The sequence below is a fragment of the Pongo abelii genome, chromosome 15 (assembly GCF_028885655.2).
Source record: "Pongo abelii isolate AG06213 chromosome 15, NHGRI_mPonAbe1-v2.0_pri, whole genome shotgun sequence".
Taxonomy (NCBI): Eukaryota; Metazoa; Chordata; class Mammalia; order Primates; family Hominidae; genus Pongo; species Pongo abelii.
In genome coordinates this window covers 103726111-103797567 of record NC_072000.2, presented here as the reverse complement: position 1 = coordinate 103797567, position 71457 = coordinate 103726111, and the positions used below count along the sequence as shown (strand labels likewise).

The following is a 71457-nucleotide window of genomic DNA, read 5'->3' as shown; positions in this document are numbered from 1 at the left end:
GGTGCAGCCTCTAGGTGGGCCCCCACACTGGGTTGGTTCTGTATCCTGCGTGCACGCAGCAGCACTGGAAGGGGTCAAGGCTGGGTCTGGTCTGTCCCTCTAGCCAAGCCCATGACCCACATGTGTCAGGACCACAGCAGTGCACAGAGGCGCAGAAGGTATGTTTGGGATGCCCCTGGTGCAGGGGTGAATGGAGAAGAGGGTTCAGGATTCTGGGGTCTGACACTTAGTGCCAATCATGAGGGAGGCATCTGGCAGACAGGTGGGAGGAACCAGGAGCGTGGGGCCCGGGGGCGAGAGGAGAGAGGTCGTCTAGAAGAGCAGGCAGCTGCAGGGGACACTGATGGCTGTTCCCCTGCAGAAGTGACCACCAAGCTGGCCTGCTGCAGTTGCCTGGGAGGGCGGGGTGTGGGCACAGCTGGGGGGGACGAGGGGATAATTGAGAGGTGAGGAATGGTGGCTCTGCTGGGGAGACAGCCAGCATTCCGGGGAGGGGCTCTGGGTGTGCAAGGGTGGCCTCAAAGTTAAAGGGAAATCCCTTCGTGCAAGGGCAGCTTGTCTGGGCTGCTGTCTGCGGCTCAGGTGCCGGCGTGGAGAGTGCAGTTCAGCTCGCTTGACCAAACCCCAGCTCCTGGTTGGTGATTGAAGAAAAAGGGGGAAGGGGCATGGGGAATCTGAGGGCTCCTGGCTGGACGAGTGGCAGGTGAGGACCCCAGAGGTGTGATGAGAACTGACCCAGAAACAGGGTCTCTGTCTGGGGGAGTGGTCAGGGAGGGGCAGGCTGGAGTTGCTGTTTGGTGGGGTGGTGACAAGATCAGGGTGTAGCCATGCCCAGGGGACCAGAGCACAGGAAGTGAGGGGGTGGTGTTGCCATTGCCGAGAAGCTGTTGTGCTGGGTGGACTTACCCAGAGGTGGCTGCAGGGAGCTGCTGAGTAGCAGGAGTGCTGCGATCCAAGCAAAGTATTCTTTCAAACGGGGCCTTAGAGCTCAGATTTACCAAGGACATCACTGTTGGCCTGGCCTGGTGAAACCAGTGGGGAGCAGTCCCTGGTGAGGGGTCCCCGTGGAATGAAGCCCCTCCTCTTACTGGGAGGCCGAAAGCTGCAAACAGAGCTGGTGATCGCAGCTCCATTGAACATACTCAGTAATTTCTGGTAATGACCAAGAAGAATTGAAGAACAAGCTCTCCTGAAAGGTCATTTATCTGAGAGAAGAAAATTACTTCTTTTTCTGGGGGCTGTCATCTTTTGCTTTAATTAATATCAAATGTGTGCACTCTTGGCGGTGGCTTCAGTGTTCAAGTGGACTTCCCGTGACATTTTTAATAAAAAAAAGTAAATCCTTCTGGGCTGACGTGAGGCCCTGGGTGATCGTCAGAGCCTTCCCTGTTGCAGGGGAGCCTTGGTGGCCGACTGATGCTGGCCCTCACTGTGGCCGAGGAGGACGGGGTCTGGGACACACTGCAGCAAGGGCCCCCTGGCTTATGTGGTCGTTCATTCATTCATTCATTCATTCATTTGCAACATGAAGAACAGGATTGCCTGCGTTCAAATCCCAGTTGCCTGGGCAAGGGAGCTTAACCTTCCTGTGCCTCAACTTTGTCATCTATAAAATGGGACAGCAGGCCAGGCTCAGTATCCTTGTTTGTAGAAAAGGCAGAGGAGGCCGGGCGCAGTGGCTTATGCCTGTAATCCCAGCACTTTGGGAGGCTGAGGCGGGCAGATCACCTGAGGTCAGGAGTTTGAGACCAGCCTGGCCAACATGGTGAAACCTGTCTCTACTAAAAATACAAAAATTAGCCCGGCATGGTGGCATGCATCTGTAATCTCAGCTACTTGGGAGGCTGAGGCAGGAGAATTGCCTGAACCCAGGAGGCAGAGGTTGCAGTGAGCCAAGATTGTACCACTCCACTCCAGCCTGGGTGACAGAGTGAAACTTCGTTTCAAAAAAAAAAAAAAAAAGAAAAAGAAAAACAAAGGGCCAGGCGCTGTGGCTTTTGCCTGTAATCCCAGCACTTTGGGAGGCCGAGGCAGGTAGATCACCTGCGGTCAGGAGTTCAAGACCAGCCTGGACAACATGGTGAAACCCCGTCTCTACTAAAAATACAAAATTAGCTGGGTGTGGTAGCCAGCACCTGTAATCCCAGCTACTCAGGAGGCTGAGGCAGTAGAATCATTTGAACCCGGGAGGCGGAGGTTGCAGTGAGTCGAGATCGCGTCATTGCACTCCAGCCTGGGTGACAGAGTAAGACTCTATCTCAAAAAATTGCACTCCAGCCTGGGTAACAGAGTGAGACTGTCAAAAGAAAAAAAAAAAAAAAAGAAAAAAGAAAAAAAAGGGACAGCAATAGTACCTATTTCACACGGCTGTTTTATGACTCACATCAAATACTTTTGTGGGGTGCTCAGCACAGAGAAGAGATGCACCTGCCCAGCTGGAGTACTTGTTGCTTTTTTGTGTCTGCCCAGCACTGTGCCAGCACCAGGGATGCATGGCCAAACTAGCCAAATGAACCCTGCCTCAAAGTCGAGTCTAGTGACTTTGCTGTTTGAACCCAGGGCAGCTGGCGGTCTTTCTTTCCTCTCCCGAGGTCACCCAGGTGTGTGTCCCATGTGGCCTGGTTGTTTATGGGCCTGCTCCCCCAAGCCAGACTGAAGGCGGGGCCATGTCTGACTCACCAGCAGCGGCTGGCTCGAGGGCTGGCCTACCCCAGGGCCTGGGAAGTAGGAGCTTCAGAGCTCCCAGAGTGGAAAGGGGATGGTCTAGGGTTCCAAGGTTGGGGTGCAAGGCCCTGGGACAGAGACTGGGACTTCAGTTCCTCCCCATGTAGCTGCAACAGACTATCCAGTCCAATCCAACAATTCCTATTGTTTAAGTTTTTCAAACAAGAAAGTTGATGTGAGGGTTGCTGCAGGGTTTTGTTTTGTTTTGTTTTTTTCCTGAGACAGAGTCTTGCTCTGTTGCCCAGGCTGGAGTGTAGTGGCGCGATATTGGCTCACTGCAACCTCCACCTCCTAGGTTCAAACAATTCTCCTGCCTCAGCCTCCGGGTCGTACAGGCATCCGCCACCAGGCTCGGCTGATTTTTGTATTTTTAGTAGAGTTGGGGTTTCACCATGTTGGCCAGGCTGGTCTTGAACTCCTGACCTCAAGTGATACACCTGCCTCGGCTTCCCAAAGTGCTGGGATTACAGATATGAGCCACCGCGCCTGACCCAGGGTTTTGTTTAAAGTCACCATGCTGACCTGTCTCTCAAGGAATCAGGAGATGAACACATTCTTGGGAACAGCTCTTCCTGAATACACAGGTTAGTGTGGTGAGCTCCAAACTCCCTTTTGGAAGACGATTCCTCAAGTGCCCACCCTGTGCCAGCACCTCGGTGGGGAGACAGACCCAGCGGTTCCTTCTGGGTGGCTGCTGTCTCCCCAGCTAGAGCCATGAGCCAGGTAAGAATAGCCCGGAGAACTTGAACTCCGTATTTGAAGGGGCTGACACGATGGCCTATCGTCCTCTCCCCTCTTAAAAAAAAAAAAAAGCCTTTCCTCTGCCTTTTCTCGTCTCTCTCTCTCTCTCTCTTTCTTTCTTTTGATGGAGTTTTGCTCTTGTTGCCCAGGCTGGAGCGCAGTGGCACGTTCTCGGCTCACTGCAACCTCTGCCTCCTGGGTTCAAGCGATTCTCCTGCCTCAGCTTCCCAAGTAGCTGGGATTACAGTCATGCGCCACCACACCTGGCTCATTTTGTATTTTTAGTAGAGACAGGGTTTCACCATGTTGGTCAGGCTGGTCTTGAACTCCTGACCTCAGGTGATCTGCCTGCCTTTGCCTCCCAAAGTGCTGGGATTACAGGCGTGAGCCACCGCACCCGGCCTCCTCTGCCTTTTCTACAAACAAGGACACTCTCTTGCTTAATCGCACGATGGCCATCTCATTCAGAAAGCTAACACTGATTCACGACTCCCATCCAGTCCTCAGATCCCATCTGAGCTTCACTAATGGCCCCAGGAAGAATCAAGCCTAGCATTTAGCCATCAGGCCTCTTTAGTCTTCTTCAACCTGGAACGGCTGTGCAGTCATTCCTTGATGACTTGGACACTTCCGTGTACTACCAGGTCTGCTATTTACAGGATGCTCCCCAACTCCATGGGGGCTTGTCTCTTGCGTCCTCATGATTAGATTCAGGCTCTGCATCTTTTCAGGGATACAACAGAAGTGACATCGTGTTCTGCTCCCTGCATCCTATCAGTGGTCCCAGAGCTTGATGTGATCATTTGATTGGCTTCTGCCAGACTTGCCAACTGTGGAGTTACTCTTTTCTCCTTTGTAATTAATAAGTTTCTGTGTTTGTGTGTGTGTGTGTGTGTGTGTAGGTGGTGGTGGTTACATTTTGTGTGTGTGTGTGTGTGTGAGCATAGATCATGTGTGATACGTAGATATCCCCTGCCTGGTCTATTAATATCAGGTTAGGGTTAGGATTAGGTTAGGGTTAGCGTTTCAGTGCCCTCCTTGCTTCTGACTTGGCGTGGATGGCCTTCCAGGCTGGCCCTTGGCTCTCCCTCATTCTCTGAGCGCTTTCATACCTCCTCTTACAACAAGATGCCCTGCTTTATTTTGTACTCTCTACACCCCAGCCCTCAGTCCACCAGCTCCCTGGGGAGCCCCATCTCCTTTAGTGGAACACAGTGTTAGGAACCAAGAGCTGGAGGCTGGGTGCGCTCATTCCTCCTGCGCCCTGGTCTCCCAGGCCCCCTCATTCACACACTGCGCACCTCTAAAGCTTCCCTCCCTCCCTCCTTTCCTGCCTTCCATTCCTCCCTCCCTCCCTCCTCCCCTCCCTTCCCTCCCTCATTCCCTCCCCCCTCCCTTCCCTTCCCCTCCCCTCTCTTCTCCTCCCTCCGTCCCTCCCTCCCTCCCTTCCTTCCTTCCTTCCTTCCTTGTTTCTTTCAGGGTCTTGTTCTGTCACCCAGGCTGGAGTGCAGTGGCATGATCAGGACTCACTACGTCCTTGACCTTCAAGGCTCCTCCTGCTTCAGCTCCCCGCCCCCACTAGCTGGGACTACTGCAACCTCTGCCTCCCAGGTTCAAGCAATTCTCCTCAGCCTCCTGAGAAGCTGGGATTACAGGCATGCGCCACCACACCCGGCTAATTTTTGTATTTTAGTAGAGATGGGGTTTCACCATGTTGGCCAGGCTGGCCTCGAACTCCTGACCTCAGGTGATCCGCCCGCCTTGGCATCCCAAAGTGCTGGGATTACAGGCGTGAGCCACTGTGCCTGGCCTATCTTTCCTACTTTTTATTGAAGGAATTCTTTATATGTTTTGGATAATAATCCTTAGTTTGTTACATATGATGTAAATATTTTCTTATCTGCCGGTGCTCTTTTAACTTTTAGCTTTCTTCATAAAGGCTTTTACATTCTGCAGTTAAATTTATGAATTTTGCTTTTTAGTAAATCTTATTTAAAACTCTTCCCTGTCATAAACATATTTTCCTAGATTTTCTTCTATCACTCTTGCCATTTCAAAAAAAAAAAAAAAGCATGTTTACCTTTATTTCATTCATTTTTGTTAGCAGTGTGAAGGCAAATTTTAATTTTATTTTTTCCAGGTAGTAAATTGTTCCAACACTTACCAAATAATCTTCATCCCCCTGACTGATTTGAAATGCCATCTTTATTCATATACTGAAGTCCAGTATTTACATGGATCTGCTTTTCTGAACTTCTGGTTTTTTTCCAAGGATGTGTTTATCCATTCATGTGCTAATATCACATTATATTTATTAAAATTACTTTATAATATGCTTTGACATCTTGTCAGGCAAAATTCCCCTCTTTGTTTTTTCTTTTCTCAAGCTGTCTTGGCTATTCTTGAACATTTACTCTCCCATCTGAATATTAGAATCAGCTTGTCAAGTCCCATAACAATCTTGATTAGGTTTTGATTGGGGTTGTATAGAATTTATAGATTTATTGGGGGATTAAAATGGAGCAAACTATTAGTTCTTAGGATTGGGATCTGGCACAGGGCAAGTGTGCATAACTTTTTGCAGAGTCATGAACCTGCTGTCTGTGGAAGGTGGGCATCCCATGCTCTCTGGACAGCAGAGGCCCTCTCTGTCCCTGGGTCAGGACGCTCAGTGTGGGGCAGTGGAAGGTGCTGTCATTTTCTCCTGAGGCGTGCACAGACACCAGGGATTCCTCCAGAGGCTCTGTCGGGGCCTCCATGAGATACAAAGTCCTGGACGAGAAGGGTTGGTTCCAACACCACTCACTCGCTCACACTCACTCGCTCACACTCATCAAATGCTCACTGAGCGCCTGCTCCATGCAGGTACTGGGTGCTGGGTGCCCCAGGGGCAGGCAAGAAACTCCCGTGTCTCTGAAAGACCTTCCTCCAGATTCCCAAAGGCGGGTGTGGAGCAGGGTGGGGTGACCCTGAGGAGGAAGAGCCCCTCACTGCAGCCTGGAGGGGACAGTCTCTTGGGGAGGCTTCGCAGGATGGGTCGGTTTTCCAGGCACCACCAAGAATGGGGCTTTGTAGGGAGAGGACGTGGCATGTCTGGAGACACAGTGGTGTGGGGTGGGGACTGGGAGAGGGTGGCCCGAGTTGGAGAAGGGCAGTTGGAGATGAAGCCTGCTCGAGTCTTGCTTGAGGCTTGTCTAGGTGGGGTCTGTGTGCTATCTGGGGGTGGGGGATAGGGTGCCAAGGGTAGGCGTCAGGTAGAAGGCCCAGGACTGGATGCAGAAAACCCCAGGCAAGCCGTGTGTCCTCACGGTGGAGACAGGGAGGAGACCAGTGGATCAGCCCCATGTAGCTGCACCTGTGTGTTTCAAGGGACAGTGAAATGTATTTCCATGTGGGCTTCAGTGTTTATTAAAGGATAAGTAATAAAATGTATTGACTTGAAGTTTAAATTGATGATGATTATTATTAAAACCCAACATTTACTGCAGAAATTGTTTAGAACTCACAGGTTTTATGTCAGAGTGGGTTATGTATCACTGGCATTGTGTAGACTTGTAGGCGCATGGTAATAATGAAAAGCAGACTGATTTGTAGCTGGTTTTATTATGTTTGAAATTTTCTTTTCTTTTTTTAAAATTAATTTTAATTTTAAGTTCCAGGGTACATGTACAGGATGTGCAGGTTTGTTACATGGGTAAACGTGTGCCATGGTGGTTTGCTGCACCTATCAACCCACTGCCTAGGTATTAAGCCCAGCATGCATTAGCTATTTTTCCCAATGCTCTCCCTCCTCCCACTGTTTGAAATTTTCTACAAGCAATGCACCTGGGTGGATGGCTGCTACCACCCATGCTTGGTGCACCGCCACCCTCACCCCATGTATTTTCCAACCATTGCCTTTTTTTTTCTACCCACTTTCATAGCAAATCCTTGTCTTCACTTCCTCACTGCCCATTCTTTATAAAATGTTTGCTTAGTTAAATAGTGAGACTCTGAAAAAGAGTATTCATGAAAATGCAGAAGATATGCTGAGTAGCAATCCACAAATCCTTATATCCCCACCATTCAGTTTGAGACACAGGACAATACATCAACTTTGAAGCCCTCCGTGAACCCCTGCCCCAAGTCCCCTCTCCTTCTCGCCTTCCTTTTGAGGCCATCATTTTTGTTGATTGATCATTCTCTTGCTGTTCTTTATTGCTTGACCACAGGCTTGTGGCCCTTCCTGAACATTATTACATCATTTACGTTTGCATGTTTTCAAATCTCATATGATTAATTTTGTGTATATTCTTCTGCCCCTTGCTTTTTTTTGCTCAACATGATATTCCTGAGATTATCCATATTGTGTGAATTAATAGCAAGCAGCTCATTCTTTTTTGCCACTGTATAGGATTCTGTTCTATGAATGGACCACAATATATGGATTCATTCTTCTGCTGATGAACTTTGAATGATTTCTAGTTCTTTGAGCTCTTTGTTTGTTTGCTATCATAACAGTGTTGCTTATACAAGGCCAGTCTTCTGGTGCTCATGAGCCTGAATCCTGGGTTGGAACTGCAAGGTCCTAGGGTGGGTCATTTCTTTAACTTTGCTACATAATAGAAAATGTGACTTTGATAATTTAGACTCCACCAGTATGAAGTTGCCATTGTTCTCCATTGTCGTCAAGACTTGATACTGTTGCTGCCTAGAAATTTTAAAATTTTTAATCATTGGCACTCTTAGATGAAGGATATGACTGGGTACAGGATTCTGAGGTCACTGCCTTTTTCCCCTCAGTAGAATCTCAAACACTTTCAGATGAAAAGAACACAACCAGTCCTACCTCAGTGGTATATCAACTCCCTATACCTTTGTTAAAAAAAAAAAAGAAAGAAAGAAAGCACACCAAGTTCTAGGCAGGATTAGCTTGGAGAAGTTTTTAAATTCCAGGGAAAACTTTTAAAAAGACTTCAAATTCCAGATAGAGGTAAAAAGTTCACTTACTAAGAGACTATTGACTAAAATCAGACTTCTCATTTGCCACTCTAAAAGTCAGAAGACAGAGAAACAACACTATAAGGTTTGTAGTATTATTATCCCCACTTTACAGATGAGAAAACAGAAAGGTTAGAGTAAGTTCCTTAAGATTACAAATCTAATAAGTAATTTGTGATTCAGACTTGTACTATCTGACTCCAGAATATACACTTTTATCTACTAAATTCTCCTAAGTAAGATTGGAATATCAGAAAACTACTTAAACACGTAAAGGCCTTTTATCCAAATTGAACAGCAAACAGTAATTCTAAAGCCACTGTCATTAAAATTAGGATCAAAAAAGGGATGCCTATTATCAACACTATTATTTAGTTCTAGCTAATGTAATTGGAAAAGAAAATAAAGACAATCCAAATATGTGAAAAAAGTGATAAAGTTGTCTTTATTTGCAGATGATATAATTATATATCTAGAAAATTTAAGCAATTAACAAAAAGCTAAGGTGGCTGGATACTAGATAAATAAGCAACAACACAGTAGCTTTTCTTTATATTAGAAATAACTAGGAATGGAAATGGAAGTCATCACATTTGCAATGGGAACAAAATTATTATTTTTGAAAGACAGACTACAAAACCTGAATAGATGGAAAGAGACACAGTATTCCTGGATGGAAAGAAAAGTATCAGTCAGATGTGGTGGCTTACAGCTGCAATCCCAGCACTTTGGAGGCCGAGGTGGGTGGATCACTTGAGGCCAGGAGTTGAAGAACAGCCTGGCTAACATGGCAAAACATTGTCTCTACTAAAAGTACAAGAAAATTAGCTGGGCGTGGTGGCATGCACTTGTAATCCCAGCTACTCGGGAGTCTGAAGCACGAGAATCACTTGAACCCAGGAGGTGGAGGTTGCAGTGAGCCAAGATTGCATCACTGCACTCCAGCCTGGGTGACAGAGTGAGACTCTGTCTCAAAAAAAAAAAAAAACAACAAAAAAAAGAAAATATCATTAAAAGGCTAATAGTTCTGAAATTAATATATACATTCAATGCATTTCCAATGGGAATTCCTATAGATTTTTTTGGAGAGCAAATTAGATAAAATAATTTCAAAGTTTATATGGACAAGTAAGTGTAAAGATTTGGCAAGAAAAAATGTGAAGGATAGTAGAAGGAGAGATGCCCTACCAGTTATTAAAACTTCTTGTAAATCTTTTCTAATCAAATAAATAGGGAACTGGCACAACAATCAGTGAATATTGATCTGAGGGAGGAAAAGAGGTTTCAGAAACAGATGCAAATATACCTCGGTGCCTAGTATTGATGAAAGTGTTATTTCAATCAGGGGAAAAGGAGATAATTTAAAAGGATTTTTAACACAATTGGCAACAACATTGCCAATTGAAGGAAATAGTTATATCCTTACCTCATGCCGTATACAAAAAATCAATTTCATATGAAGTAATAACAAATGTTAAAGGTAAAGCAATTAGATATTAGAATAGAGGAGACTATTTGTAAAGTCTAAAAGGGATTGGCTTTATTAAGCCAATTAGAAAACCGAACTCCAAAGGAGATAGCTGAGAGATCTCTCTACATAAAAGTGAAAAATAGCTCAATGGCAAAAGACCCCATGGTCACATGACAAATGACAGACTGAGAAAAAAATATTTCTAAAACATTTGCCAAAGGGTTAAGAGCCCTAAAATAGAAAAATCTCCAAGTATTGATAAGAAAAAGATAAAAAATAGGAAAGAAGGCAAAGTATATGAGTAGATAATTTACGGAAAAGACCTATAACCATTAAATATATAAGGTGCTCAGCCACACTAGTAATCAGATTATCAAATATCAAAATCAATAATATTCAGTGGTGCTGGGCGTGGTGGCTCATGCCTATAATCCCAGCACTTTGGGAGGCTGAGGCTGGAGGATAACTTGAGGTCAGGAGTTCAAGACCAGCCTGGCCAACATGATGAAACCCCATCTCTACTAAAATACAGAAATTAGCTGGGTGTGGTGGTGCACACTTGTAATCCCAGCTACTCGGGAGGCTGAGGCAGGAGAATGCCTGCTCATTGGCAGAATGAGTGAGGCAGAGGTTGCAGTGAGCTGACATCACGTTACTGCATTCCAGCCTGGGTGACAGAGTGAGACTCTGTCTCAAAAAAAAAAAAATTCAGTGGTGACATCATGTACAGATAATGGTCACTGTCAATACGCTGTGGGTGCCAGGAGTAATTTCTGTACACTTTTGGGAAATTATTAGAGTACTACCTATTAAAAGTTAAAACATACATACACAGAAATTCTACTTCTGGACCTCCATCCTGTGGAAATCAAAGCACCAGTATGCAAGGATATTGTGTATACAAGGCTAATGTCCTTGGTGCTGTCAGTGCCCCAACAATATCCCCAGGCATTTGCCAATCCAGTATATGCCCATAATGTCATCCTGCACATGCCTATAACTTTCTGCCTGACAGCTTTCTCTTAAGAAGTCCAGGGTTGGACAGGGAAGAATTGCTGGAGAATTAGTGCCCTGGGAACAGTCTTTGGGGAAAGACAGATAAGAGTTTGAGGATAAATAACCCAACTTCTTTGCCCCTTGAGTGGAATAATTCTCAAGTATGTTCTTTTTTGTTTTGTTTTGTTTTGTTTTGTTTTTTTGAGATGAAGTCTCGCTCTTGTCCCACAGGCTGGAGTGCAAGGGCGCGATCTCGGCTCACTGCAACCTCCACCTCTTGGGTTCAAGTGATTCTCCTGCCTCAGCCTCCCGAGTAGCTGGGATTACAGGTGCCTGCCATGGTGCCCGGCTAATTTTTATGTTTTTAGTAGAGAAGGGGTTTCACCATGTTGGCCAGGCTGGTCTCATATTCCTGACCTCAGGTGATCCACCTGACTCGACCTCCCAAAGTGCTGGGATTACAGGCATGAGCCACTGCACCCAGCCATTTCTGAGGTGTGTTCTATACTGTCTTCCAGACTTTCCAAGAAGACTGAACCTTAGTTGTTCACAGTGTGGTCTGCTTGATTACTCACCCTTTTTGACTTTTTTCCCCTCCTTGAAGCACTTATCCATTTTCTTCCTACTATTTCCTGGGATTAACTCCTTATACAGTCAGCCCTCCCTATTCACGGATTCCACATCCATGGATTCCACCAACTGCAGTTAAAAAATGTTTGAAAAAAGAATTGCGTCTGCACTAACAATGTACAGACTTTTTTTTGTCATTATTCTCTAAACAGTACAGTATAGCAACTACTTATATAGCATTTACATTGTCTTAGTTATAATAATAATATTAGTTATAATAAAATATAATACGACTATATGTTATAATTATATAATAATAATAGTTATTATTATTATTATTAAAGACTGGGTCTCGCTCTGTCGCCTAGGCAGCAGTTAGGTGGTGCGATCATGGCTCATGGCAGCCTTGATTTTTCAGGCTCAGTTGACCCTCCCATCTCAGCTTCCTGAATACCTGGGACTACAGGCTAATTTTTGTATTTTTTGTAGAGACGGGGTTTCACCATGTTGCTCAGGCTGGTCTTGAACTCCTAGGCTCAAGCAGTTTGCTTGCCTCGGCCTCCAAATGTTCTGGGATTACAGGCATGAGCCATTGTGCCAGCCTTTATAATTATTCTAGAGATGATTTAAAGTATACAGGAGGATGTGCATAGGTTATATGAAAATACTATGCCATGTTATATCAGGGACTGGAGCATCTGTGGATTTTGGTATCTGTGGGAGGTCCTGGAATTGCAAGGGATCTAGAATTGCCAAAACAATCTTGAAAAAGACAAATAAAATGGGAGGACTCACACTTTCGGGATTTCAAAACTTACTACAAATCAGCAGTAATGAAGACTGTGTGGTACTGGCAAAACAATCAACCTATAAATCAGTGGAATAGAATTGAGTCAAAAAATAAACCCATGCTTCTGTGGTGAACTGATGTTCAACAAAGGTGCCAACACCAGTCAATGGGGAAAGAACAGTCTTTTCAACAAATGGTGCTGGGACAACTGGATAGTCACATGCAAAAGAATGAAGCTGTACCCTTACCTCATACCATATACAAAAAGTAACTCAAAATGAATCAAAGGCTAAAATTAAACTACACTGAAACTCTAAAACTCTTATAAGAAAACGGGTGCATCTTCGTGACGTCAGTTTTGACAATGTGCTCTTGGATATGGCATAAAAAGTATGAGCAACGAGAGCAGGAATAGATAAATATTAGACTTCAAAATTAAAAACTTTTGGCTGGGTGTGGTGGCTTGCACCTGTAATCCCAGCACTTTGGGAGGCCGAGGCGGGAGAATTGCTTGAGGTTGGGAGTTCAAGACCAGCCTGGTCAACATGGTGAAACTCTGTCTCTACTAAAATTACAAAAATTAGCCAGGTGTGGTGGTGCATGCCTGTAATCCCAGCTGCTTGGGAAGCTGAGGCATGAGAGTCGCTTGAACCTGGGAGGCGGAGGTTACAGTGAGCTAAGATTGTACCACTGCACTCCAGCCTGGGCAACAGAGCAAGACTCCATCTCAAAAAATAAAAATAAAAATAAAAACTTTTGTTCTTCAAAGACACTATCAATAAAGCAAAAGACAAGCCATAGAACGGGGGGGAATATTTGCAAATCATATATCCGATAGGGGACTTGTATCTAGAATATATAGAAATAACTCATATAGTTCAATCAGACAAATAATTTAAAATGGGCAGAGGACTTGAAGAGACATTTCTCCAAAGAAGATATACAAATTGCCAACAAGCACATGAAAAGATGCTCAACATCATTAGTCATGAGGGAAAGGCAACTCAAAGCCACAGTGAGGTCCCACTTCACACCTACTAGGATGACTAGATTAAAAAGTCAGATAGTAACAAGTGATGAGGAGGATATAGAGAAGTTGGAACACTTACACATTGCTGGTGGGAATGTAAACTGGCACAGCCACTTATAAAAACAGCCTGGTAGGGCCGGACGCCATGGCTCACGCCTGTAATTCCAGCACTTTGGGAGACCGAGGCGGGTGGATCACGAGGTCAGGAGATTGAGACCATCCTGGCCAACATGGTGAAACCCCATCTCTACTAAAATACAACAACAACAACAACAAAATTAGCCAGGTGTGGTGGTGTACGCCTGTAGTCCCAGCTACTCGGGAGGCTGAGTCATGGGAATCGTTTGAACCCGGGAGGCAGAGGTTGCAGTGAGCTGAGATATCGCTATTGCACTACAGCCTGGTGACAGAGTGAGACTCCATCTCAAAAACAAAAAGAAAAAAAACCAAACAAACCATAAAACCAGCAAGGTAGTTTTGCAAATGATTAAACACAGAGTTACCTACCGTATGCCACAGCAACTTCACTCCTAGGTATCTACCCAGAAGAAACAAAAACATACATGGATACAAAAAAACCTTATGCACAGATGTTTATAGCAGCACTATTCATAATAGCCGAAGGGTGGGAACAACTCAAATGTCCATCAGCCAGTGAATGGATAAGCCAAATGTGGTATATTCATACAATAGGGATCATTGTATTATATTATGCCATAAAAAGAAATGAAGTACTGGTACATGCTACAATATGGCTGAATCTTGAAAACATGATGCTAAGTGAAAGAAGCCAATCACAAAAGACCACACAGCGTATGATTCCATTGATGTAAAATACCCAGAATAGGCCAATCTATCCAGACCATAGAAAAAATGTTTAGGGCTGTGGAGAATGGGGTAGTAGAGAGGTTAATGGTCAGAGGGTGAACCACAGGTAAATGGCATGGGGCTTCTTTTAGAGATGATAAAAGTGTTCTAAAATCGACTGTGATGATGATTGCACAGATTGTGAATATATTAAAAAGTCATTGAATTGTATACTTTAAATGGGTCAATTGTATGCTGTGTGAATTATATCTCAGTAAAGCTGGTTTGTTCTTTTTTAAAAGAAGAGTTAGAACAATATGTTGACCTGGAGCGATTTGAATGATAAATGCTTCCTGAAAAAAGAAAGTTACAGTGTGTTAGGACTGAACTGCATCTCTCCTCCCCCTGATTTGCCCCAAATTCCTATGTTGAAGTCCTAAACCCTAGCACCTCAGAGTGTGATGGTATTTGGTAACATAGTCATTGCAGATGTAACTAGTTAAGGTCATACTGGAGTAGGGTGTGCCCCTAATCCAAGATGACTGGTGTCCTTATAAAAAGGGGACATGGCTGGATGCGGTGGCTCACACCTGTAATCCCAGCACTTTGGGAGGCTGAGGCGGGCAAATTACTTGAGGTCAGGAGTTTGAGCCCAGCCTGGCCAACATGGGTGAAACCCCGTCTCCACTAAAAACACAAAAATTAGTCGGGTGAGGTGGCGGGCGCCTGTAATTCCAGGTACTCGGGAGTCTGAGGCAGGAGAATTGCTTGAACCTGGGGGGTGGAAGTTGCAGTGAGCCGAAGTGGTGCCACTGCACTCCAGCCTGGGCGACAGAGTGAAACTCTGTCTCCAAAAAAAAAAAAAAAAAAAGGGACATTGGGCCAGGTATGGTGGCCACCTTTAATCCCAGCACACTGGGAGGCCGAGGTGGGAGGATCATTTGTGGTCAGGGGTTCGAGACCAGCCTGGCCAACATGGTGAAATTCTGTCTCAACTAAAAATACAAAAAGATTAGCCTGGGGTGGGGGCACACACCTGTAGTCCCAGCTACTCAGGAGGCTGAGGCAGGAGAATCGCTTGAACCCAGGAGGCGGAGGTTGCAGTGAGCCGAGATCATGCCACTGCACTCCAGCCTGAATGACAGAGCGAGACCCTGTCTGAAAAAAAAAAAAAAAAAGTGAGGGGGATTTGGACACAGTCACGCACACAGGAAAATACCAGGTGAAGATCGGAGTTCTGCTGCCACAGCCAAGGAACTATTAAGGTTAAAGAATGACAAAAACCGCAACTACTTTTGCATCAACCTAATATCAAAAGCTTGGAGGAAGGCCTGGAACAGCTCCTCCCCAGCGCCCTCAGAGGGACCATGGTCCTGCTGACCCCTTGATCTTGGACTTCTAGTGCCACTCAGTGTGTGGTACTTTGCAGCCCTAGTAAACTAATACACAGAGTAACAATGGAAGCAGAACTTAACTTATATTTTTACATTTTATTTTTGACTTATGTATTTATTTATTTGTTTATTGAGATGGAGTCTTGCTCTTGTTGCCCAGGCTGGAGTGCAATGGCATGATCTTGGCTCACTGCAACCTCCATCTCCCAAGTTCAAGCGATTCTCCTGCCTCAGGCTCCCACGTAGCTGGGATTACAGGCGCACGCCACCACGCCCAGCTAATTTTGTATTTTTAGTAGAGACATGGTTTCACCATGTTGGTCAGGCTGGTCTTGAACTCCTGACCTCATGTGATCCACCTGCCTCGGCCTCTCAAAGTGCTGGGATTACAGGCGTGAGCCACTACTTCTGGCCAACTTATATATTTATGTATTTCTATACAGAACAAAGACCAAAGACTCCCTTTCACATTAACATTGGTTATCTTATGGGACAGAACTAGGTTGGGAGAGGCTGTTAGGTTTGTAAATTTGTTTTTATTGTTTGAATTGTTATAATGAACATACACTTACTTTTGCATTTAAAAAACAAAGGATTGGCAAGGTGTGGTGGTTCATGCCTGTAATTTCAGCACTTTGGGAGGCGAGGCAGGAGGATCACTTGAGCCCAGGAGTTGGAGACCTGCCTGGGCAACATGGCAAGACCCCATTTCTACAAAAAATACAAAAATTAGCCAGGCATGGTGGCACGCCCCTGTAGTCCCAGCTACTCAAGAGGTTAAGGCTGCAGTGAGTGTGATTGCGCTCCAGCCTGGGTGACAGAGTGAGACCTTGTCTCAAAAAAAAAAAAAACCCCAAAACAAAGGATTTTTAAAATAGAGCTGGGACGCAGGGTTTAGGGGCTCTCTTCATTTTTTATATTTTACAGTTAGATATTTCAACTGTCTTCTGGAAAAATCTTGCTTCCCAGACTCCAAATTTCTTGGCTAAATATGCTCTCTGAAGCAGTCTGGAAAATTTCTTAGAACACTGGGTATGCCGCAAGCAAGGCAGGAATGTGGCTCTTGGCTCTTCTGGCCTAGGAAGTGAAGATGGAGGGTGAGGATGATGATGGTGGTGGTGGCCATAATGGCAACAATGGAGAACGAGGTGGAGGAGGAGGAAGAAGAAGATAATTAAAGCATGTTGAAATTTTCAGTTTCCATGTCCCCCTTCCTTATCCAGCCTTATTTAATGCTCCCAGGCAATATCTTCGATTTACAGATTTGAAAACTGAGGCTCAGCAAGGTTAAGTGACTTATGTAGGGACCCACAGCTAGCAAATTGTGGGGCCAGGTATAAACCTGAATTAACTTAGCTCCAACCCCCCTTTTCCTTCCAACTTGCAGAGGTTGGGAGAGGTACTGGGCCCTACTTCCTTTGCCCCAGGTATCAGCCCCATCCCTGGCTTAGCAGGAACCTTCTCTCATTCAAAGCAGTCTTGAGATGGGGAAAAAATCAGGAGCCCACTACTTTTTCTCTCTGCAGTTTTCCAGCAGCCCCAATTGGTTTGCTGTGATGTGTTGTGGGGGCCTGCATTATTCAAGCCCATGGAATATTCAGGCTGCGGGCAGAGGAACTGAGCCTGTCAGGGCTGGCTGAGCTGCTTCCTCACAAAAGGCCCCCCGCGGGCTGGGGAAGCTGCAGGGCTCTGGGAGGCAGCCTGTGCCTCGTGTTAGGACAGATGTGTCGTCCTGGCCTGACCCAGGAGGGGGCGAGGGCTGCCTCCGCCACCTGATGGATGTCCTCATTTGGGGGGAATGCATTATTGAGCACAAGGGCTCTTTCCAGTCAGACTCCTGGACAAAACCGCTCAGCTGTGTCCCCACTGGTGGGAGCCTGAGCCTCAAGCACGGAAGAACCCACTCCTAGGTGGAGCGGACCCAGCGCACCAGGCCCGGGAGGACCATTTGGGATGGTGAATGCTCTTCCCTCAATTCCTGTGGGGAGCGGACCTCCAGAAGAAAAACTGGAATTTGGGACATGTTGGTCCTAGCACTATTGTCAGTCATGTGACTGCAAACACCCAAGACCCATCTGCTTGCAAACGCTGGTCCCCTGTGAAGGCTCAGCTCCCATGAGGTCAGTGTGAACCGGGTCCCTAGCAAGATGCGGACTTCCAGAGCCCATGCTTTCAGAATCAGGGAACTGGTTGTCCTTGAACTTTTGTCCTCTTGAACCCTTGAGTTGTAGAGTGCCAGAATGCCGGGGAGTAGACTTCTGGAATCCCAGAGTCCTTGGCTCCAGAATCCTGGTAGGCAGTTCTGGAACCTCAGAGTCAGCGGTTCTAGAACCGTGGGCGGTTCAGTCTGGAAACCTGAAGGCCTCACATTTGGGTGGCGCTCATTTGTCCCTCCTGGGGCAGAGCTTCTCTAGGAAAACACGGTCATGGAGTGGGCGGCCGGCGGCAGTGAAGGCAGGTGCCTTTGCTTTGCCATTAAAGCTACAATTAAAGAAGAAATAGTGGGAAGTTCTTTCAACTGTGACTCAGCTGGTCAGACAGTAATTAGGGTTGCCACTGCTGCTGCCTTCCTGAGCTGATTGCATGGGAGAGAGGCACTCTGTCTTTTACCTACCTGCCGCCTCAGGACCTCAGGTGAGCTTACCTTCCTGGGGAGGCAGCTGCTGTGCTGTCTTCTCCAGCTGCTCTCTGGGCTCTGGGGGTTTGGGGACTTGGAAGGCTGTGTCTGGGGTGGAAGCCCACCCATGTGGGATCCTTCGTCTTCCTACCGTTTTACAGACCGGGAATCTGCACCTCGGAATGCCCTCTTTGGTCTAGACCAGGGCTTCTCAGCCTCAGCCCTATGCACACTTGGAGCCGGGTAATCCTTGGTGGTGCCTGTCCTGTGCTTTGCAGATGTTTGTCTGCTTCCCCGTCCTGTGCCCACTGGCCTCCAGTAGCATTCTTCCTGTGTGACAACCAAAAATGTCTCCAGACACTGCTAAAGACCCTGGGGGCATGGGGCAGAATCTCCTCCAGTTGTGACCCACTGGTCTCTGGAATGAATTCCTGAGCCTCGGTGTTGACTCCCCAGGGCCCCCTGCCCACCCTGCCAGCTGCTTGGCTGGCCCTTAGTCCCAACCTGAAAGTCCCTCCCTAGGGTCCCTAGAGTAACCCAGTTACCCCTATGTTATAGAGAGGAAGGAAAGGTTCAGAGTTTAAAAAGGGGTTTCCATTGTTCAAGGTCCCAGCAGGTCCGTGGAAGAATTGGGATTCAACCTCACAGCTCTTTCAACCTCACAGCTCTTTCAACTTTCCCACATGCTCTCCCTCATTCCCGCTGAGATCTTGAGCCCTCTGTCATTCCACACATATTTTTTTGGGCACCTACCATGGACCAGGCCCTATTCTAGGTAGTGAGGAAATCGCAGTCAACAAAACAGAAAAGGATCCTTGCCCTCATGGAGCAGGTGCTCACCTGGGGAAGGGTGTGTGTGTGTGTGTGTGTGTGTGTGTGTGTGTGTGTGAGAGAGACAGAGAGAGAGAGAGAAAGAGAGAGGATCCCATGGATGCTCAAATGCCCCTCCTGAGCATGGCTGCTGACTCAAGGCTGTAAAACCTCCCACCAGTAATCAAATCAGGTGATCTCCATTCACCCTGATGTCCCAGGTAACTGGAGCCCAGGGAGGTGTTAGCTCTAGGCCCATCCTCCACACCGTGGATGCTCAACTTCCCAAAGAACCGGGCAGAGGAGTCAGGCCAGGGCAGCAGCTCCGGGCAAACCGCCCTTGGGATGCCTTTCTGCTCTCTCACATCCGTCCAAGTGTGAGCGAGCAGGCGTCTAGCCTGGCTGCGCAGACCCAGACCCCCATAAATTATGCACATCGCTGCCATTTCTAGATGGAGGCACTGGAGAAATTACAACTCCCATTAACGTAGGCGGCACAGGCGGCCCAGCTGTTTCTCCAGTTCTGGCCTCTCCCTTGCTGGAAGGGAAGGGTTTGGCCGTGGGAGGGCCGTGAAACTCCGCTTCTCTGGGCCTTAATGCACAGCGCGTGTAAACTGCTTGGCAGAGAGAAGCCGTCTGTCCACAGCAGGTATGGTGCGAGTGCCTACTAGCTGGTCTGATGCCTGAAAAGCTAGAGGCAAACAGGCATGGAGAGGCCAAGGGACAGGTCAGCGGTGCTGCTGTTTGTTTCCCCACTTTGTGGACATGGGCCTGGGGGTTTCGGGTTGCCTCCCCGGCGGTCCCCTTCTTCTCCACTCTGCTCTCGCCAGCACTCGTGTCCTTTCAGTCCCATGTATGCGGTGGCTGAGTTGCCCTTTCCCTCATGTGCCAAGAACAAGTGCCTGAGCACATGTATAAGGCGACCTGAAGTGGGGCTAGCAGCAACTGTCCCGTCCACTAACCCAGTTTTGCCGATGAGAGGAAGTGACTCGCCCAAGATCACTGAGAAGTTAGCAGTGGAGGCAGCCAAGGGACTGAGTTCTCCTGCTATGGGCTCTTGCTAATACGTTGGGTGGAGCCAGGCCTCGGAACAGGCACCACGTGCTCTGGCCGAGGACAAAGTGGCACCAAGCTCCTCGCCCACAGCCACACCCCTGTGGCCCACCTGCTGATTGGCCCAGGGCTTAGGGTGGAGCCAAAGAGCGCCATAGGTGGGCGTAGCTCTGTCCAATAGGAATGCCCGTTACTGGAGCCAAACAATCTGAGCCAATCAGAGCCTCTCATGGTGGGGCAGGGCTATAAATATCCAGGGAAGGCTACGCTAGAGCTTCCAGGGCGTCTCCTCTGGAACAATGGCTGTCTTGGGTCCCCACCATGTGGGTGCAGCTCCGTGCCTTCCCCAGCAGCTTCTGGTGCCTGGCCAGAGTTCTGGGACTGAATTCACAGATCGTGCCACTGGCCCAACGTGAGAACTCGGAAGGTCCCTGACCAGGGCCAAGATCAGGCTTCTGGAGGTGACTAGAGGCAGCGGGGTGACAGCTGGCCAGGTACGGTCTCTCAGTGCCACCCCTGGTGAATTTCTCGCCTCTACAGACTGTTGAAGTTATATATTGCAAGGCCTAGTGATATTGACCAGTATCAATATTTATAAAAGAGGCAGCTGAGGCCGGGCGAGATGGCTCATGCCTGTAATCCCAGCACTTTGGGAGGCCAAGGTGGGCGGATCATGAGGTCAGGAATTCAAGACCAGCCTGACCAACATGGTGAAACCCCGTCTGTACTAAAAATACAAAAATTAGCCGGGCACGTGCCGATAATCTCAGCTACTCAGGAGGCTGAGGCAGGAGAATCGCTTAAACCCGGGAGGCAGAGGTTGCAGTGAGATGAGATCGTGCCACTGCACTCCACTGCGACTGCACTGTCGCACTGGGCAACAGAGCGAGACTCCATCTCAAAAAAAAAAAAAAAAAAAAGGCAGCTGTTTCTGTATTGAGAGTGCCTGTCTTCCAGCCCCTATGGGTATTAATTCATAGATAGGATCAGAGCTGAAAGCCCTGGAAATCCAAACTTCACATGCCAGAAAGTGAGCCCAGGCAGGAGCAGAGCCCAGTACCACCCAGTCTTGTGCTCAAGCTTTTCATTTCATTGGAGTAAACTCTAGAACCTGTCTCCTTTCACCTAGCCCACATCTCTGTGGGTGGAATAATTAGAGGGCTGGCCGCCCGTTTGCTGAGTGTGTCCTGTGTGCCTGGCTTATGCTGGGCGCTTTATATGAACAATCTCTAAAGAATGGAACGCCCTCAGTGGCATGCTTCCTTGTCTTCTTTATGAAGGTAAGGGAACTGAGGCCCAGAGTGATTAGGTAATTTACCTAAGACCATATCTCTAGAAAATAGTGGAACTGGAACCTGCAACTTAGCTGCTGATTACAAAGCCCTCATCCCAACTCTGGGCTGCCTGCCTGGCCTTTGAGTTGGGTGTTGAGGGATGAGGCTAGAAAACATTCACCTGCCCATTCAACAAACTTCTCTCACAATTCTAATCCTTTCCTTCTTAGTCTTCATGAGTTTCTTGTTTATCTACTTGCTTCCATTTTTTTTTTTTTTCCCCGAGACAGTCTTGCTCTGTCGCTCAGGCTGGAGTGCAGTGGCGCTGTCTCGGCTCACTGCAAGCTCCGCCTCCCAGGTTCACGCCATTCTCCTGCCTCAGCCTCCCGAGTAGCTGGGACCACAGGCGCCCACCACAATGCCCAGCTAATTTTTTTGTATTTTTTCAGTAGAGATAGGGTTTCACCGTGTTAGCCAGGATGGTCTCGATCTCCTGACCTCATGATCTGCCCGCCTCGGCCTCCCAAAGTGCTGGGATTACAGGTGTAAGCCACCACGCCCGGCCTCTACTTGCTTTCTTATTTGTCTGTGTCTTCGCCTGGAATGTGAACTCCATGAAGGTGGGGACTGTGTGTGTTTTATTCCCTGCGGTATCCCCAGTGCCCAGCAGAGTGTTAGCCCTGAAGAAACTGTGTATGATCAGTAAACCAACATTGCAACAGAACACCAAACACTGCATGTTCTCACTTATTAGTGGGAGCTGAACAATGAGAACACATGGATACGGGGAGGGGAACAACATGCAATGGGGCCGGTGGGGGGTGGGGAGGAGGAGAACATCAGGATAAATAGCTTATGCATGCGGCGCTTAATTCCTAGGTGATGGGTTGATAGGTGCAGCAAACCTCCATGGGACATGTTTACCTATGTAACAAACCTGCATGTCCTGCTCTGTATCCTAGAACTTAAAATAAAAAAGAAATGGTGGCTGAATGATGGAGAATCAGGAATTCAACTCATTTTTAGTTGTTGAATAATGTGTAAGTGGCCAAGGCTGAATGAATACACGAGTGAGTGGATGAACTTGTCTGAGACTCAGCCTTCTTCTCTGTAAAGTGAGGAAGGTAGTATTAAGAGCTACTATCTTCCTGCTCTGGGGAAGGTTAGCTAATGTGTGTGGACGTCATTAGAGCTGGTCACAAATTTTCCACATCCCTTCTCAGTGCACATTAGGAATACTGTTCCCTGTCCCTTTGAAGTTAAGTATGGCCAAGTGACTTCTTTGGCTAATGAAATGTGAGTGTACGTGATGAATGGCCCTTCTGGGTGAAAGCTTTTTTTTTTTTTCCCCGAGACAGAGTCTCACTCTGTCACCTATACTGGAGTGCAGTGGCTTGACCTCGGCTCACTGCAACCTCCACCCACCAGGTTTAAGCAATTCTCCTGCCTCAGCCTCTGGAGTAGCTGTGAATACTGGCACTCGCCACCATGCCTGGCTAATTTTTGGATTTTTAGTAGAGACAGGGTTTCACCATGTTGGCCAGGCTGGTCTCAAACTCTTGACCTTGTGATCTGCCCGCCTTGGCCTCCCAAAGTGCTGGGATTACAGGTGTGAGCCACTGCACCTGGCCGGTGAAAGCTTTAAGAACTAGTAGGAGAGATTCACCATGGTCCTCTTCTCCTGTGATGACAGTCACGGAAGGAGGGAGCCACGTGGACCCTCCAGTTATTCTAGGTCCCTGAAGGACCGTGATGAGCTGAGCTTCCCTGCCAAGCTACATGGAATGCATCGTGTGAATGAGAATCAATGTTGTTGTGTTAAGCCACTGGGAGTGTGGGGTTGTTACTGCAGCATGACCCAGCCCATCCTGACTAAGGAAGTATGTGGGCACCGTGCTCTTGGGGGCCAAGAGCAGAGGAAGTGTTTCACAAATGGCAGTAAGTGGGCCTTCTTTTTCCCGGATGTCAGGAACGCTGTCTAGGGACAATGGAGACATTTTTCTCCAGCTTTTTCCCAGTTGGCTCTGGTGCAGGAAAGCAAAGAAACCCAGACATGAAGTCACCGCTTGTTTGCAGCGAGAGAACAAGAAACAAGCCGCAGCAGTATTGTGTTTGCCTTATTAAGGCTCATTTTCTCATTACAATTTTCCTTCCTAATTGCTAATTTTTCCAGCTTCTCCAAGAGCCATTTTACTTCCGCCTTGTCCCCCACCCGCCCCACCCCCGACTCCACTCCAAGAGCTGGTGCTTCGAGAAACTGCCACAGATGGGCCAAAGAGAAACACACATGCTTGTTGTTAATTTAGTGCAATCCTCTTCCTTTGCTGCTACTGGGATGGGAAGCTGCCAGGTTCTTCTGGCCACATGGCCAGGGACTCAGCCCTAAGGACTGGCCCTATAGAGGGAGGGGTGTGGTCCATGGTTCCATGCCCTTCCTGAGGCCTCTTTGGCAGTAGGGTGGCCTTCTCCTGGCCAGGACTTCTCAGCCTCATGAGCACCTGGGCACAGCAAGCATGAGGACCCGGGGTCCTGAGTCCTCAGATGGCTGACGTGCTCCCTGAGCAAAGCCGTGCACCCAGGGCTGTGCCTGGGAGCTCTTCACTGCACCGGCTGTGCCTCCACTGTCTCCTAAGTGGGAAGGAGCAGTTGTCGCCGTCATTTTCAGGAGAATCAGACTCAGAGAACTGAGGTGCCGTGGCCCAGCTGCTTCCCTGGATGGCAGTGGCAGAGTGGGACTTTCCCCTCCACCAGTCTATCTTCCACACCATGGACCTGCCCAGATCAGGGAGGGGACTGCCACGAGGGACAGAAACCTTCCCCTGCTCTTCGCTGAGTGGGTTTCAGTCCGATCCACCACTACTCACTGGCCGCAGAACCTAAGAAGATTCTTTCCCTCCTTGAGGGGTTTGGTCCCACTTTTGACTGTGGGGATAGAATCAGATGATACCGGCAGGTCCTATTTTTAGGATTCCGGGCACAATATTCTCTTAGGAGCCTTAAGCGCACTCTCAGGGGCCTCCAAACACGCACTAGGCGGGAATACAGGGGCTTCCGATACGATGTTACAGGTAGAATCAGACTGACAACCCCAGACTTGTGAGTTTGGATAGAAGAGTGGTTTACAGTTGTCCTGCTGGCTCTGCCACCAGGGGACCCAATCAACTTCATCACCTATAGAGGGAAGGCAATCATCTTTCCCGCATTGGTGAAGACTAAAACCTATGTGTAAAGCTGTCAGCTTGGTGTCTGGCAATGAGTAAACATTCCTGAAATGGTAGTTGCTACTTCTGTTTATCATCATCTGCATCCCCATCATCCTCGTTGTTGTTCTTATGTAGATTTTTTTCCGGAGTTGGAGAAAGCCACAGTTATTATAGGCCAAAAGGTCACGCAGTCTCACCTCCGATTTCTTGAAGATTGGGAAGCCACGGTCAAGAGAGGGGACATACTGTACTTGGGTCCTACAGAGCGTCGGCAGAGCTGAGACTGGCACTGGGATCCCAGCTCTTCCCTGCTTTATCTCGCCTCCTCCTCTCCCTGATGCTCTTTATGGAAAAAGACAATCACTTGCTTCCAAAAACAGCTGGATTGACTTGTCAGCTCTCTGTGGGAAAGGCTTCATCCGGCGCAATTCCTGCTGAATACTAGGTTGTCCTCGTAACCGGAGGAGCCGCATTCTCTATCAAGGTCACTAAAGGTTGAGGCAGCGGCAGAGGCCCCCACAGGTGGGTCCCAGTTGCTCTGCTGCTGTGAGTTCTGGGGTGGGCCTAATATCATGGGGCGAGAAGGGGCCCTGTCCAAGAGGCCTTGCTGGGACCACCCGCCCTGCTCAGAAGCAGCTGTTCTTTGATGAACATAAACCCACACCATTGTCGTTTATTTTTCTTTCATTGCACTTACCACAGTCGTGACATTTATTGGGGTGATTGTGTCTTCAGAATCTGTGTCACGGGCCATACCGCAAGCTCCACGAGGGAGGGGCTTGAACTCCCTGCTGCTGTACCTTGAGTCTATCCAGGCTCCAGGGACTTGGTAGGATGAAAGAAATGAACAAAAGTTTGCTGAATGGGGTCCTTAGCATTTTTCCACCAGTTTTTAGCTTTAGTTCCTTTATGTCCCATTATTATGATTGTTATTTCATTCTGTAAAGCCCCTGAGAGGCAGAGATTCATAGTCCCATTTTATAGATTAGAAAATAGAGGCTCAGAATTTGAGGCTGTGTTGCCAGTATCATAGCTATGAGTCACATGTTGCTATTTAAATTAAAACTAATTAATATTAAATTAAATTAAAAAATTTTCAGTTCCTCACCTGTATTAGCTACATTAGTGCTTAATAGGCACATGGGGCTGATGGCTACTGTATTGGACAGCACAGCATAGAAAATATTTTCAGGCTGGGCTTGATGGCTCACGCCTGTAATCCCAGCACTTTGGGAGACCGAGGTGGGTGGATCACTTGAGGTCAGGAGTTCGAGACAAGCCTAGCCAACATGATGAAACCCTATCTCTACTAAAAATACAAAAATTAGCCAGGCATGGTGATGGACACCTGTAGTCTCAGCTACTTGGGAGGCTGAGGCAGGAGAATCGCTTGAACCCAGGAGGCGGAGGTTGCAGTGAGCCGAGATCGTGCCAATGCACTCCAGCCTGGGCGACAGAGCAAGACTCCATTTCAAAAAAAAAAAGAAAAAAAATATTTTCAATGTTGCAGAAAGTTCTGTCAGATCACACTGGGTGAAGTAACTGCTGAAGGCTGCCTAGTTATGCGGTGGCAGAGTGGGGACAGGAGCTGTGGTTTTGTTTCTAGTCCAGGGTGCTTGCCGGTTCCCCTGAAAATGGAGCTTGAAGTGTGGGAGTGGAGGGCGTGGGGGAACTCTCAGAAGCCCTCTAGCCTCGGGGTTCCCGCTGGGCACTTTGGATATGGGGGCCCACCTTGCTGGAGGCACGTGGGCAGGGGTGGATGCAGGAATAGCCTTCCATCTTTCTTCAACAAGAGTGGTTTACCATGTCCTGTTTTGTATCAAACCCATAAGAACCTCTCTGAAAACTCTAATGCAAACGTTCGAGTCCCGTCGCTGTCCTGATGAAACATCACAAGCACCTCGATCAACAGATGTCCAGGGCCCCCCTCTTGGGCCGGATCCTTTCTCCCCAGAACTGACCAGGCCTGGAGCCCATGCACTCTAAAAGAGGTGCTGGGTCCTTGTCATCTCTTCCTCTGCCCAGCTGGACAGGATCTGTCTCTGAGCAGTGTGCTCCCTCCTGGGGTGGTTCCAGCCCTCCCTACCGTCCTGTCTGTCTGAGGAGCTGGGGTCACTGGTGCTCATGCCCTGGGTGGGCCCAGGAGCATCAAGGGAGGAGGCCTGTGGCACTTCCCCCGGTCAAACTTGGCTGAGAGTGAACCTCCTCTGGCCCCTGGGCCACAGGATTCGGGTGTCAGCACTTCAATCCCATGGCTGGCATCATCCAAGTGACCTGGGGCCCTGGTGCTTGAATCTCGCTGGGCCGTGCTCTTTGTGAGTCACTTCCCTTTCTCAGGACCCCTCTCTCAAGAGGCTTTCCCCCACTTTCCTACCCTTGAAACTCTGGAATCCTGATGACCTCTCTTTGCCCACCCTAGGGGTGCCCTAGGTGGAGTAGGAGGGGTCAGGCACACCTGTGCCCTCAGGACAGGGAGCTCCCAGTGAAGACAGAGGTGACTCTCATTTCCTCTCCCTGGGGCAGAGATGGAGTGCACCTTTTAGGGGAAACCTTTGCATATACTTAGGGGGACCCTTTCCATATACTTAGGAGATGTTGTGGAATTTGACTGAAGGTTTAGCTGCTTAACAAATACCCTTGAAAACCACTGGCCTTGCCCGTCTACCGTGTTTTATGGAGGCTGCTCCAGACTGCATGTGTGTGCCCCCCAAATTCAGATGTTGAAATCCTAACCCCCAAGGAGATGGCATCAGGAGGCGAGGCCTTTGGGAGGGGACTGAGTCATGAGGGTGGGGTTACCTCATGGATGGGTTACTGCTCTTGTAAAAGGGACCCCAGCGAGCCCCTCACCCTTTTGCTGTTCCAGGGCACAGCAAGATGGGTGTCTGTGAACCAGGAAGCCGGCCTTCAGCAGATGCTGCATCCACCAGGGCTTTGACCTTGGATTGCCAGCCTCCAGAACTGTGAGAAACAAATTTCTGTTTATAAGTCACCTAACCTAAGGTATTTTATTATAGCGCCAGAATAGACAAAGACAGACACCAGTTGGAGGCTTAATGAGGGCAGGGGCTTGTCCAAATTCAGGCGAGTGTCCCCGTCATATCTTTAGATTCTCAGAAAGGTGTTTTCTGGGGGCAGGTGAACTCCTCTTTTTGGGAAATTCACCTTCTTTCCTAACCTTAAGCCCTCTGTGTATAATTCCACCCATCCATTGGGTCCCTGGGGTCCCCTGGCCTTGAAGGGGCTCTAGAAATCTTTCCTGGGAGATGTGGGGCCTTGAGACCCAGCCCTGGGGTTTAGCTTGGAAATGTGGCACCTTGAGGGGTCACAGATTAACTGCAAAGCTGTTATTGGCCCAAACCAAATCCTGCCTCCAGGCCCCAGTTCTTCCTCCTCCTCAGCCAGGAGCCAAGCCCTGAAGCCTCCTCCGGTCTCTCCTCTCCCCATCTTTGCCTCTCCACTTGGGCCATGGCTTTCTGGTTTAGTGCAGTTGCCTCCTCCATGACACCTCCCTGGCTGCCTCCCAGAAGTCAGCAGTGCCCCTTCTACTACCCACACAAGACCACGTCGTGCCCTGGGCTGCGGAGCGGGAGTGAGTGTGTGTAGTGAGCTTTCCTATCCCGGGTGACAGGGTTGGCAAATAGATTGTGCCCCCTGTGCCGACTCCAACCAGTTGGCAGTAGCTGCTTGCAGCGTGGCACCTGGAGCTGTAATCCTGAAGTGGGGCTCTGAAGCCATGCCCCACCTGAGTGGGAAATAATACTTGGGCCAGTTGGAAGCGCCTGCCTGGGCTGGGTGGGAGGAGCAGTGTGTGCGGGTGCTCTTGCCATCCTGGGCAGAAGCTAAACATTTGTTCCTTCTGTGGTGTTGGGCCTCTCCTGGTCTGGCTTGTCCACCTCCCCTCCCAGGCCTCTTCCTCACTGTTCCCGCGCACCCGTGAGCCACCGAGCATGTGCACGGTTTCCTGAGCTCCCCATGTTCCTGTGCTGCTCATGCTGCTGCTTCTGCATGGACGCCCCTCCTCCTCTCCTCTGTCTCAGTGCTGGTACCACCTTCTCCAGGCAGCGTGGACTCTCCCTGTTAGGACTGGCCTCTCCCAGCTGGGCGCGGTGGCTCATGCCTGTAATTCCAGCACTTTGGGAGGCGGAGGCGGGTGGATCACTTGAGGTCGGGAGTTCGAGACCAGCCTGACCAACATGGAGAAACTCCGTCTCTACTAAAAACACAAAATTAGCTGGGCTTGGTGGCGCATGCCTGTAATCCCAGCTACTTTGGAGGCTGAGGCAGGAGAATCACTTGAACCCGGGAGGCAGCGGTTGTGGTGAGCCGAGATCGCGCCATTGCACACCAGCCTGGGCAACAACAGCAAAACTCCGACTCAAAAAAAAAAAAAAAATAGAACTGGCCTCTCCCTTTGTAGAGAGTCCTCCATTCTTAATCTGCAGCCCTGCCCCGCTGTCCCCCTCCACTGGCCAGCGAGGGACAAGTAGAGCAATTTGGTCCAGTGATGACAGCCTGACTGGAGCCAGTGGAGGCAGAAAGAGAGGCCCATGGCTGAGCAGAGCCCCTGAGTTGCGGGAAGGGTGAGGACTTGGGAAGGATGCAGGAAGGAGTGGAACCGGGGTCTGTCCCTCCTCTCTCATCTCTGTCCCTCTCTTGGCCAGCCTCACTCTCTCTCCAGACCACCTTCTTCCACATGGCAGGAAATATGCCACGGGCAGCTCCGAAGGTTTATAGCTTGCTACTCCATGCAAGGTGGCTCTCTCTCTTTCTCAGTTCTCATTAGCAACATCTCAGGGACAGGGTGATTGGCTACGTGGGTTAGATGCTCACCCATGGACCAGTAAGCTGTGGCCAGAAGGCAGGTTGTCCAAGAACAGGCTGCACCTGGCTTAACCATGGGGAAGGGGAAGGGAGGTTCTGGGCACATGGGAGGGAGAGCTGGGCAGAGAATAGATGTCTGCTCCAGGCTCCCAGGCCACCAAGCCTCCTATTTCTTCTCTGTGTGCAAATGGCTGTGCCTAGCGCCGGCCAGGGGCCCAGGGTGTGAAGAGGGAAGGGAGGTGGGTGGAGACGGTGGGTGAGACCAGCTATGGGGGCACTGAGATGACAGAGCCTGCTGTGAGACAGGCGGGCTGGAGACTTCTCTCGGAATCCTTCCATTGAGTAAAGATTCTCTATTTACTCAAGGTCATGCAGCCAATAATAATAAGCCAAGAACTGCTGAGTGCTTAGGTGCCAGGCACAATGACTGTCCTCAGGGAGGCGCTGTTATTATCCCCTTTTTACGGGTGAGGAAAATGAGGCGCAGAGGAAGAAAATGACTTGCCCAAGGTCACAGGGTGAATGGGTGTCCAAACCTGGCTGCAAACCCAGGACTGTTTTGACATCCTGGCCCTTAGCTTGAAAGACAAAGGAGCCAAGATTGGAACCTGGCAGCTCCATGGCCTTCCGGAGCTCTGAGGGCTGTGGGCTATGGGAGGGTTGGATGGGGTTGTCTACAAATGCTGGGGTCACACTGGAACGTCTCCTTGCAATTCTTGTTTCTGCTGCCCTGGAGTTTTCTCTGCCTCTGTATGTTAAAAAGAAAGAAAACAATTTAACGACAACAACACAGAAAAACTTAGATCATTTTTTTAAAAAAATACAAAAAAAAGTCTGACTTCTGTGAAATTTAATTTAATTTATTTTTATACCAGCAGCTGTCAGTTCAAAGAACAACAACAAAGTAGCCATCTGTGCTTAATTTCATCAATCCACTGTCGATGGTCACGTGAGCGTGGCTTTTGGACTGAGGCAGAGCACGTGGCCAGATCTCAGCACCCCCAGGGGCCCTCTGTCCAGGCAGGGGAGGGAGGCGCTGGTGGCCAGCTTGAAGGTAGAGGGGGGCTCCGTGCTGGGAGTGGAGGGGCACCGCACCTGGGTGCTCAGGGGCCACACTTGTCAAGAGCAAGGAAAAGCCAGCCGTCCCTTTTGGAGACATGGTGAGCCCCTGATTTTTCACCGTGGCTTAGCCCCTCATTATTTCATTAATTCCTCATGCCAGCGGTGAGTGGGCTTGCCAGCTGAACAGATGGGGAAACTGAGTTTCAAAGATGTCTCCATCCCAAGCCGAGAAACAGACTCAAACCCTGGTTTGTTGTGCTCCCAAACCCTTGTTTTTGCTATAGGCTGTGGCCTCCTGAGCTTGAAGCTACGGCCAAAAAACCCTAGGGCTAGAGGATCCCTGGGAACAGACTGTTCTTGGACAAGCTGCCTTCTGACCACAGCTGACTGGTCCAGGGTCAGCTAGAGGATCTAGCCCAGGTAGTCAGTCAGCTGTTCCCTGAGATTTTTCTCCAAATCCTGGGGTCATAGGAGAGGTCAGGCCAAAGTCAGAGAGGCCAGTGCCTAGGGAGGTGAGGGGATGTTCCCGGTGACAGGGCTGTGCCCCCTCCTCTGGCTGAGTGTGCACACGGCTCACCACTTCTTGGCCAGACGTCCTCCTGCTGGGCTCTGCTCACCAAGAAGAGCGGGTGGTCATAGCCTGCAGCCGACGTCTCAGGGTGCCTCCTTTTCCCTGTCAGTGGGCCAAGCACCTCCGTGGATGGACGTGTTCATTCCCCAGGGCTTTGCCAGGTAGGTGGGCACCATCGCCCTTCCCAATTTACAGGCTTGAACCCAGGGACTTGCCCAAGGCCATATAAGACCCATGAGGTGGAGGCAGGGTCCACTCTTAAACGTTGCCTAGTTCCCAAAGGAGGCAGGTGCCCATCCAAACCACTAGAAAACCTGCCCAGAGGAACTGTCCTACACTCAGCGTCAAACCTCAGGACCCAGGGATCAGCCAGGCCCCTTCCCTCCTCCAGCCAGAGAACTGGAGGCTGGAGAAGGGGAGAGGCCTTCCCCAGGTCGTGCAGGGTCAGGTGCAGCCTGGGACCCTGGTCTCCCCACCTTCCCTGACGGTGTGGCCTCGGCTTCGTGCTGCAAGGCCAGCTTGTCACCTGTAGATTGTCCTCTCTGAAGTGAGCTGGGTTGTGGGACTTTCCTGGGTCCCATTTTGTTGTGATTCAAAGAACAAACCCTGGGATGGAACGGGCTCCTTCTGATGGCAGAGTCAGGAAGGTGTAACCCCGGCAAAGCCTTCCTGTCCCCTAAAAAAAGACCCAAACCCCCAACATAAAATCAAAAGAATCCCCTGTTGGGATTCCTGGGCAAATCATAGGCTTATTTGCTGCTGAATTAAAAGTAAGAGTGAGCAAGTCGGAATCATTAAAAGATAGATCACTAAAGTCACATTTTTCGATGTGCCATATTAAAGAGAGCGGGGGAGCACGCCAATTGGCTTGCCATCTTCTCATTAAGTAACAGATGGCAGCTGAGTCACTACTCCCAGCAGTCAGGACGCTGCTGGTCTGCCGCTCACTTGCTGGGGCCCAGCCACTCAGGATGAGGGGTCCGTGGGGGGCAGAGGAGGAGGGGGCCTCGCCTCCTTCCGCCTCTTCCTCTTTCATCCAGTCCGATTCCACCCACGCGTCTTCCAAAGTTCTGCACAGCCGATCCATTCCTTCTCTTGTTCACTCAACATGAACCCCCTAAACCCCCCATGTGATCAGCCCTTGTGTCCATGGAAGCCCCAGCCTTGTGAGGGAGTCAGAAAATGGGCCAGAACGTGGTATGGAGTCAGGCTGTGGGAGAGGGTGCCCAGGGGCTGTGGGGACCAGGAGAGGCACCCATCTTAGCATGAGATGAGCAGGATCAGGGCCCACCCAGAACTTGGGCTTGGGGCTCTCCTCTCAAAGGACCACCAAGGCAGATCACACCCGGGACCTCTACTGCTCCAGAGGGCTGGGTATCCCTCCCTGGAATCTGCTCCTTCCTACCAAAGCCTTGCCACTGGGGGCCCTTCTTGCTTCCCCCTGTCCTGGTCACAGTCTTCAACCCACCCGCCTGCAGCCCCTCCACGGAGGCTTGTGGGCACCTGCTGCCTGCCAGGCACGGGGGTGGGCAGAGGCTTTTCCCTCTAGGGGATTCCATTTAGCAGCAGAAAGGCCATGTCTGCCCCGTAGATGGTCACTCACACGCCCTCTCCCTGACCTGCTTGCTCTGTGTTATTGCTTTCGGGGACTTGTGTGTTGACCCCACCTCTGTCGCTGTCTTCTATAGGGAGTGTGTCTCAGACCCCATCCGCATGAAACACCTGGGCAGCCGACACCCTCTCGGAGCAGTGGCTGTGGCTGCCTGGGGATGGGGAGGGGCCGTGTTATGCGGGTGACTTTTAATGAAGTCCCTTTTGAGCAGCAGTTTGACCAGTTGGGATTCCCAGTGCACAGCCCTTGGTCTCTCCTTATGGGTGTCACAGGCAAATTTAAACCCAGGCCCAACAAGCTGGACAAAGTCTCCATAGGACAGGAGACTGTGTGACTCTGATGGCAAATGTCATAATTCTGGTTTTATTGAATTCAGAAGGAAATAACGTGCCATGCTCTTCTGTGAACAGCCAGGCTCTTCTTACACTCCCATCGTGGGGACCAGTCCAGCTTCATAAGGAAAACTTGGGCTTTGGGGTCCCACCTAGATTTTCACTGATTAGACCTTCTTTCCTTAAGCAAGTTCAAATGACCACTTGTTTAGTTCCCGGTTGTAACTTTAAAGCTTATGCTGAGATGGGTTCTACTGTATCCCAGCATGGGAGCTGGGCACATCCCTACTTCCGTGCGCCTCAAACCTTGGCCTCCCCAGGCCCATGATGGGAGCAGGCCTTACGCCTGGGTGTGGGGAGGGAGGCGGGAGATGGGAAGGGGCCCCCAGGAGACCTGGCCCTGGCAGGGGCGGAACAGCAGCACTTGTACTTGCCTGTCTTGAACTGTGGGTTTCAGGTCCTAAGCACAGCAGAGAGGGGTTATTCAGAATGTCTGAGTCACCAGGATCCCTTCAGAAGCTCATCTTTGGGACATTCGCATCCAGATGTTGCCACTTTTCCATGGTAGTTTTCTGCCCTCAGAGCAGGCGTTGTGGAGGTGTGTGTCTGACACTGCCTGTCATCAATTGGTAACGGGCGGCCCCATTAGACTCCCCCCTACTGCCTGAGAGTTCCTGTCTGACCTGAGACTCCAGGCTGCCTGCCCCGGCCTTCACAGGCTCTTCTTGTCTGCAGGATAAATTATGAAATTCCTTTCATTTTTTGGTGCAGCAACATCTGGTCTCCTTGATCTGCAGCCCCTGATGAATGGGTGTCAAGGTCTCCTTCCTGTCTACCTCACTGGCTTGTATTTTCCACCTGTTTGAAATCAATATTCTCCTGTGTAAATTGTGACATGCCCTCTGCACCATACCACGGCCCGGTTTTCCTCCAGACAGTTCCACAGAGCAAAGGTTGGCCATTGGGTGCACGCCCTGCTGGCCCGGTCTGCAGAATGGCTCCTGGGGTCTCAGCTGGGGCAGTATTGTGCCAGTGGCATGTGGTTTCTCAGCTTTCTCCCATCACCTGGATGTCCTACTGACACCTTCCATTTGGCACGTCCAAAAAACTCATCCTCCTCAGACACCTACAATTCAGCATGTCCAGAAAACACATTCCCACTCCCCACATCTGCTCCTCTCAGCTTTCTGACCTCTGTGAAGGTCCCCACCACCCAACCAAGAAAACTATGTGCCTGCAACCCCTGTTAGCTTTATGGACTTGCTTCCTGAAACCATCTAGAACCCTCTGTCTTGTTTCCACCCCCCCCCCCCGCCCCGTTAGCGCTTGGAAGAACTCTCATTCCCCTGCCGCCAATCTTGTTCCTCCCTAAGCTCTCCCCGAGATGGCCACAGGAAGCATTTTTCTATGATATGGATCTTGTAATTTTTCTCCCTATGGCTTTCCTTTGTCTTAAAGATGGAGCCCGGGCTCCTGCCTGTTTCCTTGCCCTCAGCAGGGCAGCTCTCCCTTCTCCTGGCTCTAGGTTGGGCATGCCCTCTCTGCTCTCTGCTGCCTGAGACTGCAGTGCCTCCCTCTTTCCAAACCACAGTCCTTTCCCAACTTCATCAGGATTTCTCCTGTGCCTTGTAGATGCTTCTAGTAAATGACCTACCCGCTGTCTGCGGCAGAGAGAGCTGAGTGTGCACCAGAGCTCATGCCCTCCTCCTTCTGCACGGGGTTGTGGCTGAGAAGAGATTTTCCCAGCTCTCTCTCCGTTCCAGAGGATCCTGGTGTCCAGTTGTCCACCTTGGTTCTGCAGGGAGCAGTGGCATCGCTTCTGGGCAAGGGCTGACGGGCCGGGCTTTCCAGCCTGTCCCTTGCCCTTTTACGGGCTTGACACTGCTGCACACAGTGGCCGCAGCAACCTCCCTGGAGAAGATGCTGGAGCCACGGGCCAGCAGGACTCTGGGGTTTCAATCAAAACTTCGAGGAGCGCTGCCCGCAGCCCAGAAATGCCCCTCTGGGGCTTTTCACAAGCGAGAGGTAAACTTCCAGCTGTACATTTTCAGCTGCGTTTTTAGCAGCAGCTAACGTTACCCTAAACCAAGGAAGGGTCAGCGAACCACAACCCATAAGCCAAATCTGGCCTCCCACCTATTTTCACAAATCAAGTTTTATTGAGGCTGAGTGCAGTGGCTCATGCCTGTAATCCCAGCGCTTTGGGAGGCCAAGGTGAGAGGATTGCTTGAGCCCAGGAGTTCAAGGCTGCAGTGAGCCACGATTATGCCACTGTACTCCAGCCTGGGTGACAGAGAGAGATCCGATATCTAAAAAAAATTTAAAAATAAGGCTCAGCGTGGTGACTCATGCCTGTAATCCCAGCACTTTGGGAGGCTGAGGTGGGCGGATCATTTGAAGTCAGACCAGCCTGACCAGCATGGTGAAACCTCGTCTCTACTAAAGATACAAAAAATTAGCCAGGCGTGGTGGCACATGCCTGTAATCCCAGCAACTCGGGAGGCTGAGGCAGGAGAATCGCTTGATCCTGGGAGGTGGAGGTTGCAGTGAGTTGAGATCACACCATCACGCTCCAGCCTGGGTGACAGAGACTTCATCTCAAAAAAAAAAAATAATAAAAATTAAAATTAAAAAAATACCAGATCAAGTTTTATTGGAACACACATCTATTGATTTGCCTGTTGTCAATGGCCACTGTCACATTACTGTGGCAGAGCTGAGTAGCTGTGATAGACTGTGTGGCCCGCAGAGCCAAAAGTATTAACTCTCTGTTTGCAGAAAAAGCTTACCAACTGCTGCTTTACATGAACACCCTTTTCTGAATTACTGATGGCTGCATTTTATTCCTCTGCCGACTGAACCCTAGCAATTATGGGTCTCATTCACTAACTCATCTGTACAAAGCACCGAGCATGGTGTCAGTCACAAAAGAATGGTTCGCGGGCACTGCTCAGGAGATTGTGTTTGACCGGCATGTTGTTGATGAGTAACTGAGTAGAAATGTAAACCTCATTCATTCAGACTTAGCTAGCGCAGAAAGTCCGACCATCTGGATGAGGGCTGGCTCTTCAAGCACCCTGTTGCTTGGTGGAAGAGGTAACGGTAAAGTGGATCAGTCCCTTCTCCCTTCTCCTCGCCATCATCCAGAGCTTTCTGAGAAGCCCTGAGGACGTTGCAGGTCCCGGCCCTCAGAGCCAGCAGACAGTGCTGCCCAGGGAATGCAGCTGTGACCTGCGGAAGTGGTGGCAGCAGCCAGGCACACTGAGGTGCCTCTCGGGGAGAGGGGGTGATGCCAGGCAGATGGGCTGTGTATGGTGGAAGGGCCCAAAGCAGGAAGGGGAAAGTGGGGACACCCATGGCTGCCCACAGCTGTTGTTTCTGTGCATAAGTCTATGTAAGACCCTTCTAGGGATGTCCAAAAGGTCTGTGGGCTGGAGGGCGTGTGTGGTGTGTGTATGCCTGTGTGCAGCAAGGTGACTTTGTTGGGGGCTGTGTGTCCACATTAGGAGTTAGGAGCAAGAAACTGCAACCTGGGGCCCACATTCGCTCATTAAATGAATATATCTGTGGTGCCTGCAACAGCCTTCGAGGTCTTGTGTGGGTCATCTTGGGGCACAGTGAAGAAGCAGGGGCTGCCCCTGTTCTCCAGGTCTCAGAGTCTGGTAGGGGTTGAGGATAAGGGCCATTGGTTCCCTTTTGGCTTAATCCATCTCCACCACCACCACCACCACCAACAGGAAACTCATGTTTTTGAGGGGGGAAAAAAGTCTACTAAACACAATAAAATTTAAGGAGAATATTTGATTTGCTCTCTGGGATTTTTAAGCAAAGATACATGTAATTAGTGGGTGCTGCTGTAGATGATGTGGCCAGGCCGATGAAAATTGGAAGCATGTATTTGCAAGGCTGGAACATGGTTGAAATGGAATCCATTCAGTCCCTTGAAATATGGAGTGACGTCCTGGCCCCACTCTCACCTTCTTGAGGGTCCTGGTGCTGCCACCTGACCGTGAGGCCTCTGTGCAGAACCGGCCTTCTACGGCGGGAAGAGGTGGGAGGAGGGGTGACTGGCTTGTGACTTGTGGTGGGGGTTGCAGGTTGAAAGAATAAGAATGAAGAGCGGCATGAGGACATGGATGTGGCAGGAATGTAATCATCATCTTTTTCCTTTATGTAGTGAGTTGTCCAGATCCAAGTGCTCATTCTGTTAGTCTCCAGGGAGGTCTTCGATTGTCTTTGGAGACAAGTGCTTCCTGGCTCTTCTGCCCTTGCCTCTGCCCCAGCCTGGCAGAGCCCCTTCCTTCACTGTCTTCTAGAATGCTCCCGTCCCTCCCTCTCTGCTTTGACCTGACTCTACTGTCTGCACCTACAGCTTAATTGAGCTTCTCCTGTGTATCGGGTCTGGGCCTGGCCAACTCTGAGCCCCACCCTGGCTGCCCCTGCATCCACCTTATTCATAAGCCTGGCTCTTCTTGGCTGCTCCATCCCAGATCTCGTGGGAGTGCTCCCCCAACTTGTGAAATGCTCGGTGATCCCTCACCAGCCTTCCTGGAACCCCATCAGTGTCACCCAGGACATTGCGTAGAGCCCCGTCACATTCCATAGGACAATAGCCAAGGTTATGAAACCCTGACAAAATTCCACAGTATTCTATGAAGTCTTGTTTTCTATCATCCCCCTAGAGGATAGTCTTCATGGGTTAAAAGAATACAATGGTTAGGGGAAAGGGAGGGATGGGGGAGATTTGTTAAAGGACACAAAATCACAGCTAGTTAGGAGGAATAAGTTCTAGCATCCTAGAGCACTGTGGGATGACTATAGTTAACCATAATACTTCGGCCAAGTGTGGCGGCTCATGCCTATAATCCCAGCACTTTGGGAGGCTGAGGTGGGCAGATCTCTTAAGCTCAGGAGTTTGAGACCAGCCTGGGCAACATGTTGAAACCCCATCTCTACAAAAATACAAAAATTAGACAGGCATGGTGGTACATGCCTGTAGCCCCACCTACTCAGGAGGGTGAGGTGGGAGGATCTCTTGAGCCCAGGAGGTTGAGGCTGCAATGAGCCATGATCACGCCACTGTGCTCCAGCCTGGGTGATAGAGTGAGACCTTGTCTCAAACAAAACAAAACAAAACAAAACAACACCACAAAAACCTAGTAATACATTGTGTAGTTTCAAATAGCTAGAAGGAGGATATTGAACGTTACCAACACAAGGAAATGATAAACGTTTGAGGTGATGGCTGTGTTAATTATCCTGATCTGATCACTTTATATGTATCAAAACATCCCTATGTACCCTATCAGTATGTACAATTGTTATTTGTCAATTAAATATATTAAATTTAAACATAAAAATTAAAAATACAATGATTAAAGAGGGTGCTGGAGTTAAAATGGACAGATGGCTTAGGATGCACTTCTTTCCACCTACCTAAAATGATTTACAATTCAAGCGGGCCAAGATGGACACATACATGAGCTACAGCCAGAATGAGTAAGACAGATGCCTCCTCTGGGAACATTTATTCATCACATGGCACTTAGAGTCAAATAAAACACAAATGCAATAGCTTAGTGGGCAATCCTAAATACTACGACACAGCAAACACTCTCCTATCTTCCCCCACTACCACTGTGGAGTCTGAGAAAGGGAGCTGGAAGCATCAGTGCATCAACAAGGCCAGTCCAGGCTCTGTGATCAGAGCACTCAGGACTCCAGCACCAGCCCTACCAGCCTTCCAGAGCATTTTAGGCTCAGGTGAGAGCCTGCCTGGTTCATGGAAATGACAACACACGAGCTTCAAGGAGTCTTTGGGATCATCCGCTGGTCCAGCCTCCCATGGGAACAAGGAGACACTGAGGCTAGAGAAAAGTGGCTCCTCCACAATCACAAGACTGGAGTCTGCATCTCTTGATTCTCTATCCAATGAACTAAAAGCGCAATTTTAAGAAAAGCCCACCTGTGCATGTGCTTAGCGACTGACAGTTGGTAAAGCATTATGCTTGGATCCTAGTGAAATTCTGTGAGGTAATCAGGGTGGAGACTTTCCTTCTCATTTTGCTGATGAGGAAACAGAGGCATGGAGAGAAGACCTGGCTCCTTGGAGATGGAGCCCGAGGTGCAGATGCAAAGCCGTCCCCAGATGCCTTCTTCCTCGTCCTTCCCTGGCCAGTGCTTCTTTCCCCGTTTGGCTCGTGCCCATCCCTGCTGACCTCTCTGCAGAGAGAATGACACTCAGAGCTGGATGGCACTTTGAGATGAGCTAGTCCAGAGGCTTCATGTCACAGATGGAGGCACAGACTCGAAGGGACAGTCATTGACCTGGCTAAGATTCCTCAGGTTTCTAGGGTCCAGTCCTTGGGTGCCAGTCACTGTTCCTTCCATCAGTCCACATGTCCAGCTCCATCTCTGTTCCCTCAGAACAGACATGGAGGACTTTGGGACACTTGGTTTGGCACTTTTTTCCCAGGACAAATTGATTTGCCCATCAATCACGGGACCACCTGGTCCCACCTCCTCATGCCTTCTGCTCTGGTGGCTGCATTTGCTTTTCTGCCATTTTTATTTGTTGAATTAGGAAGTGGGCTCCAGGGGTTGGAGCAAGCCTCTTGGAGTGACAGTCATCAGGATATCCTTGATGGGCCCTGCTTCCTTGGGGACTGGCTTATCTGTCTTTGGGAAGAATGATCTCCCACCATCTTCTGGTCGAATGGCCTCAGGAGTTCATTTCCCACATTTGTAGCTCTGAGACACTCTCATTATTATCTCCCTCTCAGACTCCTAATGATGAATTCCATTGCTGTGCCACCTTGGCCAAGTCCTTTGCTCTCTGGCCTCATTCTTCATCTATGTGTGTGTGTTTGTATGTGTGTGTATGTGCACATGTGTGACCTTTAAGTGCCCATCCAGGTTTTGTAGTTTAGGGTATGGGATGTTTTCACATCTAGGATGAGTGTCATGCTAGTGTGAAGGATTCACATATGCAAATGGATCCCAGTTTGCGCCATCATGCCCTTTGGTAAGGATTCCCCAGAAAATAAGGAACTCAGATCCTAGGAACATTTATACCAAGTTCAGTACTTCCTTAGACAGCTGATGCTTTCTCTTCCAGCAGCTCAGGATACAAAATGAACACACATCTCTTTTAGTAGTTAAACTAATCAGATTCAGGGCCTCTCATCTCTGGGCACAATCCAAGAACTCTGGGTGTGGACGGAGCCTAGGCACTGGCCCCCATGTTCCCACTAAATGTCACTCAGACACTCCCCCTTGAAGCTGAAGGTCTTCACAACGGCTACTAGAGAAGGACGGTCCCACAGCAGGATGGGCTGGGAACGCTCGTCACAGCTTTTTAGATTATTCTTTTTTTTTTGTGCCAGGGTGGCTGAATCAGACTATTCCAGAAACAAGCCCAGTCTCAAGAAACCTATCAAGATTAACCTGGCAAGATCTCTTGCTCTACTATACTTTTCCCTCTAGGAAGTCCCTGGAATCTCCTGCCAGCTGATCTTACATGGTCATCTCAGCACCTTGATTTTTAGCTGTCACTTTAACTATCAAAAGAAGAAATATATCTCCTAGTTTTCCTTGCAGCTAAGTAAATAACTTCTGTCCAAGGAAGTATAAGCAGAAGTGTCCTGTGGGACTTCCAGGAAGTCATCTCTGAAAAGGAGGAGCTTGCCCTTCTTTGATCCTTCCTCTCTCCTGCTACCTGGAACATGGATTTGATGGCTGGAACTCTAGCAGCCATCTTAGATCATGAGGGTCACTGCTCGGTGATGGTGCAGCAGCAAGCCAGAAAGAGCCCACGTTCCTGAAGGCCATGTGTCTCTTGCATCAGTCCTGTATTTCGTACTTCTGGATCTCTTCAATGTGAAAAAGAAATAAGTTTCTCTTGTATTGAGTCACTGTTATTTTGGGTTTTCAGTCACATGTGGTTGAACATGATCCTAACTGATACACCAGGCAAGCTTGATTTCTAAACAGAGAGGAAGTCTGAGGGTATTTGCAGACCTCATATGTTCCCGTCCCTGTGGCAGCCATGAAGCCTGTCTTCTGTAAGGGGACACACAGATCCTTGTGTACCTTGCTTAAGAACGAGAGACAATAGTTACAATCTGTTAATCCCATCTGTTTTCCATAAGAAGGAAAAAGAGTTATATGGTAGTGACAGAAATGCTAGGCTAGATAGAGGGGTTTTCCAAGTCCCCCATGACAGGGACATCGGGGATGGAGGGTACACAAAGAGGAGACACTCGTGGAACCTACTTAAAAGGGATTTATTATCTGGTGCTTATGGAGTTTATAATTTTCAAAGTCCATCCTCATTCATTATAACCACATTAACTCCTGCCTCTCTTTCTCTTACCAAGTACTTCTGATGACAACATTGTTATTCTAATTTTACAGATGGTAAATTTGAGGCTCGGGAGGTGGTACGGCTTGCCCAGATAGTAAATGGTTTAGCAGGTCTGCCCGGCTGTATTTTATTTTGCTTTATCTTAGTGGAGGAAGAATCATCTAGCAACCAAATATCTAAGACTTTTCAGAAAAATTCCAAGCTCATCAAGTTGGTTTTTTTCCCCTCCCAAACCACACTTGTTATGGACAGATCCCACACACTAAGTTTTAATTTGGAAAATATATTGGTCATAGAAAAAAAAATACCTTTAAAACTCATTATCCTACAAAGTAGCTGGTGTTTCAGAGAAGGATGGAGAAAGTTCTGGGTTCAGAGGAAGGAGCAAGTCAGAGGGCTTCTTGGAGGAGGCGATCTTTGATCAAGTATTGAAATAACACTGAACTGAGATGGAGTAATGCTCTCTGGAGATAGAGAGCAGGTGATGAGAGGAGGTGATGGTGAGAAGATCATCATGGAAGGTAGGAACATTCTGGGAAGAGGAAACAGCATATGAAGTACAAAGACAAGGGGCTCAGGTATATATATCTAAAAACCACATGCACACATATGCATGCACACGTATACATGCACACACATGCACACACACGCATGCATGCATGTGCGCACCCTGCCCCCACACAAGGCAAATATATGTCAGACTAATTCAAATTTAAATGAAAAACCCCAAGATTTTCAGTGTTACTAACAGATCAAGTAGATCCCAACCACGAGGCTAAAAAGGTCTGGTGAAGGAAGTAAGTCTAATCTACCATGTGGGTATAATACTTAACCTCAAACTTTGTAAGGCAAAACTATTAGAAATATTTGGAGTAAGCGATAGAAATTCATTGTAGAGAGAGCTTGGACACATAATTTTTTTTTTTTTTTTTTTGAGACGGAGTTTCACTCTTGTTGCCCAGGCTGGAGTGCAATGGTGCGATCTCGGCTCACTGCAACCTCCGCCTCCTGGGTTCAAGAGATTTTCCTGCCTCAGCCTCCTGAGTAGCGGGGACTACAGGCATGCACCACCACGCTTGGCTAATTTTGTAATTTTTTTAGTAGAGACGGGGTTTCTCCATGTTGGTCAGGCTAGTCTTAAACTCCTGACTTCAGGTGATCCGCCTGTCTTGGCCTCCCAAAGTGCTGGGATTACAAGCATGAGCCACTGAGCTCGGCTGACACATCATTTTTAAGCAATGAGAAATCAACAGATAAAAAATAAGGTAATGGAGATTTTAATGGTATAATCAATAATGTGTCTTCTTTTGCACACAGAAGTAAAGAATGCACCTCATTTTCACCTTATTTTCAAGCATCCATGGGACACTGACCAGAACCGAGGATACACTGGTCATGAACATCCTATTGTGTTCCAAAAAACGTATGTTGCACAGATCACATTTTCTGATCAAAACAAAATTAAACCATAAGTAACTAATTTTTAAAAAAAAAAATCTTCTTAACTACTGAAACACAGAGGAACAAAATACAATCTACAGAATATTTGGAAAGTAATGAAAATAAAAACTCTATTCCTTATAAGAATAAAGCCATTCCTGAAGACAGAGTCATAGTATTAAATGCATTGTTTACCAAAAAGAAAGCTCAAATGTGTATGATTTAAACATTCAATTCAATAAATTAGAAAAGGAGGGAAAAGCAATCCTAATAAAATTAAAAAAGATGAAGCCAAACTCAATATAGAAGAAAACAGAGTTGATAGATAAATGTGAGCTAATTTGAAAAATGAAGGAATTTCAATAAACTGGTAACTCTAGTTAAATAAAAAGTTGCAAAATACACATAACACAACAAAGGGAATATAATTGCAGAGTTGATTTACATAAAGAATAACATATGTAATAATTATGCTAATGCTTTGAAAATATCAATGAAAATAGGCAGTTATCTGGAACACTATAAATTATCAAAAATCTTGAGAATGGCAGGGCGTGGTGGCTCACGCCTGTCATCCCAGCACTTTGAGAGGCTGAGGCGGGTGGATCACCTGAAGTCAGGAATTCGAGACCAGCCTACCAACACGGCAAAACTCCATCTCTACTAAAAATACAAAAATTAGCCGGGTGTGGTGGTGGGTGCCTGTAGTCCTAGCTACTCGGGAGGTTGAGGCAGGAGAATCGCTTGAACCCAGGAGGTGGAGGTTGCAGTGAGCTAAGATTGTGCCACTGCACTCCAGCCTGGGCAACAGAGCAAGATGCTGTCTCAACAACAACAACAAACAACAACAACAACAACAACAACTTGAGAAGATACAAAAAACTTTAATAATTATATAACTCACTAAAATTTTCATGAAAATATTTTCAAAAGAAGATTTCAGGCCAGGTAGTTTGTTTTTTTTCGTCTCCTCTGACTCTCAGGTAGTTTTAAATGTAGGTTATTTAGAATATGCAAGGAACAGAGTGTGTATATATATATGTATGTGTGTGTATATATGTATATATAAATATATAAATATAAATATAAATAACTCTTCCACAGTGTAGAAAAGATCAACAACCCAGGGCTGGGTGCGGTGGCTCATGCCTGTAATCCTAGCACTTTGGGAAGTCAAGGGGGGCAAATCGTGAGGTCAGGAGATCGAGACCATCCTGGCTAACACAGTGAAACCCCGTCTCTACTGAAAATATGAAAAAGCTAGCTAGGTGTGGTGGCGGGGTGCCTCTAGTCCCAGCTACTTGGGAGGCTGAGGCAGGATAATTGCTTGAACCTGGGAGGTGGAGCTTGCAGTGAGCCGAGATCACGCCACTGCACTCTAGCCTAGGCAACAGAGAAAGACTCTGTCTCAAAAAAAGAAAAAAAAAAAAAAAAGGAAAGATCAACGACCCAAATAATCTTGCAAAGTTAAAATAAGCTCATCACCAAAAATCTACCAAAGCTGACCCTTGAATATAATGATGGACCCATCTCACCTATGAACATAGATGTAAAATTTCTAAATAAAATACTTACCAGTCAAATTCAATAGCATGTTAATTATTCATCAAAGTCAAGTAGACTTTGTCTCAGGAATGTAAGAATGGTTTAATGTTAAAAAAAACCTATTAGTATAAGAAATCACATCCATAAATTACATAAGAAAAAACATACATGATTATCTCAAAGAGGCCTAAAGGCATTTAATCAAAATGAACATTTATTCCCAGTCTCAAATGATATCATTTAACATCAGATACTTTTTCCTAAGTGCTGGTTGCTGTGCTAAGTACTTGACATGGTTTATATTATTAAATATTCACAGCAATTACTTGAGAGGGGTCCACTCTCCTACAAGTGGTCGATCCCTCTATCTGCGTACTAAGTCCTGTCTCCCGCTCTTCCTAGGGACCTTATATTCAGTCAAGGCCTCCCCTCCTACATGTTTGTCTTCTTCTCTCCCCAACATCTGGCTCCTTCCCACTCACGTTTTTATTTATTTATTTACTTAGACAAAGTCTCACTCTGTTGCCCAGGATGGAGTGCAGTGGCACAATCACAACTCACTGCAGCCTCGACCTCCTGGGTTCAGGAGATCCTCCCACCTCAGCCTCCCGTGGAACACAGGGATGCACCACCAGGCCTGGCTAATTTTTAAATTTTAATTCTTTGTAGAGACAGGGTTTCACTATGTTGCCCAGGCTGGTCTCAAACTCCAGGCCTCAAGCAATCCTCCCGTCTCTGCCTCTCAAAGTGCTGGGATTACAGGTGTGAGCTACCGTGCCCAGCTTCTCATTAATATTGTAATAAACATAAGAACTTTCTGAAAACTCTCCCTTGACCCCATATGATCTTCCCATGAACCCCCCTCCTTTTCCTCCCCACGCAGCTCAACTTGAAAGTCTTTACACTCCTCCCTAATCTTCTTCCAGAAGTCACTGGCGACCTGTGTGCTGCACAGCCAACTTGCCATTATCGTTGGCATCATGCACATAATGGTACTCTCAGGGGCTGCAGCCCTGCCCTGGGAAGGTGAATAACAAAGGAACATGTGTGAGTACTGGGGAGGCTGAGCTTTGTTTACAAAGATGCTCCCCAAATGTAGTGGCTTAGTGAAGACACAGAGTGGCATTTTCTGTGTTGGTCCTGAGTGAGCCATCGAGCTTAGTGGGCAGTTCTGCTCCTGCTGGTGACTCAGGGATTCAGGATCTTCCTTTCATCATGTCTGTTACTAATGACAGCAATAATCCCTCCTGTACAGATGGTGATTTTTTATTTTAAAAAGCTTGGACATTTTACAAAGGCCAGGGACCCCCATGAGCTATTTATTATTATCCCACTTATGCAGAGAACAAGACTGGAGCCCAGACATGGTCAGCAAGCAGACCAGCCTCACACAGCCAGACAGAGGGAGAGCTGGGAGCTGAGACTGGAACACAGGTCCTCTGGCTCCAGGTCCTGCTGCTTTCCCCTAAATCACATAGCTTCTGACGGCAGGTTGCCTTTCATAGGTTTACAAGCCTGCCTTCCTGTAACCCCTGGTCGGTGGAACCCGCCAGCAGGTGCTTTCCTTGAATTGGAGGTTCAGAAAGTCTCTTTGGTTTCTGGTACTCTCTTCCCTCTCCCTGGAGCTTTCCCAGTGGGCTCAGCAGCCCCCTCTGATAGGTATTCAGGATCCTGCCAAGAACCTTTCAAATGTTCCATGGGAAAAGGCCAGACCCGTTCACTGGGCTCCACGCTGGCCAGATACCGCCCTCTTACATGCTGCATAGAAATAAAACATGGAGGTGACAAGCAGCTTGGAGAAGTTGAAATGTCAGCGCAACACTCTGAAGTCTCCTCCGAGCATGTAACTCGGAGATGGGAAAGGTTGCCCAGAAAGCAAACTGTTAGATAGGAACTGAGGGAGGTTCCTCGTCTGGGTTCTCAGAGCCAGGAGCGCCAGGAGCTCCAGGAGAGGTGGCTTTGATGCCAGGAGCCCACCCCAACTCTCAGGCAAGCATCAGCGAGTGGATGGCTCCCCCGCCCCCCGGTGCTCTAGCCTTGCCAAGCCACTTGTGGCTCCTGGAAGCTCTCACCCCTCACCTCCAGCATCCCCCTTCCTGAATGGCCTCCTGCCCTGCTGTCCGCTCAGCACTGCCAGGGCAGTCTCCCCCAGACCTGGGGCTCCCCAGGGACAGAGACTGCACCTTGCAACCCAAAGGACCTAGCTGGGGCTCTGGCACAGAGGAGCTCAATCAATATTTGTCCGATGAACAAATGCCACTCCCTGGAGCTCGTTGTTCTGGGTGAACCAGAGGCCAAGCCTTCATGTCCTTCCACCACCAGCTGGTAGCCCGAAGAAAAGGCCACCTGTGTCCAGGTCGCAGGGGTAAGGACAGCAGGCTGCTGCTTCACTGGGCCTGGATTTCCTCATCTGCAGAATGGTGGGGATGGGTGACCTCAAGGGCATCTCTCGGGACCAACTCTGTGCCCAAATGTGGAGCCACCTGAACTGTTCTTTCTCCTCGCAGGTGTTGTCATGGAAAGCCTCACCCTGGCCCGCTGGTCTCCTCTTGGATTTGACTTTTCCTAATTTTCCAGCCTTGACTTTGGCTGTTCCTCTATGTCCATGACCCTCTGCTCCTTCCAGACCTTAGAAGGGGCCCTGCAAGTGAGGAGCCCCCGAGCTCAAGTTCTGTCGGCCTCGCAGAAAACTCACCAGTGAGTAGCGTCCATGCATGTGTCTCTATGTGCAGGCATGTGTGTGTGCTTGTGTGTGTCTGTGTGCTGGCTTGTGCGGGCATGCGTGTGTGTCTGTGTGCTGGCACGTGTGGGCATGTGTGTGTGCTTGTGTGTGTCTGTATGCTGGCATGTGCAGGCATGTGTGTGTGCTTGTGTGTGTCTGTGTACTGGCATGTGTGTGTGCTTGTGTGTGTCTGTGTGCTGGCATGTGTGTGTGCCTGTGTGTGTCTGTGTGCTGGCACATGTGGGCATGTGTGTGTGCTTGTGTGTGTCTGTACGCTGGCATGTGCAGGCATGTGTGTGTGCTTGTGTGTGCATGTGCAGGTCCCACTCTGGGCTTGTTCAGAAGCAAAAGGAGATATCCCGGCAGGCAGGTGAAGGCCTTGGTAACCAGACATCCTGCTGTCATAGCTATTCACCTTTCCTTTTAATCCATTTTTAAAGTATTGATCGTCATGTCTGAAAATGCTGGAACGGCAGCCCCGGATCTCTGAGCCAAAGAGCTGTGTGAACTGTGAAAACTGTCTACCCCGTGTGGGAGGCGGAGATGGTTTCCTATTTTAATCCTCTCTAAGACTCCAAAGGTTAGTGGTTTATGTAGATCGAACTGCAGGGTCGCACATGAGCCCTTTGCAGATGTTCTTGGGGGGCCGACTCCGGGAGACTCCTTTTCCAAGTGGCCTGGCGACCCCTTGAACAGATGTTCCCAACTTGGCGTCTCCTCCCTCATGAGAACCTCAGAGCTGCAAGGAAACTTAAAAAGTTCCAATTCACAACATGGTGAAACCCCATCTCTACAAAAAATCCAAAAACTTAGCTGGGCATGGTGGTGTGTGCCTGTAGCCCCAGCACTCAGGAGGCTGAGGTGGGAGGAGTGCTTGAACCTGGGAAGTCAAGGCTGCAGTGAGCTGTGATTGTGCCACTGCACTCCAGCCTGGATGACAGAGTGAGACCCTTTCTCAAAAAACAAAAACAAAAACAAAAAACACCTCACTCAGCTCAGTGAGAATGGGTGACAGGTCCAAAGTCACTTGGGAACAGAAATGTAAACCCAGGTGTGTCTAGCCCCAAAGAGGGAGGAGAACAAGTAGAGGGTGTGAGAGGGGACGGCTGGCAGGCACAGAGGCACAGGAGGTGGAGGCCAGGTGAGGAGATGGGGTTTCCTGCACACTTAGGAGCCACGGCTGGTTTTCACGCAGGACAGATGCAAGCTCTTTGGCATATTTTAGGGAATTCATCTGATTTCCACGTCGAGTAGAGCTCTGGAGCAGGAAGGCGAGACAGAGGCTGCGGGAGCCACAGCCGTGGGGTGTGTTGAAGAATGCTTGAACCAAGCGCTGGGCTTCTGTGGGTGGGGAAGGGTGGGAAGAGCATTTCTGGCAGAAGAAACCGTGCACAAAGCCTGGGGGGAGCCTAGCCGCGCGTGGGGGTTGTGCATGGCGTGACGGGAAGGTCCCCGTCAGCAATGGAGGAGGTGGAAGCTGGGAGGCCAGGCAGGCCCAGAGCGGAGAGCCTCGAATGCCGTGGGGCTCCTGGCCTCGCTCCTGAGGGCCTCTGTCCTTTCCAGGCCGGGGTATGTGCCCTAACTGATGTGCACGGGAAGGACACCCCACGGCAGTGGAGGGGGCGGATTGCCCAGGGCAGGGATTGCACAGCCAGGGCAATAGTGGGGAACAGGGGAGCCCGCTGTCTCCAGGTGGCTCCTGTTCAGTGGGGACCAAGGCCATGACGACATGGTGGGAGAGGAGCCGGTGAAACGCCTAGTGTGTGTGGGCAGCTGGGTAACTGTGCAGATAGGTGGCCTAAGGGTGGGCCTTTATGCAAGCTTGTTCTCCGTCACCGCTCCCACCCTCCCGCACTGTCTTTGGCCACGTGAGTGGGACCAGGGATGAGCAGCTGGAGAGGCTCTCACTCTTCCCTGCAAAGTCCATGGCGGGACAGGGACCTGCAGCGCCCAGCATGCTAAGGTCCAGGGCACAAGCCCAAGCACTGGCTTCTCCTGAGCATGGTGATGGGTGAAAGACCCTTTCCCTTGGGCTCGCTTGGACACCCGCTGGATTTCAGACTCAGGATGTGGTGACAGTGTCCTCATCCCAGCTCTCTCCCCTGCCAGGGGTGACGGTGTGATGGCACCTGTGCAGGTGGCATACATACCCCTCTGCCCCCTCTCTGTCTGACTCAGATGGCCCTCAGCACGGTCAACCTTGTCTGAGAACCATCAGTACACATGTCCTTGTCCTATTTGTCCCCCAAGGAAGTCACCTCTGCAGGCTCAGTCCTGGGCACGCCCCCAACCTGGCTCCTTTCCTCATGTCTTCTTCGAGGAAGACTCCATTTTGTAGATGGGAAAACCGAGTCTCACAGAGGTGTGTTTAAGCAGCACAGCCAGTGAAAGGCAGAGCTGGGGCCAGCATACACCTGCTGGCAGAATAGGAGAACTTGTCATTTAGGAATTTGGGCTCTGGAGTCAGGCCACCTGGGCTCACGTCCCACAGCCAACCCCAGCAAGCCACCCAGCCACATCCCTTCTTCTCGTGTCTAAGTAGAGGGTGGTGCTAGTGACTGCCTAGCAGGGCCAGGCGAGCAGACACGGAAGTGTGAGAGGATGTCTGTCTGCTACGTAAAAAATGCTCTGCATGCGTGGTCATCAGCTGCACCTGACTCTGAAGCCGCCTACCTCAAAGGCAAGATGTTGGCTTATCTCATTGTACACGTTCAACTAGCACTCGTTCTCACCACATTTCCACCCAAATTTCTATTCACTTGCTAAGGCTGCTGTATTAGTCCATTGTCACGCTGCTATGAAGAAATACCTGCGACTGTGTAATTTATAAAGGAAAGAGGTTTTTTTTTCTTTCTTTCCTTTTTTTTTTTTTTTTGATATGGAGTCTCACTCTGTTGCTCTGTTGCCCAGGCTGGAGTGCAGTGGCTCGATCGATCTCAGCTCACTGCAACCTCTACCTCCTGGGTTCAAGTGATTCTCTTGCCTCAGCTTCCCGAGTAGCTGGGATTACAGGCGTGCGCCACCATGCCCAGCTAATTTTTGTATTTTTAGTAGAGATGGGGTTTTGCCATGTTGGCCAGGCTGGTCTTGAACTCCTGACCTCAAGTGATCTGCCCACCTTGGCCTCGCAAAGTGCTAGGATTAGAGGCGTGAGCCACTGCACCTGGCCAAGGAAAGAGGTTTAATTGACTCAGTTCTGTCTGGCTGGGAAGCCCCAGGAAACTTACAATCATGGCAGAAGGGGAAGGGAAAGCAAGGCACCTTCTTCACAGTGCGGCAGGAAAAGTGCCAAAGAAAGGGAGAAAAGCCCCTTATAAAACCATCAGATCTTGTGAGAATTCACTCACTATCACGAGAATAGCATGGGAAAACCCCTGCTTGATTCAGTTACCTCCAACTGGGTCCCTCCCATGACACGTGGGGATTATGGGAACTACAATTCGAGATGAGATTTGGGTGGGGACACAGCCAAACCATATCAGCTGCCATCACAAAGCAAGGCACACTGGGCAGTGTAACAATAGATGGTTATTGTCCTGTAGTTCTTGAGGCTGGGGGCTCTGAGATTGAGGGTTCGGCAGGGCTGACTGTCTCCTGCTCTGTCCCAGGGCCAGTCTCCTGGCTTCTGGTGATCTGTGACATTGCTCGGCTTGTAGAGGCATCACTCTGATTTCTGCCTTTATCATCGTGTGGTGCTCTCCCAGGAGGCTGTCTGTGTCCAGACTCCCCCTTTCGTAAGGACACAGCAGTGTCCGATCAGGACCCACCTCATAACCTCATTTTTTTTTTTTCTGAGACAGAGTCTTGCTCTGTTGCCCAGGCTGGAGTGGGCACTAACCACTAAACTTTGGAGTTAATGGCACAATCTTGGCTCACTGCAACCTTCACCTCCTGGGTTCAAGCAATTCTCCTGCCTCAGCCTCCCGAGTAGCTGGGATTACAGGCACACACCACAACGCCCGGCTAATTTTTGTATTTTTAGTAGAGACAGGGTTCCACCATGTTGGCCAGGCTGGTCTTGAACCCCTGACCTCTGGATCCACCTGCCTCGGCCTCCCAAAGTGCTGGGATTACAGGTGTGAACCACCATGCCTGGCGACCTCATCTTAACCTGATCATCTCCAAGGACCGTATTGTGTCTCTGCCCATGAACACTCATGGTCTGGGGGGAGAATGAGACACAACAGAGGCAGGTGCAAGATGGGGCAGTGTGTGCCCTGAGGGGGGGCGTGCAGGGGCCCCAGCACAGGAGGGTTCTGGGCTGCAGTGGCCTGGCACACAGTAGGTGCTCCCTGCCTTTTTGTTGGTAGATGAGTGAGTGAGAAGAGATCAGAAGATCTAGGGCTGTCCTGCTTGGCGCTGAGAAGCATGGAAGCTGCTTAAAGACACAGGAAAGAATTTCTCGCCCCCAGGCTCCAGTGCCTTGGGTGTTGAAAGATCAAATTCTTGGAATTCATCTCCTCTGTCTACTCGGGCTGTCCCTTCATCAAGCACAAGGACCCGGGGAGAGGCTGGCAACATGTTAGAGCTTGGCGGAGGGGGTGAGCTGGCCCCAAGTGCAGCCTGGATTCCAGACGGTGCCAAAACTGGCTTGATGTATGTTTGGTCTCAGCGTAGAATCTTTCCATCATCCAACTGTCCTTGTCTCGAAACTGGAGGGGGAGTCCCTTTGAAACTGATGTCTGGTTTTCCACAGCCATACAATTAATAGTTACTGGTGTGCGGAGTCACCATCCTGCAGAGGTAAAGCCCTCCCGTGGCCCAAAGCGGGGAACATGCAGCCTTGCCGGCTGTGCAGATGCTGCTGCTGCTTTTTCCCTCCTCCCTGCACCGGCCGCTCCATTTCACACTCTGTTGAAACTGAAGCTGGCATCTTGGTGGTTTTATGGGGCAGGGGTCCCGTGATGGGGCCACATGGAGTTCTTCAGTGGGTTCAGTGGTTAGAGCAGGACTCTGTCTCCCCGTGCAATCCTGGCAAGTCATGTTCCCTTCCTCTCTGAGCCTCAGTTTCCCCATGTACTGAGTTTCAGGCTTAGGTGATGTATTAGATTTGAGGCCTGGGGCTTGGATGAATTTTATTGCTATTGTGAAGGGGGTGAAGACCTTATAAACTGCTCTTATGGATCACTTGGTCACAACCAGTCGTTTGGGGGAAAGCTTGGCACTGAGATGATGTTGAATCTCACAGCAGGGGGAGCAGTGGATCATGTGCCCATTCTCTCACATCCAGCAAGGTCCACTCTGTCCTGTACAGCGCAGTCAGGAGACGGTGGCTGGTCAGGTGGTCCCATCTCCACTTCTGTCTTCCTTTGGCCCTCATTCTCTGATGGCCCCTCAAAGCACAGCACAAATAAAATGGTAACACTTGAACTCCAGCCAATGTCAAGTTCCACTGGCTCCTTTTGGCATTAGCCAGAGAGGGCTGCTCAATGTCTAATCTTGGAAGACCAAATCACTTTTCCAACATTATCCCCACTCAAGTGGCATCCCTGAAAGTCAGCCTTTGTGAGCATCTCAAGTGTGTGGATGATTTTGTTCTAGGCTCTATCAATGAGCAAATCTTTGCTTTTTTGTTGAGCAAATGGATGAATATTTATTCGGGGGAAGACTGGCTATTAGCCGAGCCTCTCCATTCTGCTAATCTTGACACTGGCCGGATCATCTGCTTTATCCATAAGCAGAATCACTGGGTTTTGGGTGGAGGACCAAACTTGAGATCGACAAGCAGGGCCCTGGTGATGAGGAAACCAGCCTGAAAGTGAAGCAGATCGCTCAGGTCACACAATAACCTGATGTAGCAGACGAGGTCCTGCCTCTCAGTCCAGGATACCTGCCCCTTATGACCGTCTATCACAGGCCATCATGCAGGTCTGCTGGGGTTCAAGGTTTGTAGGCCCCCTGAACAGAAGCCTCTTGCCCACTGGGTGGCCACAAAACCAGTGCATCCACTGGAGGCTCTTCAGGCCCATGGCCCAAGATGTCTGCCCTTCAGGAACCTTGGAGGCCACACAAATGCCATGGAAGGGGTAACCCATAGTGGCTCAGGTCACTTGTTGGAAAACCAGGGCCGCAAGCATCATGCGATGGGCATGGATAGGTCATGCTCCAGCAACATGATCTCATTCAAAAGCTGAGCACCAAGGGAACAAGGCACTTCGGTCCAGGCAGAGGAGAGAGGAGAGGGGACAGAGAGGAGAAGGAGGGCTCTGCCAAAGGTGGGAGGCCGCCCAGGGGCCCAGCACACACAGTAGGACCATTGGAGGGAGACTCATGCAGACAGTAGGGCAGGGCAGACAGGTTGGCCCCATTCCTAGTCTCTGTCCATCCCTCTGAATCTGAAGGAAGCAAGGGAATTGGAAGGAAACAGAATGGTAGGAAAACAGGATGAAGTGGTGAGGGGGGTAGACGCACGGAATGCATGCAACGATCACATGGGATATCCACTCGAGCCTTGCTCATCATTTACCTGAATTCAGATGTAACTGGGAGTTCTTTTATTTTTATTTGCTAAATCTGGCGACTCACGGAGGAGGTGGGGTGATGGCATTGCCAGCATCCTCAGTCTACCAACGACACCAGGAACCTTCCCGGCAGAGTCTTATGCTGCCCTTGACGTAGGCCGGGCCATGACGCCAAAGTGCAGGCCTGCAAAAGCCAGTCTCCTGGGCCAGATAAGTGGGTGCATGGATGCCGGGCTCTCACTTGGGCCCCTGGTGGCTGTGATGGTTGATTTTACTGTGTTAACTTGACTGGGCCGTGGGGTGCCCAGATATGTGGTCAGACATTACCTTGGCTGTGTGGGCAAGGGTATTTCCAGACGAGATTAATGCTTGAGTCGGTGGATTGAGTAAAGCAGCTGGTCCTGCCCAATGCAGGTGGGCCTCCTCCAATCCGTTGAGGGTCTGAATAGAACAAAAGGCTATTGGAGACCCTCCCCCAGTTAAGAGAGAATTCTCCCTGTCTGGTGGCCTTTGAGCTGGGACATTGCCTTTCTGCTGCCTTCAGACTTAAATGGAAGCATCAGCTCTTCCTGGGTTTCCAGCCCGCGGACTCCCCCATCTCCCAAACTGTGACAGCCAATTCCTTTATATATTAATATACGTGCTATATATCTCCATATCCTACTGGTCCTGTTTCTCTGAAGAACCCTAACATGGTAGCTAATGGTGAGAGGCGCTCCGACACCTCCTGCAGCTGCAGCTGTTCCCTGTGGCCGGCACCACAAGCCCAGTGTGTTGGGCACAGGTGGCCTCACTCCAGGCAGTGGTGTCACAGGGTGGACATGACATGGGCCCATCCACGAAGTTTGTCACGTGCCTGCGTGGTGACGGATGGGCTCCTGGAACCCTGATTTCTCAGGAGGGAAACACGCCTTTTGTTTCTTTTAAAACTTGTTGGGATGGCCCAAATCTGCTTTTCCAAAGTGAGGAAATGCCATATTCCAGGACGGGAGACAGGGAGGAGGCATGACATGCCTCTTATGAGCCACGCTCCGTGTCCACACCATTCCATTTTGGTTTTTACTTCTTAGGAGGACCTCAGGAACCCAGGATCTGATCACTCCAGCTCCTGGTTTATGCCGCATGCTCACAACTGGTCCAGTGTGTTAATTTTATGTGCGTATGTGTATAATAAATCCTGTGAGCCCACCACCAACACGAGAACCAGAGCATCATCCATAACTTGCTTCTACTGAGGGCCTGTGCTCTCCCTCAGCCAGGTGACCACACTCCTGAATCCTGCATTTAAACTAAAAAGACAACTATATAGTTTTTCATATGTAGGTATTTGAAAAGGTATGATGTTTAGTTTTACTGTTTTTTAAATTTCATTTTTCAAAAGGTTTCTCTTTCCATCTTTCCTGGAACCATGCTGAGTCAGGCATGCTGTGACTCCAGCAAGATGGGTGAGCAGAGGCCCCGCACAGTGAGTGGCGAGCTGGGATCTGAACTGGAGCCTGCGCTGCTCTGAGGCTGCGCTCCCTTAGCTCTGGGCAGCTGCTCCCCGACCAGCTCCAGTGGGCAGGCTGGGTCTGCCTCGTCCAACACAGAATCACCAGGGGCTGGTGCATGGAAGGTGCCTATTTGTTGAGTGAAATCGTTTCACAATGTCTACACATTTCAGAATATCACATTGTACTCCATAAATAGATGCGATTATTGTCGATTAAAAATCAAAATGAAAAAAATATATTTGTTGAATAAACAAGCATCCTTCCTTGTAAGCGTGTGCTGGAAGAAAGGCATTCTAGCGCCACAGACAGCTGAAAGGTGGCTGGAGTGTCTTCACAAAAGACACCATCGAATTTCCCAATTAACCTTTTTTTTGGTAAGGGAAACCCAAACATGTTTCTCATTTCATAAAATCAGGGGGTACAAACAGCATCATGATTCTGGCCACAAGGCAGTATTTCTGTGCTTCAGTGTCGCCTCCCATGGCAGAAAGCAAAGACCCCCCCCCCCCAAGCGGGGTCCAAGAGGTTTCGGATGCCGCCAGTCTCTGCTTTGGCCCTGGCCCCCACCAGAGGCCCCTTGCACCCTGCCTGCCTCCCATGGTTGCCAGAGCCTGGGTCCCCAACGTCTCTGGACCCCAGAGGTCCACTATTGCCCCAGTCTCCCACAGAGGTGTGGGGAAGGCTTGGCTGGGCTTGATCACTTGGCCCGGCTTGGTCCCTCTTGGGTGCAGCCGTGAGTCCCCGGAGTAAGGGTGAGAGGCACCCACCATCCTGTGCCCAGACTCACGTGTCCAGGGCCTGCCTCCCTGGGCAAAGGACTCTGTGCCTTGGTGTTTCCTTAGAGTAAGTTCCTTCCCAGGAGGCTTCCCTGTCCCTCAGACAAATAGAGCCCGGGCAGCCTGGCCCCCCAGTCTTCCAGACAGATAACTTATAATCATAATACCAACAACAGTAATCAGCTAACATTTAGTCTCTGTGCCAAGCATTTTATGCACATTATTTCATTTAATCCCCATTATTATCCCTATTTTACAGATGATAGCACTGAGGCCCAGAGAGGTTAAGTAACTTGTCTTGGGTCACACAGCGAATTCATAGGGAGGTGTACTCAAATTCAGGTCTGGCCACGCTTGTGTCCTTAGTCACAATATCTGGAAGTGTATTAGTCCTGGGATGGGTGTGGGGTACAGCGGAGGTGAACAAATTTGGACCCCCATTCATAGCCAGTGTCTCCCCAGGCAGGGCCGCTGGGTCATTGGGAGGGAGGGGCTGGGCACATGTGTCCTATGGGCTTCTGCACCTGCCCTGGGTCGGGTAATGTCCCCATTCCGCAGATGAGGACACAGAATCCCATGTTCCGCGGTAACGTCACAGGGAGGCCAAGCTCAAACCTCACTGTCCCGATCTGTGGTCTCTGCTCTTCACTCCTACAGGGCTGGAAACCAGCCTTGGCCAAGACGATTTTCCAAATGACGCATCGTCAACTTGGTAGGGAGGAACGTGTCCAGATGTTCTTTTTTGGGCTAGGGCAGCCAGGCAGAGCACTGGGTATGTGCGGCCTGGGGTCAGGAGGGGCTGGATCAGGCTAGGACACGACTCACAGAGGCCGGCATCCAGCACCATCCACAGGGACAGGGCCTGGGTTGGAGATGCAGCAGGCAGGAGTTTTGAGGGGCACCAGTACTGCATAAAACCCCGGAAGAGGAGGTCAGGAGCCAAGGGCTAGGCGCACGTCACGGGGTGGGGAGGGCTGGGGACACTAGCTGGACAGAGCCAGGGGCTGGCCTTGTCTCAGGCCAGCCAGCCTCTTCCCAGACCTTCTTCCAAACCCTCTCTTCTCCCCCAGGGAACTGGAGGCAGGGAACAGGGCTGACTGGGAGAGAGAACTGCGGTGGGGAGGGGGAGTCCCCTTCACAGAGTCCCCAGGAAGCTCCCCCGCAGGATCCAAACTTCTTGGAGTAAGAAGATGCTTCCTGGAGCCTTGGAAGGAACAGAGAACCACGGAGTCCTGGGGTGCCTGCCGAGCCCAAAGTTTGCTCTTCAGGCAAATGCCGGGGCGGGAGGAGAGAGCGAAACACGTGGAAGATCAGCATCCTCCATGTTGCCGGGAGATGCAGCTTGGGAGACAGAGTCTCCCCCACGCAGCCTGGCCGTCCCTCCTCTCCTTCTGGTTTCCTCCGGTGCCTTCCACGGACAGTGATGGGGGCTTTGCGGCCTGGCTCTGGGTGGCTTTGGTGAGGGGCACCGGGGTCACGTCAGCCTCTGCCTTCAGGTCACAGCAAGCAGGGAGAGACAGAAACAGGCGGTGATAGGGGATGATGTGGCCAGAGAGGGAGGCATTGGCTGTGCCTGGGAGATCAAGGAGAGCTTCCAGGAGAAGGTGGCAGTTGAAATAACGTGCAATTAGGTCAGAGTAGAAGAGGCGACAAAGGTGTGTTTTCGTCTATGTATTTGGAATGAAATTGAAGCTCAGAGATGTTAGATGGGTTTTGCCCAAGATCTTACAGTTAGTAACAGACGGGTGAGGACAGGATGTGAGCCCAGGCCATCAGCCCGCAGTCAGGTTCTCTGTCCAGGAGCACAGAGCCACTTTGATTCCTGAAGAGGCTTCAGTAACCAGGCCAGGGTGACCAAAGGGTTTGCTGGGGAAGGAGTGTGATTTGCTCATCCTGGGGCCTGAACTGGGGAGGGTGTCCTGGGACAGAGAGGAAGGGAATGTCCTTGCTCTCAGGGGCTGGGCCAGACAGTGGGGAAGACAGAGAATGGGGCTGCAGACACATCCTGCAACAGGGCCTGAAACCCTTCAGACTCTTCTACCCCAGGGCTCTTGGTGTGCCTGTGGGTGAGGGGTGTGTGTGTGCATGAGTGTGAGTACGTGTGTGTATGAGAGTACATGTGTGAGTGTGCGTGTTAGTGTGAGTACCTGTGCATGGGTGTGTGGGAGTGTTAGTACATGTATAAGTATGCTTGAATTGTGAGTATGGGTGTGTGTGAGCGCATGTGTATAGGTGCGTGGGTGTCTGGGTGTGAGTACATATGCATGGGTGCATGGGTGTGAGTGTTAGTGAATGTGCATGGGTGTGAGTGTTAGTGAATGTGCGTGGGCGTGAGTGTGAATGCATGTGCGTGGGTGCATGGCTGTGATTGTGAGTGCACGTGTGCATGTGTGTCCACCCTTAATAAACCTCGGGTGAGCGAACAATGCGTGAAGGCCAGTCCTGCCGAGCACGGTCGGTAGTGCCCGGGTTGTGTTTGGGCGAGGACTCGAGCCTGCGGGTGCTGCACAGGAGCCAGCCGTGTGCCCAGGAACCTGCTGATCACTGAGGGTGGGTGAGGACGGCATGGGCACATGTGTGATTTGGTGGCAGTGCCACGTGGTTGTGACATCCACACCCACGCTGGCTGAGAAGAGCAATGGAGCGCCTGAGGAGGTGGCCCGGGACCTTGGCATCACCGCAGAGCGTCCTGGGAAACAGAGGAGGCATCCTCTGGGCTGGCTGGGGGCTCGGAGCCCTGCACTTTGAACATGAGCGGGGACCATGACCTTCTGTTGAACCCCGGCTGGGCGGAGCAGGTGCAGCAGCCCTGTGGGGAAGGTGTGCCTGGGCGGGGTGCCTGGGTCCTTGGAAGGACCTGCCCATTGGCCATCTGGCATGTCTGGTCAGCGCAAGCTCACCCTCCCCACTGAACCCCCTCCTGGGGCTCTGATAGCGTGAGGGGTCAGGGCCCTGACTGTTGAAGGCTGTCAGGGGAGGAAGAGGATGCAGAGGCCACACGGGTGGGCGGAGGTGCGAACTCGGCCGATGCTTAGTGCCAGGGCGTTTTCTCACCTGTGGTCGGTCAGTCAGGCAGCTGCCCAAGCGCCGACTCCCACGGGCCACCTCTCCTCGGCCTCCCAGCCCCAAGGCCTGCGGAGGGGGTGCGCCTTCTCCCCACCCCCGCCCCGCCCCCAATCCCTCCCTGTGTGCAAGGGCTCTGCAGGCAACGCCCCGCAGCTGGCCCTGGCTCTCCGACACTGGCATCCCTGTGTCCCAAGAAGCCTCCTGACTTCCTTGGAAGTGATCCTTCCTAACCCATCTGCCACCTCAGTTCATTCAACTCAGCCGATGGGGCGAGTCCACCCTGTGCCCCTCCCAGAAGGCTCCACTCTCACCCTGGTGCCCGGGCGCTGCCCGCCACTCGGCGCACAGCGACCCTGGTGCAACGTGGAGCGGGGCAGGAGGATCAGGGTTCAGCAGCTAGCGTGGCGCCTCCTGGTGGCGAGAGCAGGAAGAGTTTGCAGTGCCCTCGGCCACACCTACATTTGAGTTAGGTGCTTTCTGCATGGGTTTTAAAATGGGCAGGGAGGGGAATTTCCCTGAATACCGGTGCTGTGGGTTCACTGAGACTCCACGTTGTCACGCCATGCTGCAGGGAAACCTTAAAATTTGGGTTTCCACAAGATGCAATTCATCTGTATGTTTTGACCTTTTATTTAAAAATCACAAGTCAAACATTATTAAGTGAAGTAGAATAACTGTATTCATTTGCTAAGAAAACACTTCCCAGGACTTCCCTCCTATGCCAGGCTTTGTCTAGAAGCTAGCAGGGAAAATATGGCAGCGTCTGTGCCCTCAGAGGCCCATAGCCCGCTTGGGGAGACGGATATTCCCAGCCATTCAATCCTCAGTGTAAGACAGGGATAAGGGGGTATTATGATTCCCCCCCCCTTTTTTTAGGTGGGATCTCACTCTGTCACCCAGGCTGGAGTGCAGTGGTGAGATCTCAGCTCACTGCAACCTCTGCCTCCTGGGTTCAAGCGATTCTCCTGCCTCAGCCTCTTGAGTAGCTGGGATTACAGGGACCCGCCACCACACCTGGCTAATTTTTGTATTTTTAGTAGAGATGGGGTTTCACCATGTTGGTCAGGCTGGTCTCAAACTCCTGAACTAATGATCCACCCACCTCGGCCTCCCAAAGTGCTGGGATTACAAGCGTGACCCACCATGCCCGGTCTATGATTTTATAGATGAAGAAACTGAGGTTCAGAGACATGCAGAGCCACCTCGTCATGGTGGTTCTACCAGTTCGGATCCTGCCTTGAACAAAATCTCACACAAGAAGGGAGTATAACACAGGGACTTTTTGCGGAGGTGGGAGCAGGTTTAAAGCTGGCCACACCCAGGGGCCAGCTGCAGTGGGAAGCTGTGAGACCCTCAGCCTGAAGGCACGGAGAGTCCAGGGAGACCCGGAGGGGGCCTGACACAGGCTGGAGTCACAGGACAAGGCCATTGTGAGGATCTTGGTGCTGAGGCAAGGAGGGAGCAGGGGAGAAATACCCAGACCTCTCTCTCTGCCCATCTCCAGTCTGGGCTTCCCGTCTCTGGGCCCGACAGGAGCCAGAGGGCCGAGTCCCCCAGGCCATGAGTGAGGTCCGCCCCTGGGCCTTAGGCAGGACAGAGAAGGGCAGAGGATGAACCGTGGGGTGAGGAGGTCGTGGCACACAGAGAATCCCCTCAGGTGGCTTTGGGCCCTGGCTGCCAGTTCCAGGGTGCCAAGAGAAGCCTCACTCCATATCTGCGACATTCCCACATATATCAGGAAGACCCTGGGGAGAGGCAGCCAGGCCTGCAGGGCTCCAAGGTGAGCACAAAGACGGGGTGTGCTTGGCCCTTGGCTGGGAGTGGCCTGTAGGAAGCCAGGCCTTGGCCTTGTCAAGAATGCAGTGATGGATTTCAGAGCACAGCAGGGGCAGGGAGCCATAGGTCGAATGAGCCCCTTGAGGTCAGGGGCCCACCAGGTGCATTCTCACCGTGCCCCTGATAGACACATCTTACAGGCCCATTGCAAGGAGCGCAATGAATGATCACAGCAGCCACCGTTTAGCGCACACCTACTGTGTGCCATGGCTGTTTGGGCTGCAGTTGAGTTATTCACAGAGGTGCACAGAGCACTGTCCCATGGCATGTGAAACCTTGTGGTGCAGTGACATTTTAAGCTACAAAGAATAACCCCTGACAGCCTGCATTGCCTTGGACTGTCACCTGCCCAGGAGGTGACAGCTCCTCTCCACCTGGACACAGGCTGCCTTGGCCTAGAAGAGAACACACTTTGCAGGAAACATCCAGGGTCCTGTCACTCAGCAGCTGCCAGCTCAGGGCCTCCTGGCCAGGAACCCAGCTTCCCTGCCTCTCCATCCCTGGCTCAGTTCCCATTGTGTGGCCAGCACAGCTGTCGTTTCAGGGGCCACTGGTGGACTCTGGATGATCATTTACAGATTGGGAGGGCGTGATAAGGCTCTCATGCCCTGTATGGGTCATTAAGAAATGGCACCACAGGGGCCAGGTTTCCATGCCAGCTCCCCCTCACTGTCTCTGCCTATCTTTTATTGTCCACTCTTATCTTTCTCCCTCCCCATGCCCCACCCTTGTGCAGGTCCCTAAGACCATAACCTTCTTCAAACTGCTGCTGGCTTTTCCTGACCTTCTGCCCCAGGCCCAGAAGGTAACTTTATCAGCAGGGCTAGTGAGGGCTTGGCTGGGGCCCCAACCCTGTATGGCCAGAGAGGGGGAAAATTCTGCCAACGGAGACCCATGGCTGCCCAGTGATGTGGAGGAAAGGGATTGGAAGGCTAATCAGATGCAGACTCATCCCATCCTTGTCGACCTCACACGCATTTCCCCCTGTCCACAAGCCAGTGCCTCAGGAGGTGGGCATGGGGTTGGATCGGCTCCATTCTTCCTGATCTGCTCTTTTTCTGTACGGTGACAACTGCTGTGATCAGAGAGTGAGGCAGTTGATGGGCACAGGCACCTTTGAGTCACCTGGGACCATTTAGGGACTCCTGGGTCTCTGTCTTTGCACCTTAAAATGGGTTCAGGTCCTGGTTCTGTTTAAACCTTCTCAGGCTGGTGACAAGAATAGTTGCCTATGAATGTGGACAGCCCTCCTCAGCTTAAGAGCAAGCAGGATGCACTGGAAGCTTCACAGGCCTTGTAATCAAGTGAATCAGGTTTCTACCAGAACCCACTCTCCCCTCCCATGGGGGTGGAGCCTCAGTGTCCTCATCTGCCAAATGGAGCCACGATCCTCACGGCCACCATGAGTGGGATCAGCACCTGTTTGCTGAAAGGGCCCTCCACATGCAGCCAGGTGGAGAGAGGAAAGCTTTGGAATCGTGGAGATTTGGGTTCAGATCTCGGTGTCTCCACTGGGCCAGTCCACTCCTCTCTGGTTTGCTGTTTAAATGAGGACAGTGACACCCACTTCTCAGGTGTTGGGGGAACTGAAGAAAGGTATGTTCTTGCTAGTGGCAAATGATCAGCAAGTGGCAGCAGCTGGCAATGACTCTGAAAGGAGTCATCAGCGTCCCCATTTCACAGGTGAGGAAACTGAGGCCCCAGGAGGGCAATCAGATGAATGGTGCAGTGGGATCAGTCTTGGCCCTGGGCCTGTCTGACGCCCCAGACCATGCACTCCACTACCCCTCTGGGCCCCTTTTCCTTCTTGGCTGACCCACGCAGAAGTGGTTGCTCCTGGAGCCGGCCTGGCCTTGGCCACAGACCAGGGGTGAGTGTGGCTGGAGTGTATCCGCCCTCTTTCCCCGAACCCAGGGGTCCTACCCCCCACCACCACCAAGGGAGGGGTGCTAATGGCATCGTGGTGGGTGGGCCTTGGGCATGTGTTGCCAACCTTCTGACCAGCATTGTGGGCTTGGCAGGGTGAAGGGGTGAACTAGCTCCCTCCAGCCTTGGTTCACTTGAGTCACTCTTCTCTGGTGCCCAACCCATGTTTGTTTTGTCTTTCTGGGTTTCAGCCCTTTGGCCAGCAGAGGTTAAAGATTACTGAGGCGGCTGACAATAAAAGTGCCCGGCGCGCTGGCCTTTGACCACCCATTAGAAGGCAGTGGGATCACACTCCCCACAACCGCCACAACGGCGAGAGTGGTGAGGGTGTGGATGAGGGCACGCCCTCCCTGCATTAATATTAAGGGGACAGTCACTCTTGCCTGGGCAATTGGGCCAAGTTTCTCTTTTATCTGAAGCCAGGGCCACAATGTGGCATTGTTCTCCGTCTCAAAGGCCACCATGCGGCCTCAGAGTGGACCCTGGGAGGGACCCCACCTGGCAGAGTAAACAGCCACCCAGAGGTGGCTGGCAGCAATGGGGAGGAGCTTTCTCTTTCTTCTGGAAGACATATATTTCTTCCGAGGGAGTCTGGGAATCAGAGTCCTCCAGGGGCCATTAACCTTCCTGAACCTCAGTTTCCTCATCTGGATCAGGGTGCTTCGCTTACATCTGCACTCCAGGACAGGGTTCTGAATCCTTCCTGTCCCGTGGACCTGAGGATGTTGAAGGACCCTCTTTTCAGAATGTTTTTTTAATGTGCTAAATAAAACCAGAAGATCACAAAGGAAACTAATTATATTGAAATACAGTGATCAAAATATTTAAAAACAAATTTGAGATAATACATGTGTTCCTTTGCGAGTGAATTAAATAACAAGTTCTAGCCACAAGTCTACTGACTACCGCAATTTCAAAGGAGTGATACGTGAAAATTGCAAGTTATCTGCAGCAACAAAGCCACAGACACTCCTTGTATTTCTGGGTTTTTTTTATGGCCTGTATTTTATTTTTAAAAAATGTATTTAAGATTGGCCGGGCATGGTGGCTCACGCCTGTAATCCCAGCACTTTGGGAGGCCTAGGCAGGCGGATCACTTGAGGTCAGGAGTTCAAGACCAGGCTGGCCAACATGGTGAAACCCCGTCTCTACCAAAAATACAAAAAAGTAGCCAGGTGTGGTGACACGTGCCTGTAGTCCCAGCTACTCAGGAAGCTGAGGCAGGAGAATCACTTGAACCCGGGAGGCAGAGGTTGCAGTGAGCTGAGATCACACCATTGCACTCCAGCCTGGGTGACAGAGTGAGGCTCCGTCTTAAAATAAAAAATAAAAAATAAAAAATAAATTTAAGATGATTATTGATTCACAGGAAGTTGCAAAAATAGGAGAGAGGTCCCATTTACTCATCCCCAGCTAAAACCAGGATACCGACTGGCACAATACAATGAACTAGACTGGTAGTCTAGTCAGACCTTATCTCGGATTTCACACTTTTTGCGTGCACTTCTTTTCTGGTACGACTTTGTGTATAATTTGATGACATTTTATCACACATATAGATTCATATAACCCCCACCACAATCAAGATGCCGAACTCTTCCCTATGGCACAGGGGCTGCCCCCTTCATACCATGCCCTTCTGCTTTCCTCCACCTCCCCCAGCCCACTAATCTGTTCTCCCTTCTGTACAAATTAATAATAGTTAATGTGCACCAGGCACTGACCAACACTGTGGTCTAAAGAGGTAAAAACAGAGGCTCAGAGAGGTTGAATAATTCCCTGAGACCACCCAGCGGGAAACAGCAGAGCTCACCCTGCCTACAACCAGGTCATCTCTGTTCGTCCTCACTCACGAACCTTACAATCGATAGATGACCCCAAATGCGCTTGGGAAACCTAGGCAGTTTCTAGCTCCACCGCCTGGGAGCTGTGTGAATTGGGGCACATCCTGAGCCTCTCTGAGCCTTGGTGTCTTCAGGTTTCAGTGAGGGGGAGTGATAAGCCCACCGTCATGAAGATGCATGCTAGGTGGGCTTGGAGAGGATGGCCTCACACCTTTAGTGGAGCTCCAGGCATCTCCAGGGGGCAAGATGCCACCGCCTAGTGGAGAGAGGGAGAGGGAGACAGAGAGGCAGTGTGTGTTTGTGTGTGTGTGTCGGGGGGGTGCATTCAGAGCCTGGATAAGCTCAGCACTGCTTGGTGGCACAATTATCCTATGTCATCATCTCACAGGTCACTTGGAGGCCAGAGTGCCTGGCCAGAGGTCCCAACAGTTGGAACGAAGGCAGGTGGAAGGAGGGTGGTAGAGATGATGTCTGGAAAAATTCTGTGCTACTAGTTGCCTGGGGAAATTTGTGCAAAACTGTCCACATTTAGTCTGCAATTGGTTGAATAAATACACGAATAAGTGAATAAATATCCTCAAAGTAACACATCATGCAGAATTTCCTGAATTAGCTAAAATCCTTTTGATCACAAATGATAGACTCTCAACTTAAATTGGCCTAAGGAGAAAAAGAGTATCATTTATTGGTTCATGGGATAAAACACCCTCTGAGTCAGGGGTAAAGTTGACTTCGGGTATACCTGGGTATGGGACACTGGGCAACATTGAATCTTCTCTCTCTCTCTCTGTCTCTCCCCATGTTCTTAATCTCTGTTCCTCTCTGCATGCTGCCTTTTTGTGTGGAATGGGTTGGGGGGGTGGTGGCGGGGGAGGGTTGGAGTTTACAGCCCCAGGCAGCTCCAGAATCATCCCCTTCCAGCGTCATGACTTGAGTAGAAAGATGACTCTTCTCCACCAGCTCCACCTAGAAAACATTCTGGAGAAGGATCCAGCTGGCTCGTGCATCCTGTGGCCACATCTGGACCAATCACCACGATCAGAAGCCTCAGTCTGGGTCTTGAGCTCATCTCTATGGTTAGGGGTGGGCTGTGCTCCTCAAAGACAATTGACTTGGGGAAGCTGTGTTGGGCTGAAAAAGGCAGCATGAAAGCGAGACTTGTTAGGAAAGTAACAAGATATCTAGGGAATCGCACAGAATGTCTGGAGAAGCTCTTCAAGGACAAGAAGGAAACTGTGGGATTGCCAGGGACTAGTCAACAACAGCATGAGTGGTGCAGGGAATCACTGGATGCGTGCTTGGTAATTTTTATTAAGATTATTTAATGTCCTGTCCAAATATGTCCAGACTAAACTAACAGAGATGTATTATCTGGATTCCTCAATTTAAAGAGGCCAGGCCCATAGGCGTCCTTCATTTATTTATTCACCAGGTGCTCATTGAGTGCCTGCAATGTGCTGGGTGTTGGACTTAAATGAATGAGTGAAACAGACAGTGTCTGCCTCAGTTTGCCTGTTTGTGTTACTCCTCTGCTCACAAACCTGCAGGGGCTCCCCAGTGCCAGAGGACACAGTAGGAACTGCAGAGCCTGGCTAACAAGTCATTAGTCATCCAATGACAACCTAACTTTCTTTTTTTTGAGATAGAGTCTTGCTCTGTCACCCAGGCTGGAGTGCAGTGGCGCCACCTTAGCTCACTGCAACCTCCACCTCCCAGGTTCAAGCAATTCTCCTGCCTCAGCCTCCCGAGTAGCTGGGACTACAGGCACCTGCCACCATGCATGCCTGGCTAATTTTGTATTTTTAGTAGAGACGGGGTTTCACCATGTTGGCCAGGTTGGTCTTGAACTCCTGACCTCAAGTGATCCACCCGTCTCAGCCTCCCAAAGTGCTGGGATCACAGGTGTGAGCCACCGCACCTGGCCCAACCTAACTTTCTAGGTGTGCCTGTTACTGCCGCACCACACCAGGGAGGCACATCTTGCAGGCCTCTGTCTTTCATTCCTGCCTTCCCCTCTGCCTGGGACACTGTCCTCTACTCTCTCCCTAACCCCATCTGAATCCCCCTTCAAGGCGCGGCTCACATCTGCCTTGCTCTGAAGCCTGTGCTCCAAAGCTCATTGCTTGCAGGGGATGGGGTGTCCTGCACTAAGATGCCAGAGGTAAGTGGACAATGAAAAGGCTCCGTGTCGTGCCGACAGGTGACTGCCTTTCCTTGGAGCTGGAGCCATGGAAGCCCTGGATTGTGGACCTCTGTGTGTATTTCCACTGCTTCCTGAAGGCATTTGACCCGTTTCTCACAACAAAACCATCACAAAACTCTCCTCTTTGTCTCCTGGGGAGGCAAGGGCTGGAGGATGTCTGGCTATGCGCTTTCCCTCTTACAGCATCAAGTCCAAGTGTGATTTTCAAAACTGTTAGCTCATTTGGTCCCCTTAATACCCCTGGAGGGGCAGAAGCCCATTTTGAGGATGGGAAAACTGAGGCCCAGGCACTTCCGTTGCTGGCAACACTGTGGACCAGGTAGATAACCATCCTACTGGAAACAACTAAAAATCTTGGACTGAAAAACTCTTAAAAGTATCCATAAGCTGACAAGACAGTAAGGCATACTCAGGCCAGGGAGCAGGCGAAGACAGACACTCAGAAAAGTCGGCAGCGGACTGAAGCCAGCTTTTGACTTGGAGGTACTTGTTGAACCAGGGCAACCTGAGCATTGATTTTACATGTCCTGAGGCTAGGGAGTAAGACGGCACACCAGGACCTGCCCAAGTGGAAAATCCAACATGGAGCCAGGGGTAGACCTCCGTGAGCCGGGGGTAGACCTCAGTGAGCCGGGGGTAGACCTCCGTACAAGAGTGAACTAGAAGCCGATGCCCTCTTCTTGGGACTGCAAAGAAAACTGCCTGTCTTGAAGCTTGATGCTGGGGGAAAGGGAAAATAAAACCTCCAAGAATTTGTGCCTAAGGCCAATTTGTAGCTTGAATTCACACAACCTGGGAGCCCTAAGAACTTCAAGCCAAGACTTTAGCTTAAAGTTACCACATGCGGGTAAAGATCCCAGGTGCCCAACAGAAAAGAACACAAATTCTCTCTGGAGGAAGCCACCTTTATCCCAGGCTTTAAAAACTTTCTACAATTTTCATGTGTTTTTTGGCTGCATAAATGTCTTCTTTTGAGAAGTGTCTGTTCATGTCCTTTGCCCACTTTTTGATGGGGTTGTTTGTTTTTTTCTTGTAAATTTGTTGGAGTTCATTGTAGATTCTGGATATTAGCCCTTTGTCAGATGAGTAGGTTGCGCAAATTTTCTCCCATTTTGTAGGTTGCCTGTTCACTCTGATGGTAGTTTCCTTTGCTGTGCAGAAGCTCTTTAGTTTAATTAGATCCCATTTGTCAATTTTGGCTTTTGTTGCCATTGCTTTTGGTGTTTTAGACATGAAGTCCTTGCCCATGCCTATGTCCTGAATGGTAATGCCTAGGTTTTCTTCTAGGGTTTTTATGGTTTTAGGTCTAACATTTAAGTCTTTAATCCATCTTGAATTGATTTTTGTATAAGGTGTAAGGAAGGGATCCAGTTTCAGCTTTCTACATATGGCTAGCCAGTTTTCCCAGCACCATTTATTAAATAGGGAATCCTTTCCCCTTTTCTTGTTTTTCTCAGGTTTGTCAAAGATCAGATAGTTGTAGATATGTGACATTATTTCTGACGGCTCTGTTCTGTTCCATTGATCTATATCTCTGTTTTGGTACCAGTACCATGCTGTTTTGGTTACTGTAGCCTCGTAGTATAGTTTGAAGTCAGGTAGTGTGATGCCTCCAGCTTTGTTCTTTTGGCTTAGGATTGACTTGGCGATGCGGGCTCTTTTTTGGTTCCATATGAACTTTAAAGTAGTTTTTTCCAATTCTGTGAAGAAAGTCATTGGTAGCTTGATGGGGATGGCATTGAATCTGTAAATTACCTTGGGAAGGATGGCCATTTTCACGATATTGATTCTTCCTACCCATGAGCATGGAATGTTCTTCCATTTGTTTGTATCCTCTTTTATTTCCTTGAGCAGTGGTTTGTAGTTCTCCTTGAAGAGGTCCTTCACATCCCTTGTAAGTTGGATTCCTAGGTATTTTATTCTCTTTGAAGCAATTGTGAATGGGAGTTCACTCATGATTTGGCTCTCTGAGAAATGCAAATCAAAACCACAATGAGATACCATCTCACACCAGTTAGAATGGCAATCATTAAAAAGTCAGGAAACAACAGGTGCTGGAGAGGATGTGGAGAAATAGGAAGACTTTTACACTGTTGGTAGGACTGTAAACTAGTTCAACCCTTGTGGAAGTCAGTGTGGCGATTCCTCAGGGATCTAGAACTAGAAATTCCATTCGACCCAGCCATCCCATTACTGGGTATATACCCAAAGGACTATAAATCATGCTGCTATAAAGACACATGCACACGTATGTTTATTGCGGCATTATTCACAATAGCAAAGACTTGGAACCAACTCAAATGTCCAACAATGATAGACTGGATTAAGAAAATGTGGCACATATACACCATGGAATACTATGCAGCCATAAAAAATGATGAGTTCATGTCCTTTGTAGGGACGTGGATGAAATTGGAAATCATCATTCTCAGTAAACTATCGCAAGAACAAAAAACCAAACACCGCATATTCTCACTCATAGGTGGGAATTGAACAATGAGAACACATGGACACAGGAAGGGGAACATCACACTTCGGGGACTGTTGTGGGGTGGGGGGAGGGGGGAGGGATAGCACTGGGAGATATACCTAATGCTAGATGACGAATTAGTGGGTGCAGCGCACCAGCATGGCACATGTATACATATGTAACTTACCTGCACATTGCGCACATGTACCATAAAACCTGAAGTATAAGAATAATAATAATAAAAAAATATATGAAAAAAGAAAAAAAAACAACTTTCTACAGTTAAAGTTCCATAGAAAATAAGCAATTCCTATGTAAAATCACTAGACAAAGAAGGAAATGGGGGAGAAAGAGAGAGAAAGAGAGAAAGCAGAATGAGACCCTATGTAGTCAGACTTACAAGAACTTCAGATATTAGGATTATTATACAAAGAATGCAAAAATTATAATATGTTTAATATAATTAAAACAGGAGGCTTAAGATGAGTAAGAAGTAAGTAGATTAGCAAATGAACTAGAAATGAAAAGAATAATTGGAGCTAAAAATTCAATTGACAGATTTAATAGTAGTTTGGACAAAGCTCAAGAATTAGTGAATTTGAAGACAGAAATAAGAAAATTATTTAATTTAATTAAATTTTTAATTTAATTAATTAATTAATTAAATTAATTATTTAGTTAAATTAATTAAATTAAATAATTAATTAAATTAAATTAATTAAATTAAATAATTAATTAAATTAAAATTAAATTTAATTAATTAATTAATTAAATATTTAATTATTTAAATATTTAATTAAATTATTTAATTTAATAGTTAAATAATTATGAAAATTTTATATATATAATTATATATAAATATATATTATATTTATATTATATGATATTTATATAATATATAAAATTTCTTATATATTATATAATATATAAAATATATATTTATATAATATATAAAATATATGATATTTATATAATATATAAAATATATAAAATATATGATATTTATATAATATATAAAATATATGATATTTATATAATATATAAAATATATTATATGATATTTATATAATGTATAAAATATATTATATGATATTTATATAATGTATAAAATATATTATATGATATTTATATAATATATAAAAAAGATATTATATATTATATAAATATAATTAAAATTATTTAATTATTTAATTAAATTATTTAATTTTCTAGCCCGAAGAGACAAAGATATGGCAAATATGGACAAGAAGTTAAGATACCTGAAAGACTGAGTGAGAAGTTTAACTGTAGTCTAATCACAGCTGCAAAAGGAGAGGCTAGAAGAAAAGAGTGGGAGGAAAGAAGGGAGATGGAGGTATGTGGTAGGGCAAAGCCAATAACGTGAGCAGGTAACAGCTGAGAGCTTTTCAGAATTGAAGAAAGAACAATCCTCAGAGGCCCAATACGTTCCAAGTTAAATTAAAAGAAAAATCGTAGGCTAGGCGCAGTGGCTCACACCTGTAATCCCAGCACTTAAGGAGGCCGAGGCGGGCAGGTCACAAGGTCAGGACTTCGAGACCAGCCTGGCCAATATGGTGAAACCCGGTCGTTACTAAAAATACAAAAAAATTAGCCAGGCATGGTGGTGCATACCTGTAAGCCCGTAATCCCAGCTACTCAGGAGGCTGAGGCAGGAGAATTGCTTGAACCCAGGAGGCAGATGTTGCAGTGAGCCGAGATTGTGCCACTGCCCTCCAGCCTGGGCGACAGAGCGAGACTCCATCTCAAAAAAAAAAAAAAAAAAAAGAAAAAACATAAGTGAAACTGCAGGGAACCAAAAATAAAGGAAAGATGTCCTAAGTAGGAGAGAAAAGATAGATTATACATTGAAGAGGGACAGGCTGACAGTTGACTTTTCTGCAAAAACAGAAGGAGCCAGCCAGAAGACCATGGAATGATATCTTCAATGTGCTGAGAAAAAAATCACTGGCAACCTGCAATTCTATACTCAGCAAAAATATATTGCAAAATGAAGATTAAATTCAATCATTTTCACATAGACAAAAACAGAAAATTTACCACCAATGGACTCTCAGTAAAGGAATTTTAAAGAATATGCTTTAAGCAGATGGAAAATCATCCCAGATGGAAAGCATGAAGTGCAGGAAGGAATGAAGGACTAAGAAAAGTGGTAACTATATGTGCAAGAATTGCTTTATGTCAATTCTGTAGAACAAAGTCATATATAGTCATATGCATAATACCTGGTGCATGTATATAGAATGGGTGCTCATAAGTGATAGCGATGGATGAGGATGATGATGATGATGATGGTGCATACAACTTGCAGAATGGTGATATAGAAAGACTGAGGATTCATATCAGAAAAACTTAGTTTTAGATTATAAAACTTCCATTCATCAGCTGAATGAGTTTGAGAAAGTTACTTCAACTCTCTGAGGGTCGTTTT

The 71457-nt window shown here is 49.1% G+C and overlaps 2 long non-coding RNA genes across 2 annotated transcripts; both read left to right on the top strand.

Moving 5' to 3' along the window:
- Window positions 1–17830: 17830 nt before the first annotated feature.
- On the top strand, window positions 17831–30097 carry LOC129049842 (uncharacterized). The gene is made up of 3 exons (XR_008513218.2): window positions 17831–18137; window positions 27327–27423; window positions 28369–30097. It is a non-coding gene; the product is annotated as an uncharacterized LOC129049842 (long non-coding RNA).
- Window positions 30098–44938: 14841 nt separating this feature from the next.
- Window positions 44939–55101, top strand: LOC129049841 (uncharacterized). The gene is made up of 4 exons (XR_008513217.2): window positions 44939–46908; window positions 47374–47513; window positions 54465–54653; window positions 54776–55101. It is a non-coding gene; the product is annotated as an uncharacterized LOC129049841 (long non-coding RNA).
- Window positions 55102–71457: the final 16356 nt, after the last annotated feature.